Source organism: Serinus canaria, chromosome 1A, assembly GCF_022539315.1.
Source record: "Serinus canaria isolate serCan28SL12 chromosome 1A, serCan2020, whole genome shotgun sequence".
Lineage (NCBI taxonomy): Eukaryota > Metazoa > Chordata > Aves > Passeriformes > Fringillidae > Serinus > Serinus canaria.
The window spans coordinates 43,884,348-43,956,102 of NC_066314.1; the positions used below are offsets into that span (position 1 = coordinate 43,884,348).

At 46.5% G+C, this 71,755-nt stretch overlaps 1 protein-coding gene across 1 annotated transcript; it reads right to left on the minus strand.

Moving 5' to 3' along the window:
* Nucleotides 1–2,211: 2,211 nt before the first annotated feature.
* Nucleotides 2,212–49,986, minus strand: NTN4 (netrin 4). Its single transcript, XM_030238259.2, has 10 exons — nt 49,920–49,986; nt 45,867–46,396; nt 28,855–29,133; nt 19,263–19,389; nt 17,756–17,944; nt 11,420–11,636; nt 10,627–10,739; nt 9,383–9,451; nt 7,541–7,711; nt 2,212–3,916 (listed from the first exon to the last, which is right to left on the minus strand). The coding sequence occupies exons 1-10, from the start codon at nt 49,978–49,980 to the stop codon at nt 3,780–3,782; spliced, it is 1,893 nt and encodes a 630-aa protein (XP_030094119.1). The 5' UTR covers nt 49,981–49,986; the 3' UTR covers nt 2,212–3,779.
* Nucleotides 49,987–71,755: the final 21,769 nt, after the last annotated feature.

Sequence of the window (71,755 nt, forward strand, 5' to 3'; positions counted from 1 at the left end):
GAGTGCTGATGTCCACCAGAAAGAGTGAAAGAGGTGTCCTGTGAGTGCCTTGAAGGATTACAGGTTTGGGTCAGGTGTTGCTGTGCTGGAGGGGCTGTATTGTTGTGGACAGCCAGGCTCAGTGCTGTGGTGGCAGCTGGCTCTAACACACCTTACCTTGCCTTCCCTCCTCCAGCCAAGCCCAGGTAACCAACACCACTCCTGCAGTGCTGACAGACAACCAGGAGCACAGGGCTCTGGCAGGCAGCCCCAGCCCCTATCACTGATCCCTGGCCACTGTTTACATCTGGTCTCCAGCCTTGGAAAGAGGAAGACTCCACCATGCTTCCTTCAGCAGCAGAGAGGTCCTTGTTCTTTAGGGGCAGGTGAGGCATAAGGACACCATGAGAATGCTCTAGGGAGAACTGTGGCAATCCCCTTCTCTGGTTCCTGAAAATCCAGCACTCACCTCTAGACAGAAGCAGCACAATCCAGAAAGGGCAGCCTGGCCTCAGCTGCCAGCTTTGCCTGCATCAGTGAGGCAGTTCTGGAAAAAAAGACCCTTCTGTGGATGCTGTTGCCAACTTTGATTATGACTGGGTTGGTTTTCCTCCCACTGATTTTTGTCCCACAGAAGGACTGGTCAAGGCATTGCTACTTCTGGAATCATCAGGCAACACATCTACTCTTCAGGTGGGCAGAGACAGACATCCTCTTCTCATACACATGACAGAGGGCAGTAAATAGATAAACCAGGCAGGCTGCTTCCATTAACTCACTAAGCTGCAAAGACGTAGTGTCCAAAGAAGCTTTTCTTGCTAAGGAGAGTCTGGTTGGCCGTCTTGTGATCTCATATGAAAAGAGGGATAGAAAAGGTCTAGAGGCTAAGTCCTGTGAGGAGTGGCTGAGGGAGCTCGGATTGTTCAGCCTGGAGAGAAGGATGCTCAGGGGAGACCTTTTCTCTCTCTACAACCACCTGCTAGGAGACAAGACAAGAGGACACAGTCTCAAGGTGTGCCAGGGGAGGTTCAGGTTGGGCATGAGAAAGAATTCCTTCACAGGAAGGATGTTAAACACTGTAATGGGCGGCCCAGGGAGCTGGTGGAGTCCCCATCCCTGGAGGTATTCAAAAAACATCTGGACATGGCAATTAGTGCCATGTTCTAGCTGATCAGGTGGTGATTGGTCAAAGCTTGAATTCAATGACATCAGAGGTCTTTTCCAACCCAACTGATTTGTGTTTCTTTGATGTCCATCTCATCTGCTCCTCGTAATAGGACACTTCTTCCAGCCAAAATCCCCTGACAGAAATTTCTCAAGGGCAGATTTATCCCTCAGAAGTTCACCCCTTTCCTCCACAAAACCATCAGTGCCCAGCTCCAAGGTGAGGACAGGAGTCAGACAAGATGCTGTAAGCAGCACTGCCAATAAAACCATCCTGGTTTACTACAGTGCTTGAGCTGGCTGGGACAGTGGGATCACATCACACCCTCTGGCTTTCACAAGGTCACATGAATCAACTAGCCACTGCAAATGTATTTTTAGTAGCATTAAAGTAAAATGAAGTTAAAAATGTGTAAAGCAGGTAAAGTCACAGTTTTAAATCAAAACAGGGCTCTTGGAGGCTCTTGGTCTCTGAGTGCCTCCATAGGGGAGCCTGTCCCTGCACTCTCCTCCAGCAGGGAGATGGGTGCTGCTGCAGTTACTGATTAACCACCCACCTGGGGAGCTGCTGCCCACACTGCAGATTATGCCTTGACCCCCTGGCCACTAATTTCTGATGCTTGACTTCACTCTGCAGTGTTTTTGTAGACCTTTTGCCACAGCACTTGTTTCCCACAGCCTTTTGTTTCCCCTTAGTAGTTTCAAATGTAGGGAACAAACTTTATTTCTGCCATCCCCGACTTGCTTCTTATAAGTACTTGCTCTGCAGCTCAGCCTTCAAGACTGTGTGGAGGCAAGGATCTGGGCAGCTTTGAAAATATTTAGGTACAATTCCCCTTCTTATGAGAAGAGCTTATAAACCTCCCAAAAACAAGAGGTGAAATGAGATTTTTGTGAGCCATTCATGCTACTTTGCTTTCTACCATGGGTTGCATTTTACCCCCCAACCAGAGAGGAAAATATCCCCCATGGCAGCTTCCCCTCACCCAGTGCAGTCTTTGCTTGTGCTCTTTTGTGCAGGCATGAAGACCCTGCTGCCACTGGCATAAACAGTAACAGGAGAAGATGTTGAAATCATATTATATTTATTACATACATGAGATACAAAAACAAATTACCAAAATAGCATCTTTTTTTTTGTGAGTCCACAGGACCTTGAAAGAAAAATACATACGTAAAGTGGATTGGTAGACTAGTGACTTTTCTGGTGTTGTATATCTTCTTTCCCCTGACACTCATGAACAAAATACACTCTATGCAATGTGGTTTAAGGATGCTTTACAGAAAGGATATATTTTAGTGCTGAAAACTGCAGTAAACTGTGCTATATTTCATACTGGTGTTAATGAGGGAGTATAATGACTGTATATATTGCAAAAAATAACACAGAAGAAAACAAATACAATGTTCAGTTTTAAATACTAACATAAAAATAAAATAAACTCCAGGCCCACCATGAATCGCTGGGTTGTGATATGTGAATGTAAGTCCTGTTCTCTGCGTCCACTCCTTTTCCTGCAGTCAGAGTTTTTCTCCTCCTGCAATTGCATTTTTATATCAAAGTCTCTTCTCCCCACTCTGTTAGCAAAGTCTTACTGGAGTCCTGCCCACGGGGTCCAAGTGCTGGTCTGAAGCTGGGACTTCAGTGCAAATACTTTATCTTTCAGATTGCATCCTCAGATACTCTGAGTGGCCAGTGCCAGGCTGGCCATTCCCTTTATACTGTTAACGCTGTCCAACTGCGGCGGGTCCTCAGGAGTGCTTCTGTTTCAGGGAGTTTTTTTCATGTGCCACCTTCAAATTCTTCTTTCCCCAACACAATTAGACTTCCCGCACCGTGAAGTGGCAGGTAGTAAAGTGCTTTATACAATGAAATATTTACACTAGGGCTAGGTTCATTTTTTAACACTTCAAGGACAAAAGCTCAGAGACACTGCAGCTGGCTCTTCTCTGCAGCCGTGCAGCGGGTGGAGAGCTGGCCTCTGCCCTGCATCACGCCTGTGCCAAGGCAGAGGGATTCAATTCACCCAGCAGCTCTCTCCTCAGCAACATCAGCAGAGAATCTAGCCCTTGAAACCTTCAGCAGGGCAAACAGGTTAAAAGCAAGTGGCACCCAGTTCTCTTTGACAGGTGCCATGTCCTAACCTGTAAGGGGGTGTTTCTAAAGAGTGGTTCTCATTGCCACGCTGGTGGCAGCACCTACCCATTGCCTTCCCCACAGCATCCTCTGGGAGCCCCTGGAAGTCACTCAGGATGCACACTAGTGGCACTGGCAGTGTTTTGCTTCTCAGCAGTAGCTCTTCTAGGGTGGCAATTTAGTCTTGGGTGATCAGTGGCTTCATGCGAGTTGCTCCAACAGCGCACCGGAGCGAGACAAGCATCCACCACCCTTCCTTTTGTTTCCCTCAACATAACAATGAGCAGGGCTCAGGGTGAGGCCCTGACAAGGAAGCTATAGGCAAGTGAAAGAACATTGGCCAGAAAAGGTTAAATTAGACAGTGCCTACAACTCTGAATGCCTCACTACATGTTTTGGCACTATTTTCTTACATTCCAGTTTTCATGCTAGAGGTCTTCTCTTTGTGGAGGCTGTTGCATTTTGTGCATAAAGAGATGCCCTAGGCAGTTGCACACCTCTAGTTGCAGTCTCTTTTCAAAATCTCCAAGACCTTTCTTCCAAGAGCTGACTTCCACTGATGGACAAAACTTTTCATGTTGACAATGAGTCTGCCTGTTCGGACGTCCTCGTGTCCTGCCACAAGATACTCCAAGCCTGAAAACCAGCAGAGTGGTCAGGGACTGCACAGTACCATACTTAAGAGGCCTGTTGAGCTGCAAAGTCATCCTGGATATCTAGCCCCATGCAAAAAAACACTTACACAAAGAAATATTTATATATATTGGCTCTTATTTATATCTGTATTTCTATAGCTCTATCTGTATCTAAGGCAAAATGACTCCTGTGGCTCTCTGTCAGACAGAGAGATGTAGCACACAAAATGTGACTTTGTGAGTCTCTAAATATAAATGAAAGCTGAACTCTGGGGGTGGCACTGCAAGTTTTTACACCTCTTCTGAGAACTGCTATTACCTTCATTTGGCAGCCATCTGCCTCACTTCTCCCTCAATAAATCTGGGCCTGGAGATCAGTTCAGTGAATTCAAGGAATGGAACAGTGCAGGACAGTCCAGTGCTTGGTATCTTGTTCAGAGTGGCCAGTGGCCCCTTGGAGGCAGGCTCTCACCAGACCCCAGTGAGAGCCAACACTAAATGTGCAGGCAGCAGTACCCTAGAAGAGCCTGGAGGAGTGGCTGTCACACTGAAAAGAACTGCTAATTTCTGCCTCTGCCAGATGTTTTAGACATGACAGCAGGGTCTGTCAAAGCCTCAACTGGTTGTCCAGAAACAGATAGAAAGGGCTGGAGTGTGTCCCTGTTGTGCCCTGCTGCAGGCCTTTCCTCAGGCATCCATGTCTGTGCTTGGCTTTCAGGACATGACTCAAAGAGTGCTTGGAACCAGGTAACAACTGCTAAACAGGGGGATAGAGCAAAGCCTTTGGCTTGAATTAGCTAAAGAAACACTGCCACAGATCCAAACAGCCTAAATGGGCCACAAATGTGCCATAAGTGGGGATAATAAGGAGTATAATCCCTTTCATGGCAGGAGGAGCTCCCTGCCAGGGTCAGCATGCCACTGCAGCACATTTAGGGTACAGCCAGCATTAGACCCCTCCTGTACCCACTCCTTCTTGCACCAGTCTGGGGAGCACAATGCTCTGGTGCAAACCAGGCACAGGAGATGGGCCTTCCCCAGGTGCTCTCAGCCATCCCACTCCACTCTGGCTGCAGCTTGTGTTGTGTTGGGTTTCCATTTTGCAGTCCAGAATAAAAGGAGGGTGCCTCCCAAGTTAAAGGCCAAGCAATACAATTTGCTTTCTACTTTATCTGAGTTTTTGGGCATGCACATCCTCTCTTCTGCCAAGTAAACACAGGATAGGTGCGTGGCAGCACTGCCCTTCAAAAGACATTAATTTTGGCCAAGTCAATCCTGCTGTTAAAAATATAACTTTTCAAGGGTTCCTAGATTTATTTCCCTTGAGAGAGAAATGTGGAATGCACACTCAGAGAGCAAGCAAATATTGCTGTGGTTGCTGACTGTGTAGGGCTTTCCAGATTTTCAACCTGATGCTACAGAACTGTAAAATTAAAATGAGTCAAATGACTGAGATGCCACAAGCCAGGACTTGATGCTGTGCAGTTTTCCCTGGCAGGCTGCTCTCTGCCTCTCTGACTGTGCTTGGCAGAGCCATGGAAGGGATGGGCTCCTGTTGCCTTGCAAACAGGTGAGACCTTTAGATCTTTCAGCTCAGTGTCCCCCAGAAGCAGAATCTGCCTGTGTGTGTGTGTGCGTGAAGCAGAAGGTGTGCAAGGGTGGTGAAAGGGTTCCCCTTGTATGAACTTAAGCACATTTTTCATGTGAAAATAGCCCTCAGAGATCTGATAAATGTTTACAGGGTTTTTTGCCTTGTCAGAGCCTTTAAGAGCCCACTCTCCTTTTGGCATTCCTTTACTTCTGTAAAATGGTATAAAAACACATCTGTCTTACTTTTAAGTTTATCTTTGATCTCCTCTATGTTTTTGAAAAGGTGATTTCCATTATAGCTGTATGTCAGAAAATTGTTTTATGTCAGCTTGACTTTTCATCCAGCTGGTTTTGGTTTATTCACCTGTAGGCCATAAGCTTTTACTGTGATAGAGGGTTGAATCTGCTAATATTGTACTGCAAGCCACTCAGAAATGATTGTTGTAGCTAAAGAATCTAATGAATTAAAAAAAAAAATCAGGAATCTTTTTTTCCCCTCTTTGACATCATTGAATCTTAAAGATTCACTCAAAGGATGTTTTTCAAGTTTCCTATCAGCAACAAACTTCTTTTCAACATGAAGAGCTGAGACTAATTTATACTCATGGGACTAGCAGCTGCATTTCAAAACAATACCAAGCTTTGCAGTGTAAATCATGAGAGCTGGCAAGGAAGTAACAAGGGATTAACACCTGATGTGTCAGACACCTGGACTGTCACTAAAGACAGTTGCATCTCCCCCTTTCTGCTGTTTTCTAAGAGGCCTCCACTGATTCTGTGATTAATGCTGTCTTTTCATCTGTTTGGGAAAATCAGTGAAGCTCCTCTGAAGTTAGTTGAGTGGCAAAGCTGGGTGTCAGGTGTGGGGCTGCCCTGCAGGCTCAGTTTTGGACAGCTTCCATTGCATTCCTTCAGGTTCATATTAAGGCAGCTGCATCTGAGCTTTCTTGCTTGAGTTTTCATTGCATATGGAAAAATACACCAGCAATGGCTATTTCATTAGTGATTTATGGTGCTCCAGCAATATCCAAAGTCTTTCTGCACTTTAACAGCAGAGCCCTACCTAATGCTGCTGATTCATTTGACCTTTGCACCTGACAAGACTTCCTAGCTACAGCTGTGCTATCACAGCAGCTTGCCTTCAAAACCAGACAGTCACTCCTGAGAACATGAAAGAAGGCTGCAAACACCTCATCAGTGAATAACCTTTCTGCACAGCCCAGCCCCACAGACAGCCCTGTCCCCCCTAGTTCCTAGGGCTGCACATGAAAGGGATGTCTCAGCACCTACATCAATGCTTCCATTGCCAATTTCCCAGTGGTGTATACACCTTATGGAAAGAAAGTCCTTCATTTGAATTAGTTGGTAACTGCTCATTTATCTTGGAGTTGTAAAGAGAAGTGGGTCAGCTGGAGCTTAGTTTTGCTCTGTGGAAGAAATTCCTGAACCTGCATGTCCTTGTCCATACTGGAGGCTGCATGCACTGTTTAGCCACTGTTGCTTATACTCCAGTGAAAGAAGATGGGAAAAAACTGTGGAGCTCTCCCCTCACTTCGCATAAGAAAACTTCTTCCAAATCTTGTAGATCTAAATTTATGTTACTTTCAAAGAGAAATCTTCCCTTGGGTTTAGATTAAAACTTCGGTGCAGTATCCCAACTCAAATTAGATTTACATAAGTTTTTGTAGATTCAAATTAGCTTTAGCTTTGAAAGATGTGTCATGCTATTTATCGTGGCATGATGTGCACCTCCCTCCCTCTGGGAACAGAGACTGGTAAAACTGAAAGCCTGATACTATGCTATGTAAAGAGAACTGTGTGTTTCAAAGCCTATAGGATGAACCAAGTTTTTCTCTACGAAATTTCAATTTGATGGAGATTGCTGTTGGAATCCAAGTGATGTAACAGAAAATAATTTTTAATCAGCACTGGGCTCATACCAGCATACCAGCTCATTGGTATGAGGGGATAGAGGGGCTGCAATGAAATCTGTGTACATGTGGTGGGGATGTACTGTTCAGGGAGTCAAACTTACCAGGATTGAGGATGGGACAAGTGCAGCCTCTGTTAGTCCAGGATTCAGGGTAGAGTGTCCTCTTGCCCCGGAGGATCTTCAGCTTTGTAGATTTCAAGACTTTCTTGATCTTCACACTGACTTCTGCATGGGAGCCTTTGTCATGAGCTGACAAGATCTTTGTCTTGATCACTGGGAACACAGGAATTCAAAACCAGGAATACACAAACTATTTACAGGGCTCTTTTTCTTTTCTTGGTCTAGTGCTGGTGTCTGGGTGAAGCAGTGAGGACAAGTGCTTTGTTACAGTGGAGTTAGCCCAGTGCTCCTTGCTGGGGAGCCCAGGATCAGAGCAGCTGCTGGGAAGCAGGTACATCCCCACACCCTTGGGCAGAAATGCTGCCAGTTGCTTTGGCCATGGCCCCTGGAACTGCCATGAGAGTGTGAGGTCCCATTTTCCCCCAGAGGTCAGAAAACCCTTTGTGTTCCTTATCTCTTTTGGAAATCAATTGGATTTAGGGATGGACTTGGAGGCTTTGCTGGCCTCAGCCTCATCCCACTCTGGTGCCAGTCCTGCTGCTTTGCAGAGCTGCCAAATCCAAATTCAGAGGAGGAGAGCCAGACATTGTTGGGGACTGGGGCAAATGAGGGAGTGTTTTGAGCTCACTCATACCCACATTTCCACCACCTGGCACTCCATAGCTGAGCCCCTGTGTGGTGGAGGCTCTGGGCTCAGTTCCTCCACCCGACCTATACTGGTAGGTATCCCATATTGGGGGTGCTTTATTCAGCACTCACGTTGGGAAGCTCAGGGCAGCCTCTCACAGTGTGACCTCCTGGAGCTCCTGATGAGCCCCGTAATTCATCTGTCTCTCTAGTTCAGCTGACACCTTCACATGTTGACTGATGAAAGCGGGGGAAGCCTGAGTGCACTTTAGATAAGATTTATGAACTTGGAGGTTTTGTGGCTTTCTTTTTTTTTCAGTTTCTTATCTTTTGCAAGATTAAACACAGTTACTATCGTGGCTGGGAACCAAAACAAAACAGAATCAAATTTTTTCCTAGTATCACTAATCCAGGGCTACATTTCAACAACTGGCAACCCCTTGAACTCCACTTTGTGGGTTGCTCTGCAGCCTGCAGAGGTATGGGCTATCTCTCTGTGCATTTTCAACTTCAGTGTGAGATGAAACAGGTGCAAGAGACCCCTGCAAGAGATTCCTTGCGAAGGAAGGGAGTGCTGCGCAGAGCATTCCTTGCTCTGCCACAGTATGAAGGAGGCAGTTTGTTGGCACACACCGGGGAGGTCTTGGGAAACAAAGTGCCTCTTCTCATTCATTTAAATCCAAGAGACACATAGACAATATACATCATCCCCTTGCAACAGCTGAACTTTGTTGACAGTGGGAGTTCCCAGTAGCTACTGGAATTGTTTTATCCACTGAGTGGTGATCACAGTCCCTCCTGTGATACATTCAGTGTCACTCAGATACAGTAATTTCTAGACTCTGATTAGGGCACCTTGCCTACAGACAGCCTTTCAGTGACCCATTTTGAGTAACAGTGGTTTATAGTCTGTCTCGGACCTAGACAACCTCCCAGGGACTTTTCCAGCTCTTGGCCTCCCATGATTTTTGTACAAGGGTGTTTTGATAGCAAGAGAGATGGGTAACAGAACAAGATGCTTCACCCACCTTGGAAACAGGATCCCTGTACATTTTGGCTGAAGTTCTGCCTTTAGACTAAGTATCCCGTGGGTTTGCCTGGATGGAGCAGTGCACACAGAGAAACTCTCGTGCTTTATATACATTTTTGCACTGCCTTGTAGCACCTCCCTTTACAGCCCCCTCACCCACAACTCACCATAGGTGTATTTCATCCCGCAGAAGACCTTGGGATTCCCTAAAACTTGCTCTTTACATTCGCATTTACCTGGGGAAAAAGAAGGAAGCAAATGGCTGTGAATTGTGCTTAAAAGACAGGAGCATTTGCAGGCACAGGCCAAGAACTGCCAGAGGTTTTTCAAGCGGTCCACAAGCCCCATGAAAAAAAAAAAAAAAAGGAATTTGCAACTGTTTTCAGATTAAGAGTGAATACAGACTCTTAGTCCAAGGGCAATTACTCCTTGTTTACAGTTAGCAGAGAAGGAAAACAAAGACCTTATTATTTTGCCTTGGGATGCAAATAACATGCGTATCTTTCCCTGTGGTATTTTCCACACTGTAATGTACCAGACAAAATTTTAAAAGGAAATGTTGCAGAGGTTAAGGCAGATTAATGACTTCCGTGATCTTAGAACAAAGAATAACATGATATACTTATTTACGTTTAAAATGAAGTGGCCTAGACAAATGATGGAGCTTTCCCCTCAATTAACTCAATTATTGTATCTTCGAGATGTTATCAAGGCCCTCTCTGAAAACGGAGGAAATGACGCTTGCATGCGGCAGCTGCAAGGGAGGAGAGCTTGATGCTGCCCCACTGGGCCAGCCTGCCTTGCACCCACCTTCATGCAGAACCCACCTCCCCCAGGCTGGGAACACTGGAGGGAAATAACTTCTCCAGCTGCATGCTAGACCATCTCAAATCGCATCAGAAGCTGCAAGTGATGCCAAAATTATTGTGGGTATTGGGGAAATAAATTCTGAGTTAGAAATCCCCTGACTGCCTGCCAGTGAAGTGGCAAACCCCACCCTTTAAATAAAGTTGCTGGTTTGTCGAGTTTGAGGGAATAAAAGGATACATTTAAAACATGATGGTCAAGTAAAACATGAGGGCACTCAGCCTTGAAATTCAGAGCTGGGACTGCAAATTCTTGCCTTACAACAGCTAAATGCTGGGTACAAGCATTCAGCATGGAGCATCTGTCTAATGGGTTTGCACATCCTTGCATTGGTGGGATGAGCCACAAGGCTCCTCTGGCTCCCAGAGGGGAAGGAGGTGGCCACAAGAACATTCCTCCACGTGTTAGTGGGGGAATGTCCATTCCCCCCTGCAGCTGCCAGGGTGCTAAGTACAAGTCAGTGCAGAAGACTAGGTCTGCAGTGGCTGCTGGCAGGAGGGATTGGGCGGGTGGAACACGTGCAAAGCCGCAGTCCTAGTCCTACCAGAGTGCCGGAGTGCTGAGAATCCCTGCTCATCCTCCCAGCCCCAGGTGGGCTCGCTCTCGTTGAGCACTGCCTGGAAAGGAGGTGCTTCATTGTGCCAGGAAACATCTGAGCTGTTGAGAGGAAAGGGAGATGATCAACTTTCTTTTGGGAGCCAGTGGAAAGCAGGGCCACTACCAGCTCATCCTCCAGACACAATGTGACTCTGTGTCTTGATGGTAAATGCAAGAGGAAGTTTTGGAAGGTGAACAGGTTGAGTGTTGTCAGAGAGGATCATGGGTCCATTTTGGGGTTAAAATACATTATAGAGATTTATACACCACAAATATCTTCAGTCTGGTAAAGAAGGCAGCATGTCAGATTTGGAGAGCGGGGTATTATTAAAATGTGTTGTTTTCTAAAAGTCAGAGCTTGACTCCAAGCCACAGTCAACATAAACTGAGTTACAACAGCAAAACTAAGCCTTCAGTCTCCTCTCACTCAGATGTCCCTGAGGCCCACATTTTACTTGTGGAGAGGAAACAACCATGAAGGTTATGGAAAACACCCGGTACATTAACACTAGCACTGAGAGCAAAAATTCCAACATTGCTGGGGCCCTGCCATGGTGTGCCAGGCTCCCAAGGGAACCACAGCCTCAGCTCCCACTCTATCCCCACTTCTTGGCCATACCAAATCCATACCAAACCCCAAGTATTTGACATAATGGATACTTTTCAGCCTGCCTGCCGTGTGCAAATAGAGCCTTCCCTGGAGCCGAGATCACAGAGGTAGGGTGAGACCCCCAGCTCACCTGCTGCTGTGGCAGTCCCCGGTGTGGGGGTCGCAGCTGCGGGCGCAGTCGCAGGGGCGGCAGCCATAGGGCCCGAAGCCCCAGTAGCCGGGGAGGCAGTGGTCACAGCGGGGCCCTGCCACGCCGGGCTTGCAGGGACAGTCCCCGGTGCTGGGGTCACAGAAGGTGCCAGGACCCAGGGGCAGCACGGCCGATCCCACGGGGTGGCAGGAGCAAGCTGCAGGGGAGGGACACCGTGAGGGACAGAGCATCCGTGAGTGCACAACCTCTGCATCACAAAGGTGCAGGAGATGCCTGCAAAACCATCTCTGCCAAGGGAACCTCCGGGGCTTCTGGGCTTTTTTATCCCTCAGCCATACAAATCTGAGCAGAGTCTCCCTTTGGAATCTGTAGAATTTTAAGTTTTGTGAGCTAGTTTTTAATTAGTCAACCCACCCTGGTGTTGTGTTATGTTTTGCCAAACAGGCCTTTATTACTTTCCTTGCAGCATCTGGATTCTAATCCGGCCGAGTACCCAGGGATGTGCCTGCCTCACTGTGATGTTTGAGCAGCTGCGGGTGCTTCATTGCAAAAATGAATCAGAGCATAATTGCTTTTTAAAGTAATAACAACTGCCTTGCATCTAGGAGGTTAAAAAACCCCTCAGAACAGTCATTTTAATGAAAGTGAAGGTTGAGCAAAAAGTAGCCCTCTGTCTCTGTCTGATTTTTAAAATCTTCAATTGAAAACACGGGTTTGCAGAGTGCATATCAGAAATGCCAGCTGCTCTCTTTTCTCCCTCACAGCCCCTTGCATCAGAACAATGCACTAGAACTGTGCTGGGACATATTGGGTTCTCGGAAAAGATGCCCTAAAATAGGTGGTGTGAAGTTTTCCTTACCTATTCCTTAGGGTTTTTTAAATATAAACATAATTTATGTCTGTTACAAGGCTACTTCCCCCCCAGGACATTAGTGTTTTCAAAGAACAGAAATGCAGCTATTAAAAGCATGAGCCATCACCATGACCATGTGGCCAGGTCAGCAGGTGATGCTGTGGCCTGCAGGACCAGTAACTGGGTGACTTGTGCTCTTCTCACCTCAGGGTTTAGTTCTCTGACCAGGACATGATACAGTCAGCCTTACACTTTATGGCAAAAAATTCCCTGCTGAAAGGCCTTTATCCAAAGTGTCATTTACACAAAATTGAGTTTCCTGAGAAAATTATACCTGTAGGGAATAGTTTCACTAAATTCTAATACCAGTCTTTCTATTTTGCAACTCTGAAGGCAATAGAGCAGGAAGGCCATTACAAGCAACATATTTCTTTCTCTTAAAATACTTATTGCTGCACACATACATTTAATTTCGCTCTTACAACATTTTTGTGGTTTCAGGAATCTGACATACCTGGAGTTTAGTTTCAAAATATTAAAAGATAGATTAATATTGGCAGTTAACTTAGGGGCGACTATGATTCTAACATCTTTGCCAAAGTAATCCCCAAATTTCCCCCACCCTTTCCACTTGCAAACAAATATAATTATATAAAATTAAAAGATTAGAAAGGCTCTCCACAAACTGTGTAAGTAGCTGCAGGCAGTGAACTCTGGTACCTTTAATAGCATAGTTTTCAACAGCATGCACTGCGACTTGCATACCTTTCTCCTGAAGTCTGTGAAGTGTTTTACACCTGATACATACAGCCAAATGCTCTATTTTCCTACTAGATGAGGAGGGTATTTCTGGCATTCCTCAGGCCCTTCAGGGGAAATAACAGGCACTTAAGGCTCTTCTATTCTCCTCCAGTAAATGAGATAAACCCACCCCTCAGCCAGAGATTTGGTCCGGTTTTGGTCAGGTTTCAGCTGAATTTTACATACAACCCCATTGGGGTTGGAGCTTTTATGTTTTAGAAAATTATTTTACACACTTTTTTTTCCCTAATATAAAATTTAACATCAGTGGCAACACTACAGTGAAGCAAGAATATTAAATTTACAAAAGCTATTATGAAAAAGAGCAGCAAACTCATAGGTAATTAAAAAGACAACTAAAAATGAGAATGTAGTTGGCTACACTTTTTAATAAAAGCCACAAAGAGATGTGTTGTAAAGGCTGATAATTTCTAACAGGCCTGAATATCCACCTCCATGGATCCCATCCTTCCTGGCTGCTCCTCAATGAGCCACCAAGGTGTCAATCTGCTTTCCAGTGGTGGCTGGCAAATTGAAGGTTTTTGCTCTTGGATCGTGGGTGAAGGCCCAAGATGACACTGAAGGGCATTAATCTGAATGGTTTGGGTGGCAAATTTCCAACCCACTAAACATTTGTGATGGGCTGCAGTGGGAACTTGCTGAGCAATGCAGACATTAAGTGAAGGCCATTGCTATGCACCAAGCACAGAAACGAGGCTCTAGAGCTCAGATGAGAGTGAGTTATGCCAGATTTGATAGAAATGCATGGAAAAAGGATAGAGTGTTTCCATACTATGGCAAGGGCAGGAAGGAAAAGATTGCAGGGCTGATTATACAATGTTTGAAAGCTGGAGCTATTGGTCCCTCACAGGCAGCTGTGCTGTGGTGGTTTTGGATTCCATTTTCCTCTTTCCACACAATCTGCACCTCACTGTAGCACAGGTAGTAGGAGTACCCCATCCAGGAAGATGAGAGAAGCAGCAGAGCAGCAGAAAAAGCAGCCACAGACATTGTTGGATGGCATTTCATTGTGGATACACAGGTGCAGAGTGTAAGACTCTCAGTGTGAGGCTTCTGCACAGTGCCGGTCTCATGTGCTCTGGCCGCTTCACCAGAGAGGCTGGGAGTCTCCACAGCCAAGGGAGCTCCTGTGAGAGAAGGAATGGCTGGGCCCTAGCCTTGGATCAAGAGGAACCTTCCACAAGCTTGATCCTTTTACTTTCTTTTTGATTTGTAAGCAGCATTGCTAAAAATGCCAATTTACCAGCCAGTACTACATAGCAGTATTCTGCATGTGACTTCCATGCACAGATGAATTAACAGCTGCTTGTCCTGGCATTGCATGTGCTGACTGGGATGGAAAATCAGTGAGTGAGATGCCAGCAGAACTGGATTTCCCTGCCCTGGATTGGTGATACTGCTGTGGTTTCCTCAGCTACCAGCTAACCTTTGGAAATGACAAATATTTACCCTCAAAACCCTACAGTTGAAAAGCAAAATAAACTTGGAATTATAAAACTCGATTTTATTGCCTGCAATTGTAGCTGAGGCTTAAAAACTCATGAAGATGGAAAGAAAAGAACTCATAGGTATGACGGGGGAAAGAGTAATCAGATTGGTGTTTTAAACACCAGAATGTTTCATTTTATCAGGTACACTCCTACTCCTGAGCAAACATTATTTACACTCTTTGCCTACAAGAATCTTTAAAGTATCCTTAAAGATTATGGCTTAACAACTCCTTTATTTACTTAGACCTAGGTATTTTTAAATTTTCAGTGGTAGAACAATAATGGTGTCTTGAGCCAGAAACAAGCAGGCAGTGCCATGGCCTTCCCACGAAAGAATAATAGGGCTCCACTGATGTCCCTTGTTATTGCAGACCATGGCATGGTGCTTGGAAACGTTCCAGGCATAGGCTGTAATTGATCTTATATAATTCAATTTAACAGTCATTAGTCATTTTCTACAGCCCTGCAACTGCCATCTCCCCTGTGAGATGCTGAGTCCCTGGGTGCAGGGAGCATTCCTGGCAGCAGGAGACCAGAAGTGAAGAGGTGAAGGGGTCTTAGGGAGGAGTGCGTCTGTGAGGGTTTGAAAAGCCCAGAGAGAAATCATCTGGGAGTTTGTAGTAAGAGGGTCTCTGAAAATAAAGCAGTCAGATAATCCCTATATTTGTGAAATTCAGTTTGTGCTAGGAAAAGTTGTCTTCCTCAGGTACTTGAGGGAGTATCGTGCTTTGCAATTCATAAATGCAGAAAAAAAAAAAAGATTGATGAAGTAGATATACTTAATGCAGAAGGTAAATAAATGTAAACTTTTTCTCACTATACTCAAGAGTATCTTTCAGTTCTTGTTAAATATATGTTGTCTTTGGTTTTTAAATACCAGAGTTCATGAATATCTAGTGGTCCATAAAGCTGGATTGTTGCATTAAAGAGTAATGGAGGCACACTTTTTTTTTTAAATGTGGAAAGTGGAATGCCATGGGCCAGAGATTCAGAGATGAATGCAGAAAGCCAAGAGAATCAAGCACTGGCATATGTCAACAAAAATACCCATTAATCATCTAATATCCACAGCTTCCTCTGGCTCATAAAGGTGGGGGGAAACTTTTTAATCGAGAACCCTGGAATTTGGCTAACACATAGTTAATGACGTGATGTAGTGCCTGACTTCATGAACAATGGTCTAACTTGCACACAGGCACGTGCACAGGGTTGGCAGCCTTCCCTTTGAGCTGGGGCTGCTTTGCAGCAATATGTCCTGAGACCTCTTCTTTCCAACTGGCTTTGCAAGGAAGGAAAAGCCACTCAGTGCTGGCCAGCCCAGGAGGTGCCATTTGACTTCTTGGACCCTGCAAACAGCCAAAGGTTATGGGCTGGGCAGTCTGGCACAAGGACAAGCCTACAAGGAGTCCCTTGTGAAACTGCCCTCCCTCAATGGACTGAATGAGGTGGCAAAGGAGATGGAGCCACTTTTACTGCTTCCAAAGTAAAGGGTGGTGTCTTTAGGTGGCCAGAAAACCACTCTCAGCTCAGGGCCAAAGCTTCACTTGTCTTCAATGACCTCAGAAAAGTGCATAATCTTCCCTGATGGGAGCTGGCATGTAAAGAATATCAGGAATTACAACACTAGCAAAGGTACCAGAAGCACAGTACAATGATGTTTCAGAGCTTGAGGGTCCCACACAGCATTTATTTTAGTCTTCTGTCCTGCATTATCTACCAGCAGTCAATTAGTACTCTTTGTTCTTTTTTTAATCAGCAAGGATAAATCCGTGAGTTAGAAAAAAACATATAGCCATATAGCCTCTGCTCTGGGTGTAAATGCAAGACTTAAGCTTGGTTTTTTTTTCCTAATGAGACTCCAAAATAAAAGTGCATCGCCTAAGTTCTGGCTATAATTAAGGAGGGTAAGCATCTGATGTTACAGAGGAGACTTAGAACTTTGATGTATACAAGTAGGTAATGAAACTTTTTAAAGTAATTAAATTCACTGTTTAAAAAAAATCATTCTGTACATACTACAGCAGTGAAGTAATTATTTACACAAGCAATGAACTGTGGTCAATTCCATTTCCATAAAGAGAACTAGGGCTGTAAAACAGGCAGTTCAGCTGTTGCTGCCCCTCCTTGCAATGAGTGAAAGGTGGAGAGGAGGAGGACCTCTGCAACAGACTGCCAGGAATCTCATGAGGATTATATGCAGCAAGACAAAAGCAGCTGTTCCCCACCAGACCTCAATGAACAACTGAAACCGCACACATCCTCGCAGCCTGGGGTGCAGCTCCTCACTGCAGGAGGGTTCCCTCTTCCTTTACATGCAGGTACTTCTCCTTGAGAGGAGAGAGATGTGCTCAGCATCCCCTCAAAAGACACAGGCAGGGTGTCAGTTGGATTTCCTTCTGCCACTTGTGAAGGTCTCCCTCATAGTAAGTGAGTCAGCGAGGAGAAATGTGGTGAAGCTGGTGGGTGGCTGTAGGCTCAGAGAGGAGGGCATGCCTGCACCCTGGATTTAGCTGACCAGTTTAATGTTCTCAGCATAATTTGGGGATCTGGATTCGCCCATAGTGAGTCACCATCCTCACAGTGGTCCCTGAGGGAATGTGGTTTTTGGATTGCATCTTTGGTTGGGAAAGATTTAATTTCACATGTGCCTGAGTCATTGCTTTTAGTGTTGCCTCCTCAGTGTCCCACCTTCTGGAATAGCAGTTAACTTGTGTTCCTGTCTGTCCTTCCATACCCACCTGCTGCTGGGAACATGGACTGGTGGGCGATGCTATTTATTGGCTGCACCCCTGCTGGCTGAGGAACCCCATTCTGAGGTTGCAACAATTGCCAAACAAGGAGAACATGAAAACAAGATGCAGCTTTTCCTCTCCAAAAATAGCAATAGGAGAAAGTAAATTAATCATCTCTCTTCCCCTGCCCTCAGGCTACAGGGATCCTTGAGACAGATTTGTCAACAGCATCTGCAGACTTTCACCCTGCAAATATTACCACTGCTTTTTGCAAGCAGTATCACAAAGAGGATTCAAAGAGCTCCCCGTCCTTCACTGAAGCAAGAAGATTGTTCCAAGGAGGGGCAAGAAGCTCTCACCTTTCATTGGACACTATCCCCTTAAGAAGCCCTTCAGTAGTGCGTGGTTGCTGACTTACGTTTGCAGGCGTCTGGGGCAGAGAAGGGCTTCCTGAGGTCACGGTAGAAGCCCAGCTTGCAGCGCTGGCAGTGCTGCCCTTCCGTGTTGTGCTGGCAGTTGTCGCAGACGCCGCCACTGCGGTTGCCCGACGCCAGCCACGCAGCCATGTCAAAGTGACAAGTGTCGGCGTGCCCATTGCACTTGCATGCTGAGGTGAAGCCAAAGGGAACAGAAAGACTCATTAAGGCAGTGAAAGATACTGGTTTACAGAAAAGGGACACAAAAACTGAAACCACGTGTCGGAATGGGGACTTGGCCTATGAACCTGTAATTTATTCGAATGCATGAAGCACTACATTTTCATCTACACTTCCCAACCTCTGGAGATAACATTTAGGAAAAAGTATTTTCTTTAACTCTTTTATTTCCAATACAGGTTTTCCAGTACAAGGACAGCCACAGGTGGTCAGGCCAGAACAGAGAGACCCACATTCACTGGTCCTGCTGAGGAAGGGTCCTTCCCTCCCAGTTTGAGAAATCAGCACTGCCCTATACAACATCTGCCATGAGGGTGCTGTCAGGATGTTCCCTGCAGCTGATGGAGGAAAAAGGCAGGTGGAGGATAGGTGTGTGAGAGAGTACAAGCATCCTCCTTACCCTGTGCTGGCAGTGGAGGAAGTCTGCATGCCCACATGACTGAAGTCAAGGGTCAAGTGAGACCTATTCCAATGCCTGCTCATCAAATGCTGCTGGTGTAAGTAGGAATTCACTGTCATTCCCTCAGGAATCATCCATACTGCAGTGAGCTTGACCATAGCCCACACAGGCAGGCTGATGGTTCCTTATGTATGGATAGCATTGTAGCCAGGGCAGGATGGCACTCAGCAGGCCTGCAAGCCTTCCTGGGGTGGTGTGGGTAGTCCGTGGCACCCTTCTGGCTAGACTGCTGCTTTTACAGAAGCAGATGGCCTCTGCATGACCTCTGCATTCCCCTGCTTGCAGCACTCTCCCTAGGCATCCTCCCTGGCACTGCAGAACTGATCTTCAAATCTCCAGAGCCCATGGCTCCTCCCGCCCTCAATGCCCAGTGAGCAGAGCCCACATCCAGCAGCAGAAAGTCATACCTCCTGCAAAGGTGTTTGTCAGTGGTCCCCATGGAGAGGACAAATCTGGCCCCTTGTCGCCTCCAAGGTACCCTGGTGGGCTGCAGACTGCCCACAGCAGCAGACCTTTTTGCCCAGGAGATGCACTTGGGTCCCAGAGAAAGGCCAAACCGAGAGACATGGTGGTCTCGTGAGGATTGCCAAGTGCGGGGCTGTGCAAACAGGCTGTCCTGGCCACACAAATGGGGTGGGTGCTGGGCAGGGGTGTGGCAGTGCCTCCTCACTCACTGGGGTGCTTGGAAAGCACCTCCCCACCACCTCAGGATGTGCTGCCTCTCGGACGCATGGGAGAAAGGCACGCATGGAGGAAGCATTTCACTCTGGCAGAGGATCTGGAGACGCCATTCCTGACTGGCTACTTACACTGACACTCCCTGGGGGCTCCGGTCTTGCCATCGGCAGCCTGCCAAGGCTGGTCGTTGTAGAGCGGGGCGCAGTGCTGGCAGTGGGACCCTGCAGTGTTGTGCTTGCACATGCATTTCCCATGGACCTAGTAGGGGAAAGAGAGCAAGGATCACCCACAGCAAAGGCCAGAGTCTCTGGGGCTCAAGCAATGCCCACACACAGGAAATAGCATGTTAGCTACATGCTGTTGCATTGGCTAGAAGGAGGGATTATAGTGTGGTGTCCAGTTCAGCCAGGGGCAAATATTCTCTAGTTACACTTTCAGTTAGGTTAGTACATGTAGATCTGAATGTCATGGTATTGTATAATTGTACCTCTTTTTTTTTTTGAGATCTAAAAGGGTCTTTAGCCATTTCCAGATACAGCATGAATTTCCAGGAGAGATTAAAAAAAATGCCGGGATTCAAAGCACCCTTGGAAAACACTTGAAAACCTTTGTCTTTTTCTCGCTCATCAACACGAATACACCTTTGCTGTACTGCAGGAATAGCACCTACAATCTCATCATCCAGCTCTGTGTGCCCAGCCATCTCCAGCACAAATAAGTATGAGAAAAAAGAGAATCAACCCCCTGAAACATAAATATCTACCCATCCTAGGCAGAATTTTTGCCCCACAAATGAAGAATCAAAGATAGCACAGGCCCATGACTGACTGTACATGGACATGTTCATGACAGATAATTTAACAGCTAGACAGCCCAGTGTAAGGGGGTAATTAGAGATGAAAAGCCAGCACAGCACACTTGGTGCCAGCTGCCCTGTCAGTCACTGGCATTACTCACCCTGTTGGCAAATGCAAAGAAAACAGGATGTGGCCAGAGGGCACGAGCAGCCGGCAGTGCCTGGACGCAACAAGATCAAGCTCTGCAGCAGCATGGCTCTGCTGGCAAGAATGAAGGCCCTGCCTTTTCCCATGGAGCATGGCAGGTAGCTACCTACTGTAGCTATTTTGATATGTGCCTGTGTTTGCAGCTTTACTCTGCTCCACATTTTGCTTTTAAGTGCAGGGTTTGGCTTCTCCTGCTGCTCGTGATCGAGCCAGGGGCCTCAGTCTGCGCTGCCAGCGTGGCCCGGTGCTCATGCCACAGGCTGGCCATAAAACCAACGTAACTGCACCAGCTGCCGCTGCTTTTGGCATCGAGGGGAGCACAGGGTGGCTGGGGCACCTGGTGATCCAGCCTGGAGCTGGGCATGGCTTTAACTGCTGCTGGAAAATGCTGCCTTCCACAGAGTTTAACTTGTGGTTTTACAAGCGTGCTGTTCCTAACTGCATCGCTTGCTGTCGAGACTGCCACACAAAAAGGTTCCTGTGAAGAGCCTGAACAGCAAACAAAACAGGAGAGGACCTTGAACATGTTGTAAACAGCTCCTGTTTATTACATAGGTGCACACACACACCACACACACTCCTGGCTTATGGTGACTTTCTGATTTATTCATTTGTAATGAATAGATTTCAGCTGCTCTCTCACTTGACTCAAATGTAACCAGCACAGATAAAATTTCAAAACTGACCTGGAAAGTCCTTCCAAGAGTTTTAAGCAGAAATGAAAATAGCAAGATCTTTCAAAAACTTCTTGAATTCATTCCTGTCCTACTAAAATGTCAGATCATCAAAAAATACAGAACAGCAGCTGGGCTTTGTACGCAATGGATAGGTACAGATGGAGTCAGAATGCACAAGCATCTAAGCTAAAGTGAAAATACTAGGCTAACATTGTTTTCTGTGCTGTCTGGCCTCATCACAGGTATTAGTTGGTCTCACTGCAGATACCAGGTCTGCCTGGTTTACTGTATTGATATAAGCTTAAATGTGTGCTAATGTCTGAAAAGAATGAGAGGTAAACATAGAAAAGAAACAACAAATTTGTGGAGGGTATATTTAGTTCTCAAAGTGTATCTTGTGTTTTCATAATTTCATTTTTGCTGCCACCAACAAAATGTTCTTCATGGTCTCAGATACCTCCCTTTCCTAAATTACCACTCGTCGATAAATTTCTGCCTCTCATATATTTTAGGCAAGGTGCACACACAAACCAATGTTACAGAATCTCTTCACACATTTAAAAACATACACATCTGCATGGAAACAGAAGATGACTAAACTTATACTGGTCGTCTTCTGGTGGTTTTGATGATGTCCTAACTCTTTGATGCCACTTTTGGTAGGAGTTTCTTGCAAGCCCTTTGGCCATTGAGTGGTTAGGGCTAGACATGTTGTACTGGCCTGAACCACGTCTGTGGCCAGAGACATCCTCCAGAAACCCTTCCTCATAGGACTGTCCTAGCTGTAAGGGTAGAGGGACCCACCAGACACAGGACATACATGATCAAGAAGGGAAGGTGACCATAAGGAGTCAGAGGGTGCCATGGTCATAAACAGCGGTTCCTTTGGTGCTTTTGCAATCATGATGCCAAAGTGAGAAGGACATGGGAGAAGAATTGCAACCAGACATTTTCTCAGACATGGGAACACTTGGGATTACGGTGGGGATGTGTGCTCTCCCTTTCTGTACCCACAGCCTGCAGTCTCACCCTCCAAATTCAGTTTGCTCCTTGCCAAAGCGACACAAAGAATCAGTGGGGACCCAATCAATCATCCAGAGGATGCTCAGCACTAATAATCCAAAACTCATTCTGAAACTCAGCAGCACCTCAGAAACACTCAAAGAATTAAGCATCCCAAGACACCAGCAGAGAGAAGGCAAAATGCCCCACCAAGGAGCACTCATGGTTCTAAAGAGCAAGAGTTTGGATTTTCTAAAAGCCTAAGCACTGTATAATGGAACATTGCTGCATTGCTGGAATAAAGGAAGGTGAGTGAAAATAAAACAGAATAGGATGGGTATACCAAGAATTTGCTGTCCCACCATTAATTTGGCATGCAGAGCTAATAAGTAAACCACTGAATATCTGTGCACCAACATATTAATATTAATCTGTAAGTGAACTCTAAGGAAAGAGGTTGTATGTTATTTAAAAACTGCTGCAGCAACAGAAGGCTTGTGGTCTTTTGTGCTGTGGCAGGGACAGCTGCAAAAGAGCCAAGTTGAAGATGATGCAAATCAAGCAGCTGGTGTTTATCTAGATAGACTCAGACGCAGAGCATGGCATGACACTCCTGGTATCGATGGCTTGTAAAGGTGCCATGCACCTGGGCAAAAGGAAACAAATGGTCTGGCTGAAAAGCTTAAAGAATAACAGAGTAGCACAGTTCTGCAGTCTGTGCGAAGGCAAGTGCAAGACCAGCACAGAGGCCCGTGGGCTTAGGCTCCTGCCTGACTCAGTGGGTGCTGTCCAGCTGGGCCAGAGGGAACACCTTCCCCTTTCTTATCCTAAAGGTGCTGCCTTGCAGTTTCCTTTCCTCAGGGTTTATCACAACCTGCCTCCATCAGCTGCTCCCTCCCAAGCGCAGATTCCCCTGTAGATCCCACATGCCCTCTGCTCACCCGGGCAGGGCCCGGCATGGCTGCTCAGCAGCCCAGCCTGCAAGGCACACTCTGCAAACCTGTGTGCCCCTGCTTGCTGCAGGGCTGGGCACTTGTAATCTCAGTGGGATTCATGTTTGGGTGAACACCTGCAGAGGCCTGGGATACAATGGCCTGGCTGACCCCGCTTCTGTACCAGAAGCAGCTACCCAGACCCCAGTCTTTGGAGCAAGCTTTGGAAAAGGCAGCAGGTTTCCCAATTCCGACACTGCCATGCCTTTACAGCACTGCTGCTTAAGTGGGCTGAGAAAACTTTGCCTCTCCAAGGTCCCCTCAGGTTTCATGGTGGCCCCAACCCCTCTCAGCCAGGTAGAGTGTGGGGTGCAGACCCACTAAGGAAGAAGCTAAAGAGCTAAAGGGGCAGTCAAACCGAGGGAGCAGAGGGAAACAATCCTTAATAGCTTGCTTCTCAGTGCAACCATTTAGTTAGTACCTTCTTTTCCATATTCCTTTTTCACAGAAGTTTAATGAAAAGTCAGACCTAAGTGATTCAAAAACCTTGCCTCAGGCTGATGTATTTGTTCTCTTAAAATAGCATTACAATTACTACCACCCAAAACAGGTCTGCATAGAAATGTCTCTCCAACCTAGCTTTATCCCACTGAAGAAAGTATCTTCTTTCTTTTACATAATTCCAGCACCACAGCAAACATTTTTATGCATTGGAAACAACAAAAAAGGTGGATACTAGCAAGCCCTTTCTTGCAGCCCATAGGTAGACACATATTTTTTTTAAGTAATAAAGAAATACTATGAGAGCTAGAAATATAAGAAAGGTCAAGAAGGGGTAATACAAGAAGTGGCAGCAGGTGAAAAACAGCCAACAGACTGTCTGCATTGGACAAAATTAATGTCTGTAAGAGCTGTAGGAGGGCCACTTGCGAGACTGGTCTGCCATGCAAATACCCTGTCATGCCACAGAGCAGCTGGGAGACGGGGCTGAGAAACCAGCCCAGCAGCTCTGCTGGGACACAAGGTAGACTGGGAAAATGACATACCCGGCCTTCAGTGTTTCTCCAGCATCTCAGCACCTTTCTGAAGGCAGAATCTGATCCCTGTGCATTGACAGGGGGGAAAAGCACATATTTTCTTCCCTATTCATTCACCTCAACTTATAGCTAGCTGTAAGGCATACCCACTAGGGTCATTGTGGAGCATCACTAAGTACACAAACACAATTGCCAGTAAGTCTCACTCCTTTAAGCATTCACACGGCTCCTGACTCATTTAAGCAGCAAGGCCTTCCTATAACATTTTTCATTTTGTCATGGGGTCTTTATATCCCAGTTCACTTTCACACTGCTCCCCCTTCTTAGCTTGACAGCCCCATCACAATGTCAGTCATTAGAGGGCACAATGCAAACAGTGTTACAAAAGTTGCCTTCTGTAAGATAAACGAGCCACTGATTTCTCTATACAAAGGCAGTTGCTAGGGCATGCTTCCTTCCAGAGCCTTTTGTTGCCAAATTATAACCTTCCAGCGCTTCCTTTCACATTGCAAATACATAAGGCTTTTTCTTTCGTTGAATCCTATAAAATCCTTTTCCCCATATTTATCATGTTCCAAAATGTTAGGCAGTGACAAAGACTGCTGCACTGAGGGAAAAATGCTTTCAGTCACCTGTTATAAATTGATTTATATTGTAAGAATTCACCCACTATATGGAGTCCAACACAAATGCTCACTAAAGAAAATCAATGTCCCAAAGACCTGATAGCGTAAACAGTCTAAATAGCTGGGAGGGGCAACTGCTTTTAATAGAATTTCCTTTTTGGAACTGCGAAAACTGTATTTTTTTTCCTCTCTCTCTCTTTTTTTTTAGCTTCCATGGAAAATAGGCATGGTTCTAGCCTAAGCGAAAATGGCAGCATTCACGCTGAGTCTCCAACCATAGCTTTTAAACTGCGTTGTGCTTCAACTGCTGTGCCAGTTTTAGAACCAATGCCTACTGGTGCCTGTCAGCACATGGAGAGGTATTCTTTTCCCAAAGCACCAGACAACCAAATTTATGCATGAGAAAATTCTCATATCCTATCTTGTTCTTGTGAAAGAATACAAAGCTTGTTGTCCAGGGTGTGGGGGCTGTGCAGTAGGGTTTTTTTAATTCCTTGTACAATAGGCTTCTGTCAGCATTGCTCTGGAAGACCTTGAACATCTTTTGATGTCAGTAGCATGATAACAATTTATAACAGCCCTTGGGTTGGCCACATGGGAAGGGTGGGGGGGATATTCACCCTGCCTAACTACACAGAAGTGCTTTAGCAGAGTATCTTAGTCCACCCAGGATCCTGACCTTCATAACTATGGAAGAAGCTTGGAAAGATCAGCTGGCTAAGCTGCAGGAATCCACATTCAGGGAGGGCCAAGGAGTCTGAGATGGATGAACTCCAGCTCTCACCTTGAGACAGAACAGCAGAATCCAGGTGAGGTATCTCTGGGTTTGCTTTCCCCACTTTGCAGTCCTAATTTGCAAGATCCTACTTGTCTCCAGGCCTACACAACACTTGCCTCTCCTCTTGCATGCCACTTGCCATAGCTTCAAGCAGGCCATGGGGATGCTTTAGCTGGTAAGAGGCGGGCAGTGCAGAGGTACTGGCAAAGGGTGAGAAGCTCCTGTGCCACAGATCAGAGGAAAAAACAGTTTTCTTGTGACCACTGAAGATCAGGAGGGATCTCCTATATATGTGAATTAATTTGTTTGCCCATATTTGTGGTTTGCCATGTAATGCAGCTCAAGAAGTGATCAGCTGCTTAGCATGGTATGGTAGGAGGTCTGCCTGTATATGCATATCTTTTCCTGGGTATGCATTGGGCTTTTGCTGATGAGATTTGAGTAGTGACCTTTTGAATAAATTTGGGAGAAGTAGGAAAGAGAGAAAGTGTATCTGTATCAAGGTGACAACTATCTGTTGCACACAAGTGTCCAACAAGGAATAGACAGGATCATACTACCCATGAAGAGCAGTTCTTGCCATCCCAGGCAGCCAGGTCTTCTCTGGGGAGCTCATGGAAATATACCTTCTGCTAGAGCAGAAGTTCCACCTGTATATTCAGAATTCACCTAAAGGCTGACATGGCATTTCTGACACTCGAACAAAAACAGAGTTTTCCTACACAAATTCCATTCTCTTTGAGGAGAAAGGGTAGGTAGGGGAATTGCCAGGAGGAGAGAAGCATCATGGAGAGTTTTGCAGCTAGATGGTGATGAGGGCAGAGAAAAAAAATCAGATTCTGTGAAGTTGAACTTTGCTTTGACTTGACTCAGACAGATTTCAGACAGAAAATGAAGCTAGAGCTGCTTCTGCCAGGGCAGAAGGAGCCCCACTTTGTTCATGAAGCCACCCTGTTTGCATCCCAAGCCCACACCCTGAGGGTGTCCCGGGTAAGTACTATCTCATGGCCAGGTGGACTTGTAGTCTCACTTCAGCCGCTCACATTATTTACCTTCAAAACCGCCACTTTCTCAACAAAATTGCCAAGACCTCAAGAAAAAAATACATCCAATGGGAGGAATCCTGTGCCAGCAAGCTGGGCTCATGTCCTAAGCTGACCATCCTGGCTCCTTGGGTCAGGATCCTGTATCAAACCTGCCAGAGCAGCAGCCCCCAGCATTCTCACATACCCACGCTCTTTTGTCAGATCGTCTCTGGGTGAGGTGGCTGAAATGCTTCTGGTTACTCTGTGAGATCTGACTGAGACCTGGCAGCTGTGCCCAGTGCTGCTGGGGCTGCTGGGATTCCCCAGCTTACTGCCCAGAGCAGCCCAAGAGAAAGATAAATATATCACATCTGTGTCTTCTGCTGGCCAAGCAGGGACTGAAACTAAGGCTGCAGTTAGGATTTTACCTGTAGGCTGAGAACAAGTGGGGGGTTAAGAAAACCTGCACACAGATTTTTTGGAAAAGTTGTTTGGTTATTTATTAAACGATCTTAAACATGCTTAAATTTTGATGTTAACTCTCTAACTTAGAGCATATTCTTCAGGAGTGCTCTTGTCTAAACAAGCATAAAAACAGAGCCAGGTTTTATAACCGGATTGTGAAATGATACTGTGCTTCCCTGCTTTTGTTATCCTCAGTTTTACACTGATGGTTCTGATAAAACCCTTGGTAGGCAGAGGTTCATAAAGACTGCACTGAAATCTCCATCTACCTCTTGGATGACTGGTCATAATTCTTCAGATTTATGTTTTCTGTGAGTTTTAGCTGAAATGTATAAATATGTTCTCTCTCTGAAATCCTACTCTCTTTTCAGAAATTTTTTGACTTCTACCACCTAAACAGCCATGGACATCTCAATCTTTTGTCCCTTTTCTGTTCATTCGCATGTGTGATGAATTCTTCCTATCACCTTGGAAATAATTCTCTCTTCCAATCTTGCAATGCTCTGGCAAACCCCAGGCTGGGTTGCCCAAGGTGAGTGCCACTGCAGCCTCTTGCCACAGGAGCCGAGCACGGACTAGGCTCAGCCAAAACTGCCCCAGCTCTGTGATGGAAAAGGTGGTATGGGGAGAGGAAAGCTCTTACCATGCCTTGACCCTCCCTGCAAACCATGGGGCTATGTCACCCCTGCACTGGCACACCCCTCACGGGACATGCAGGATGAGGGGTAAGTAAAGCACATTATGACACAGCAAAATGAGTCAGCCTCGCTGCAGAAACGTCACCTTTGGGACTCCTGCCACATAAACATTTATAACCAGAGTTGAATTTCTCCTCGGGGCCAGCACAAGGGTTTGTTGCTATTTCTTGCTCTGTTTTCAGTGTGATTTTGGCACTTGCTTCCTTCCCCCAGTCCTGCCTGTTACCTGCACCTATGGTTGCCATAGCCTGTAGCTGTACTGGAGCCCTATTTGGCTGCAGGCTCTCTTACAACTCTCAGTGGTGCTCCAGGGCACGCTCCCATGCAATTGTATCCCACCAAAATAATTCTGAGCAAACAGCACCTTTCAAAGACTTTCCCTCAGAGGACATCTGCAGAAAGCAGAACAGTGCTTCTTGAAACAGTCTTCTCAATCACAGTGCTGCATGCTTTCAAACTGGTATATTTTCAAGATGTTGCAAGACTGGCTCTAGTAGAAGGGAAACATCCTGTCTGCTTCATGCCTGAGACTGTAATTTAAGTGAAATGAGAGCTCCCCAAAGAGCTGGACTCCTTACCTCCTTAATTTTTTTTTTTTTAATTATCTTTCTCTGTCTAATGTTATTCAGCACTGTTATTCAGGTATGTTTGGCTATTCTGTCTTTCTCTACTGCTCCTCCTCCAGTAAAGCCAGAGCTTTCAGAGCCAGCCTGGATGAGCAGAAAGGATAAGATGTGCTGGTGGCTGCAAGTGTCCCTGGACTGGCTAGGTACATTCATGCCATGCCACAGGCATCCAATGTGTTGGCCACTGCTGTGCCTGTCATCACCTGCCCTATGGGTTAGTGGCTCTTGCTTCCCTGGAGTCTAGGTCTTGGTGGGCCCTTAGGAATTTGAGCTCAGAGCTCTTGTGACAGGAATCCTTGAAACCAGAACACAGAGTTTTCATCCAGAGAAAAGTATTGCAAAGTGCAATAGAAAGCCTGTGAGAGTCAAAACCCATCTCTATCCCCTTGGTTCAAGATCCAACACAATATCCTTGGATATTGTGATATTGGATATCCTCCAGAAGCAATAGTAGTTACATGATGCCTCGTATCTTCAGAGAAGCTCTTCTCCTTTGTTACCAAAATGCCCTGCATTTTTTATCCTTTCGATATTGTGTTATTGCAAGTCAGCATTTGGGGAAAGATGGGTGTCAGCAATTTAATTATTTTAAAAGATTTACCTGAAATAAATAAATTCCTGTGGAGCACTTTTGAAGGATGAGAGTTCCACACCAAGACACAAAGGAAGTTCAGCACTTCGGCCCCACATGGAGATCACCCCCTTTGCAAAGACCATTTCTGCTCACTGTGCTTGGAGTCCAGGGCATCAAATATCAAATATTGCATACTTGGACCATACTCTATACTGTCCCTTACTATGTTTAAAATTCTGCTTTCCTGCAGTGCAGACACTGTTGGGTGCATGTACGTACCACATGGAAAACCCCAGCCGCCCTGGTGGGCCTGAATCCAGCGACAGGGACGCAGTGGTCAGCGTGGCCATTGCAGAAGCAGCTGCCCTTGACGATGAAGTCGTAGATGGCGTAGTGCAGGGCTGGCGGGGGCTGCGGGGCCGGGCTGGCCGGCAGGCAGGGACAGCCCTGCCGCTGCAGCAGCCGCACCCGCAGGTTGGTGATCTTCAGCTGCGCCTGGGCCTCCGCGCTGTACGGATCCTCCGCGGCATAGGGCGGCGACAGGGCTCGGAAGATCACCTGGGCAGAGAAACACAGCGGTGACAGGGCTTGGAACATCACCTGGGCAGAGAAACACAGCGGGTGAAGCAGAAAGGAGGATGTCAGCCAGCCCCAGGATGGGCCATGGGGTGAAATGGCAATGACGGCATTCTCTGGGAGCATGCACCAGGCTCTCATGATGCTCTTCCTCCTCTGCAAGGGGTGGGAGCAGCAAATCCACCTCCAAATCAGTGAGCACAGGGTGACCCCCCCCCATGATCCCTTGCATTCCTCTCCACAAGAAGTAAGGACTTTATGGGTGTCAAGTGACATTTTGCCATTAACTCAAATCAGATGTGGGTGCCCTTGCTATGTGCCATGGCCCAGCACAGGGACCAGCACCTTGCTGGGTGATGTGCATGTGGGGGACTCTTCATTAACATTCCCTCTCCCAAAATGGGTGTATTTTTTCACAAATATAGCTCATATTTCCAAATATTTGGTTCCTATCAGTCCCAGGCTTCTTCCTAGTGGAAAAGTGATTAAGTGTGGCAATTAGTGACAGCAAGCTGATAATCAAGAAAACCAAGATAAGAAAGAAAGGAAATAGCGGGGCTTCCAAAGTTTAAACAAATACTTATCATTCATTCTTTAACTTCATTCTGATTGAATAGGTAAATATTGGCTCAAGCTGAATATTGAGAGCACTAGATAAAAATAACCAATTTCCTTGAAAAGGCTTATTTTAAAGTTTTGCCTACAATGAGGAATCAGAAATAGCATATACTTTACATGACTACCACTGACATTAAACAACATATCTATGACATATATTAGCTATTGGTACATTCAACTTACAGTGACACTTTCTGAATAGCTAAGTAGTTTTTCACTGAACAGTCACTGACAGCTTGATGAACCACGATAATTATAAACAACATTTGATCAAATCACTTGAGTGCTTGAAGGTGTGATGCAGCTAATGGCTCCATGCACTACTCCCAGCAATGAGTTAAAACCTCCTCAAACTACAGTGCTGCCCCACTGAAACCATCCATGCCACCCAAAATGCTGGCTAGCCTCTTGCAGGAGGCAAGGAGGTGACCATTGTTTCCTGCCCAGTGAGAGGCAAGGCACCAACTTGCTGCTGTTGCTATCAGGGATCACACAGCCTCCTGCCCCTAAATCCACTCCTTCCATAGAAAGCGGCTGATACGCTTTAGCTGCTGAAGGCTTCCCTTTTATTTGACCAGGATCCACAGATCCTGGAAATAATGAGCTCAGTGCTGCCAGCTGGCCTGCCTACAGGCTTTGCCTACCAGCTGCTGCCTCCATCAGCCTCACCACTGCTGGCACTGCTCCTGGCTGGGACTTGGCTTTTCTCCAGGGCTGCCCGAATCCAGCCAGAGGAAGAGGAAGCTTTGTGTCAGCCTGGAAGGAGATTTAGCCTTGTTTTGGAGCTGGATGGCAGCAGCACCCTATTGTGTGCTCTGCCAGCCTGCCAAGCACAGTTGCCACCAGCATGCTGGTGACAGTGGGGCTGGGCCATGCTGGAGCTGGGCCTTGCATGCTGGCAAACACATCGTGGCTACAGTTCTGCACTGCCCTCCTGCAAACACTCCCTTCCAAAGGTGTCTGAGCACCTTCTGCCAGAAAGACACAGGTAAGGGAGAAGGTTAACTGGGAGAGGCGGTCAGAGGACAAGGCTGGGGAGCATGCTCCTTGTGCAGAAGTGTTGAGCTCGATGAGAGGTATTAATAAACAGTAACACACTTCAAAGAAGACCTTTCCCCCCTCTCTTTCAGAGATATACAGAGTTTTTTCTTCTTTCCTAAAATAAAAACATAAACCAGATATCAGTAGGAACCCAAGTGAACCCCAACTACAACAAGTCTTGCACCTCAACAGAAGGCTTGTTATTTACCCAAATTTAGATCAATGCCATTCTGATCACATTTACTTGCTAGTGGTTTTGTGAACACAAGATGCTTTCAGATATGGAAAGAAAATTCCTTGGGAAAAATCCAAACTGAAGACTTTGATTTCCTTTTAGTGGACATGACAGAAAATGCTGGGTCAAGAACTTTCAGTAAAAACTAGCATTTTGAATTTCTTGATATTACATAAATTGCATCTCAGAGAATTCTTTGTTTGTCCTAATTCAGATGAGAGCAGGGGAGAAACTATATAAACAGGAACAATTTATGCTAGATGGAGCTGCAGACTTTCCTCTCACGTTTTCAGTTTTCCTTGTTTATCTATCCTTGTTTAATGCATGTGACTGATGTTTGTGGTTCTAGTAAAGACAATCATAGCAAGGAAATCAATAACCCTGAGAGCTTCTGTACTGACAGAGTTAAATCTTGTCTGTGTGGAATTCAGGGGGAGTTGTGCTGCTGATTTCAATGGAGCCAGTATTCCTGCTCAGACCCTAAAATGCCACAAACATTTCTTTTTATGGCTACATGAAAACTGTGATGCTAAACATGAACTCGATCTGTAATTCCCAGGGGCTGCGGGCTCTCAGCTGCTCCCCCCTGGCTGTCCTGTGCTGCTCTGGCTGTGCCCAGCAGCCTTGGCCTGGGGAGCTACACTGTGTCCTGCAGCCCTGTAACAGAGTGAGCCTGGTCTCAGTGCTGCCAGGACAGTAAACATCCCCATGCCTCCATCCCAGACCCCGGCAGCCCTCCTGTAATGAAATACTAACTGGTCATTATAATATGTAGGGCATCATACTGATAGCAATTTTCTGCTCTGACACAGCAGATTCAGCTGGGATTCTGCAAGCCCTCAGACACTGCATAATAAGAATAAGGATGTGTTTCCCAGCAAGATTTTCCTGTTCAGTCATTAACATCACTAATTTATCCCAGCTGGTCTCAGGAGTCTGCACATCACTGGGGCCACAGTGCTCTTACACAGCTATCATGGGTTTGCACCCCAGTGCTTTCCAGCAGCCCAGCCACACATACACTCATGGGCAGTGCCAGATTTCCTGCTTTTCCCTCTTCTTGGGCTTTTCCATGCAATTGCCTCACCAACAGGATGGGAACAGGGTTTCAGCATCCTCTCTACTAATGAACCATGGTTTGCACAGCAGACCTGACCAGGTTTTCACACCTCTGGTTCTTCTGGCATCTCCCAGCTACAGCAATCAGAGGTCTCCTCAACCAAAATATTGCTCAATTTTAGCAGTGTAGAGGAAGGGTGTAGGAAAAATGGAAAAGAAGACTTTGTCAATATGTGTGTGTATCTGATGATGTGGTTTTACAAGCCCGTTGTCTCCCTGGTGCCAGTGTCCAGCCAGGACTCTGTTGGGTAGTGGTCCACAGACACTGCAAGCAGCAAGCCTCAACAGTAAGCACCCCAGGGTGACCAAGCTTCTGTCTTTCCCACTCAAGTCTCCATCTCTGTGTACAAGGCCTTCTAACAAAACATGAAAACCTGGCATCACAACTTTAGGCAGACAATATGACTTATATGCAGTATGATAGCCCCATGTATGATAGCAAAGTGAGGGAGGCCCTGATCTTTACATCAGCAGCTCTGAAATATATGCACTAATTAAAATATTATATCTTGTAAAATAAGTCAGAAGTAATACAATGAAGCATCCCAGCATTTCTGTGCTTTACATCCATATTATATCCTATCAGAAAGATGTTTTCATTCCCAGTATTGCTAGCTCACAAAAAAATCTTATGACACTTGGGATTCTTCTTAAATACAGTCCCAGAAACTGAATCTTTATCTCAGCTTCCACTTAAGTATCTGGCAATAACTCGTGTCACAAACCAGGAGGCAAATAGAACTGCTAAGAAACAAAATATCTAGTCCTTGGGGTAATGTTCCTTCTGTGAGATGTGGAATAATGCTGTTGGATTCAATGTGGTATAAAAGCAACCTTTGTGTGAAGCAACATCAATTGAGGAGTGATTTAAAAGATGCACAGAGATATTTTTGGTATGGTGGTGGTCTCTCTACACAGCCAAATAGGAGCTGAAGTCTGTAGTCTCTGAGTGAGGAATGTCACTGCTGTGCCTCAAGTGGGTTGGGTTCACCTGACCCTCTTGGTGCAATGCATGTTGGTGGCAGGACGAAGCCCACTCCACTCCCAAGGGAAGCCCACTCCACTCCCAGAGAAAGCCCATTCCACTCCCAAGGGAAGCTCACTCCACTCCCAAGGGAAGCCCACTTCACTCCCAAGGGAGCAGGAGTGAATAAGCTGTCCCACAGTAAGGTACTGCACATGCCATGGAGTAAAAATACTCTGCTCTTCAGCCAGACCACTGCAGCTGTCTGCAGTTTGGTCACATCATTACACAGACAGCCTCTAATAAATTTCCACAGGGTTTTGATTTCCTTATGGGCTGTCACAAGCAACTCTCGCTCTGTTGATTATTTCACAAGTTCTAGCGGCAGAAGAAGCCTGAGCTCCTCACCCTTCTGCAGATGCAGTAATGTAGCCCTGTATATAAATAAAGCAGCAGCCATGGATGTGGTGCACTCAAGTAACCACTTGCACCACAATGACCTTATATATAAATACATAAAGTCCCTTTGCAAGAAGTACCCTAGTATGTTTATGTGTGAGAGGCAATAAAAGGACATCTTTATATATATCTCCACAGTGGGAAGGAAAATGCTAATGAATGATTCTGACAGCAACAAAACAGACTGTGAAGTCAAAGTTGCCTGAGGAAGTCAATGAAACCAATGAAAGACTGGCCAGGACCAAAGGTTTCTCAATGAGTCACGGGCTCTCCACTGAATGCAGCTGCAAGGGCCTGGACTTTTGTCAAGATGCAAGTGTCCAGAGCAATGGAATGGGACCCTGTGGGATACAAAAGCCTGTGACATTGAAGAGACATGGGTAATCCACAAAAGTTTCTTCCTCACAGACCTTCAGAAACAGGCACAGTTACAGAGGCTTGCACAGTCTTGCAGCTGCTGTGCACGTGCCCATTCCCTGTGTCCCTGCACCTGGCCAGAGGTGCCATGCTCCAGCCTCCAACTGAGAGCCTGGCCTCAGCCAGGAATGGACAAAGAATGGATAGAAGACAAATGGATAGAAGACTTAAGAAGCATATACACATAAGAACAAGCCAGCAAACAGGAATACAGCAGAAATAAAAGCAATAAACAAATATTAAAAACATAACCACATTTTTACTTTGTTGTAAGTGAAAACTAGGGTGGTAACATTGCATGAAGTGATGTATGGCTTCTTTCCAAAAGAGACTGATGAACTCTACCCTGTATTGTCTGACCTGGATGCATGAAAATATATCTATAATTACAACAATGACACATCCATATTAGTGATTCATGTAATTAGCTCAGGGGCATTAGATAAATTCAGTACTGGTTTATTTGATTTTTGCGGGTAGATTTATCCCTTTCAACACATTTTACAGGAACAATTGAAAAAATAGGATGAATAAAAAGAATGCAAAGTTTGTTGTCTTATCCAGATAGAAAGCAAAAGCAATGAGGGATGTGTGCCACTTTACAAAAGGGCATATGATGTCCAAGTAAGTGTTTAACAGAAAAGCTAAGGTGTGCATTAGGAGTCTGCAGTGACTCTTGGTATGTAGGCTCTAAATAAATGTGCTTAATTGGCTCGTATTCTGGGGCCCTGTGGAATCTCTACGTCACTGGAAGTGATCTGATTTATTTAGTGCCTGGACAAGGCTCTGAAAATGTAGGTAGTAAATGCAGTGGTGGAGCTCTGCCAGCACATCCAGGACCACAGCCTTTGCCTCCTGAAAAATTTCCCTCGAGCACAACAAGCAGCTGAGGTTAGGCACTACTTGCCTGGTGCTGGGGCTGAGGTGAAAGCAAGCCCTTATCTCTGACATCCTGGCCCTGGGATTCCCAGCTGTGTGCCCAGCATTGCCTCACATCTGCTTGTGCTCACAGGCCTTGGCTTTCACTTCACACGATGACACAAGCTGAGATAGTCCATGCTCTATCCACTGCAGGGTACACCTCTGCCATCCCCCAGCCACTGCCTGCCTGCACCCCAGCCTCCTGCACCTCTCTCCAGCCAGCCCAGCCATTCAACAGCCAAGGAACTCTCCTGAGGGCAGTACCCAAAGGTGGCAACTGCTTTCAGCCTTGGCTGCTCTTGTTCAGAGAAGCTTAGTAGGGGAATTTTATTGTGGCACTTTCCTGTTCACTAGAATTAAAAGTTACAGGCAGCCAATTCTCTTGGTAAACATTATGGAAAGATCCCAGGGAGCAATTTATTTTGTAGAAATGTGTAACTAAAAATATTAATAGTGATGCAATATGTGTGCCAACGGTCAACCTACCACAGAGCCTGCTTTCAACTTCCACCCAAGAAATGTACTAGAAGCAATAAGCTCATCATAACTACAAAAGCTGACTGATGGGGCTGGATGTAAATTTAGCTGCAGAAATGCAATGCCAGTGAGGTGCTCCCCCTTCAAAAAGCGTTCTCACACCTCTTTCCCACACCCCTGTTTAGTCACCTTCAGTGCTGCAGAGGAACCTTGGAGCTAAGAGTGTTCTGTGTTTGTCCCCCTGTGCTTTCCCAGGAAAGAGAAATTAAACTTCTCATACCACAACACGTGCAGGGAAGACTGATGTGAGACTGTCTTACTGCTCATATGAGGATGGCTTGACTTTCAAGGCTTGCTGTGCCATGCAGCAAGACTCAAGCTGCAGCAATGAATCTAATTTGGTACCTTTGGGGAACATGAACGGTCCTACTTGCCCTGACACCCTGACACCTTTGGAGATCTTTATTTTCCTTTTTACAGTGGGAAGCCTCAGACACGGGAGCTGCCTGGTTTAACAGGGCTCCCTCAGCAGGAGCAGCTCAGGCACACCTGCTGTCAGATGCACAGTTTAAACACCAGACCTACTGCAGGCAACAGCCAGCAGATTCTCTGCCCTCTTACATCTTCTGAGAGAGGCACATACTCTGCAGTCAGCTTCTTTTGTCTCCCACTTTCAGTACTGAGGGTGCAACTCTATGCTAGCACTTACCCTGCTGGTCAGTATTTTAGTTTCTGGGATTTTCTGCATCAGTGTGGTCAAAGTCTGCCAGGCTCTCCTTGGCTCTTCCTGGTGGGCACAGCTGTGTCTACAGAGGAATATTTTGCTACAGAAATGGGCCCTGTGCCATAGCACTGCATGTATATCCATGTCCCTGCCCATCAGTCCACTCTAAAAACCTCTGAAACCACTGTCTAACTTCAACCACCTTTTGGAGATACACCTTAAATGTTAAGCTCCTGAACGTTTTAAGAAAACAATCTCATGGCTTCACAAATTTAAGCCTGTTGGACTAGTACCCCTGTGAAGAAGGCTGAAAGGGCCACAATGCTGGTAACTCCTACTGACAAAACAGACATTTAATATATTACCACACTGAGCAACAAGATTTTAGGAGAGAAACCAATGTGCATCTATGTGCTATGTTCATTGCATTGACTCTAGGATAAACAAAGACAGATTTGCTTTTGGCAGACGCTGCAAATAAATTACATGGTGTGGAAAGTTCATCAGCCTAAGCTGGGCAGGTATTACCCACCCGCTCCTCTAAAGTACTTTGTTTTTCTGCCTGTCAGACCAAGTGGACTTCAGGGAAGAAGAGCCTCTTTTGCTTGTGGTGAGGTCAGACCACCCCCATGATGTGCACTTCAGCATCACCTGGATGAGGTGAAACAGCAACAGAAATTGGAAAACCTGCCTTGCCACTGCAGAGAGGAGACCATCGAAGACACTAAGATCACAGTGAGCATTGGAATCTTGCAGACCACAGTGTTTGGCACTTGATCAACATCCCCAGGCAACCATGACCACTGTGTAGCACCACCAGCAGTCCATGAGTTCCTTGAGATGCTGGAGAAATGGCAGCAGCCTTAACAAGGCTCTTTCATATAATTTGACATAAGACAGCATTTGGCCCATGCCTCCAGTCCTTCTGCAGTCTTTTATAGCACATAAATCAAGGCAAATAATCCCTTGCCTTACAATCCAAAATTTATGCAGTCTTACAAAGATTTCAGGACAAAAATCCAACTATTTCAACTGATCATCCCTCCCAAATTAATTTATACCAAGGTAACTTTTTCTTTTGGGAATCCCAAAGCATTCTTCTGCCATTCTCAAAAGCTAGAAGCTGACCAGGAAGAGTTCCAGCTCACATGCAGCAGTTGACCAGTGAGGGGCTGGAAAAGGCACAAGGAGAGCTAGGGAAGACCCTTGGGATTTCTCCAGGATCCTTGAAATCTCTGGCAATAATCAGCCAGATGAGAGACATCTTCTCAGCTGTTCTTCAACATTCAACTACACCATTTCATTAGAGGAAAATGAAACACTGCTAGGTCATTCCTGTCTTCATGCAGTCAATGATCACAAAAGTAATGTTCTTATCAGGAAAATCTCACTACAGCTCAAACCTCTTGGATTTCTTCATCTCCGGTTAATAGTGCTTCTCCAATAATTCATAATTTATTCCACAATGGCTCCATTTTGCTTAACCACTACTTTTGCTCATCAAACAGATAGAAACACTCAGTTTCTTGGCTCACAAAACCCTCCAGATGCATGATATCATTGACTATGGACCATCAAGGAAAACAATTATTGCCTTTTTCTCATCTTTAGAATCACCGTTTCCAAGGCTGTGCTAGCCCAGTCAGGAAAATGAACTAGCACATCCCAGCTGATGATATGAAGTCCTTTGACCCATCAGCAAGAAAGATGGCATTTAAATACTCATCCCTCCAGCAATTCCCCTCCTTTCCCCATCCCCATAAAAGATTTATGTTCAGCCTTGGCCAGCTGGTGGTACCTGTTGTGCACATGGAGGACCAAAAAAACCTGGAGGTACCTCCAAAGAGCCAGACAAAGCACTGGACTTGCTTCTTCATTGACAGGGCTGTAAGAAAAGCTGGCTCACTCCCCAGAGCTGCAGAGTAACCTCTTTAACAGCTTCTGAGCACAACATACCACTGCAAAAGCCTGAAAGCCAGCAGGTCAGTGTGTCAGTAACTGCAAGGGTACCAAGGACCAAGGGGATTTTCTTTCAGCCCAAGAGTAACACAATTCCATGAATATTTTTCAACTGCTCTTGTTTATAATGAAAAGGCTTTGTGTCTATAGGACTGTCTGCTTGAACTACCGTGAGATACACTTAATTCTAGGAAAAAGAACACTTGTTGGAATTATATGTAACTGCACATTGTCAAAAAGGTCACAAGAAGCAGCACCCCTTTTCAATCCATAGCTATAGATTCTGATTACTGGAATGAGGGATGCTGGAGAGAGACTAGTGGTAAAAGACTCATAGCATATGCATCAAGTAAACTGGGTTCTGGACATTAACTTCTTTTCTTCCTGTAAAATGTTACCCATGGAGAATTTGAGAACTTCACCATTTGTGTAGGATTTTGAATGTTGTTAGAGTGGATATCTCACACTGACACCCACTGTTGCATGGCAATTAATCTCAAATGAGCTTTTGATCCAAAACGTCTGAGACATGTCAATACATTGCTTTAGGTTACACGCTTCCCATGTAGCCAGCTGTATCCAGGAATCCCAATGAGAAACATGGCAGTCCTACTTTCTAGCCAGAGAACTGGGAGCTGAATAAGTGAGCCAGCCTTCTCTTCATGCCAAAAATGAGCTGTGAAATGAAGCAGTGGGGTGCAGTGCCTGAAGAGAGGCTCCGGAGGCACCGTTAAAATCCCATGGCACTTTTCTCAAGGGAAGCAATAGTCCCGCTAACAAGGCCAGATGCCAGTTTAGAGAATTAAATTCTGCCTACCCAAACTCCTCTTGTTTCATGTGGGTACAGTGCTCTTCACGTCCTACATAAGAAGTTTGGAAAGGGTCTCCTGGAGCCCAGGGATCCATTCCCTCTTGGTGTTGGCAGCCTACAATATCCCCCCTTTCACAGACTGGTCAAACTCCCTCCAAAGAATAATTTGTTTTAGCCATAATTGGAGGTCGATCCAGAAGCAGTTGTTAGAAACTTGCTGTTCCAAAGGGGAGACTGCTTATATGCACTGTTAAACACTGGCTATGCTCCATGCCAGAGGTGGCTGCATTTCAAGAGCTGGCCAAGCAGAGGGCCAACCCCCAAGTGCCAAAGCACTGGGAAATCCAGGAAGAAAAGGAGACGATCCTATGGGCTACTTGTAATGGGAGAAATCATGCAGAGGATCATGGGGCAGGTTGGAGAAGCATCTTGCTCTTCACATGCCCTTGTCTTTCAGAGATGCTGAGCATCCAGGAGGCCTCATAAGGGGACATGTCACTCCTCTAGTATGGCCTGTGGGAGAGGGGTAGGGATTTGTCACAGCCAGGTGAAAACTGAGCTAAAGTTTTTCCTTTTCCCTGATTTGCTTTTTGCCGCCCCCATTATTTAAAAGGAAAATCTCCCTTCCTCCACTGTTGGAAACTTGCACCAGTTAGGAAATCCCCACAGTGCTTGGGAAGATGGGCTTCCCTGCAGGAAGGAAAGCTTGAGGACCAAACCAAGGGATGCACTTCACCACAGCCAACAGCAAGGTGGCTGGTGTGAGATGGTGTCCTGCCAGTGTGCTGCTACTGCCAGCTGCCACAGCCTGAGATTTCTGGGCTCCTATATAATTGTATTGACTCCAGCCTAGCCTTATTTACTTCATCTCATTAACTATGCCCCTATGAATCATTATTCTTGTGCTTACAAAACAATGGTCCCCATGTCTTGCTAGATTTAGTGATATGATGCGAAGAGCTGGAGAGGATTTGGCCATCCCCCCAACCAACCTAGCTGTACAGACTCTCCTTTGCACACAGCATTTCTGAACACAGCCAAACAATTTGTGTTTTTCCAAAGACAGGATGATCAGGAAGGTGCTCTTAAAGAGGTCTTTTTCCAACAAAGTGCGCTTCTACAAAATGTAGAGATGGGATTTGAAAACATGCTTCCCTAGCTATGTCCTCACACGTCCTGAGCATTGCTGAACACCTGCCAGGATTCCTCTTTCCTTCTCATCAGTTTGTTTTCTCTCTGTGCAGATGTCAGTGGCACAGGACAATTAAAAAAGATGTTTGCAGCCCTCTAATGGGTTGACATCCCAGGCTGTTTTGAGGTTATTCTTGCATATTTACCCTGGTCCTTTGTGGAGTCCTGCAAGGGACTGAACTCAAATCTCCTGCTACCCACAAGATCCTTGAAGGACCTCAGCACAATGTAAAATGTAGCTTTAGTTAAGGACAACAATGATAAGCTTGAAAACCAAGCTTATTTGGGCCTAAAAGGAAAAAAAAGCCCAACCAAGCTGAAGTTTCTACACCCTAAAATGAGGACTCAAATATAAAAGTTACTGACCATCTTTAACTCCTATTTGTTTCAGCAGTGAGTGTTACAACCACTCACTGTCACGGTCAGACTTCTGAGTAGAAACACACAATTTACTTCTGCTCCACGCAGCTAATTTCAGGTCAAACCAGTAGGACTGGTCTCCAAATCCTCCAGGAAGAGGGGCAGGCTGCATGCAGTAACAGAGAAAGGCAAAACATATGAAGGATTTTCCGCTATGGAAGGCACGAGAACAATAAAATGCTCGGTACGACACACATCCCACAGCAAAACAGTGGTAATGTGATGTTTCAAAAGTTAAAAGCATGCTAGAATTTGTTGCTGGAATATAGTCAACTGCAAATATGCCTCTTCTGTAAATAGCAAACAGCAACAATAGCTGAGGTCTCAAATTGGTTTATTAGCAGTATTCTGAATAGATGAACACTAAAATAAGATACTAATTTACTAAAATCTTGTCAAGGAGACTCTGCTTCAGTAAGCCCTTTTATCCTGGAGCTTGTCTAAATGGGGACACTCAGGCGAGCTAATCTGAATTGACCACAGATGGGAATGTAAAGTGAATGAGATAATTGCATTGCAGAGTGGACAGTCACTCTCACTCACAGTTAAAGAATCAACATCTGCTAAGGGCCCCTTGAGCCCTCAACAGTGATCCCTAGCCAAGGATAATTTTAAGATTAGTGTGTTGAAAAGGAAATATTAATATAATCTGAACTATGGGAGGGAAGATAGCCTTTTATGCATACTAGTAAAATTAGTATTCCTGTCTAAGCATGAAGCTGAAAGAGTTTATTTCTGCATCTTGTTTACTTAGATCAGATTATGTTTGGCTGGTGGATCCAGTTGTGATTTCCTTTGCAATTATGTGGCTGAAGGGTTACACCCTGAAAAACAGTGAGAATACTCAGCATTTGTAGCATTTTTGTATGATTCAGGCTAAAACTTGGCCATAGCATTTCTCTTAAAACACTGGTGATACAAGGCTAACATTTAGAGGTTTCTGCCTATGCTTAACAAACTGCTGTTGTGAAACAATTAATTCACTGTATTAAGCATAGGGGATGTCTATAATGACCTCTCTGCATGCAGCTAATCCGATATTATTCCCTGACGTGGGAATGTGTCCCCTTCACAATGTTGCAAATCCAACTCTTCAAATAGGCAGATGCTTGAAGCTTCCTGGAAACCCAGGTTGGCTGTATCCAGATTGGATGCCAGGGCAGGAGGTGGGCACCCACCATCTGCCTCCTTTCCTGCTCCCTTCTGAGGAGAGGCTCAGTTGGTTTGTTTGGCTTCTGTATACCTGCAGAGAAATCACTGACTGCTTTGCTGGTTGTTGAAACAGAGGTTCTTTCTTGCATGAGGTCAGACTGCAGCCAGGCTGCCCTGGCATGGGGCTCAGCTCAGCAGAGCCCCTGAGGTCTCTGGGCACATGCTGACCTGTGAACTCAGGCTTACTTCCACCAAGAAAACTATTTAGACCAAACCCAGGGCATTTTAGTGCAGTGTTCCTGACATCAGTACAGCCTTCAACCTCTTTGCTTGGCAGTTCTGCCCAGATTTGTCCTTTCCTTCCTAATCCCACCCCTGGGCTGTTGATCCTCCATCTCTTGCCTGCCTCAGGCTGGAGCCACATCCACATCAGAGATAACCAAGTCTGGTGGACTTGCAGCATTAGGGACAGGTAGCAAAGAAGAGCAGGGACCTACCAAGCTCCTGACGAGGTGATTCTACCCATCAAAAGACCATCCAAGTGCCACACATGTTGTGTGACACAATTACCTTGTCTGGTTCCCACTGTTGAGGTGGCACCCAGCTGAGGTGACTGCAGCTTTCCAAAAGTACTGTTCACACAGAGCTCTCTAGCACCGCAGTCCCACCACGGCGTAGGCAAGCCCAGAGTCACACTGCTACAGGAGGATGAAAGGCATCTCCCAGAGCCATTTCAGCATTTCTGAGGGCTGGTCTTTGAAATGAACCCAGAGACTTGGCAGCTTGTTTTCTACACAGTCATAAATCTCCTCAAGATCAACATCATGGCAAATTCTGATGAGGGAGGATTTTTGTCATAAGAGTTGAAGTAAGCATCTCAGGAATGACTCATGATGATGAGGGCAGAATGCAAAAAGTCTGATCATTCTTTTTAATAAAAAGTGAAGCAGATCCACCTTTGACCCAAATTAAGATGGGTGATATTGAAAAAGGCCCTAAGCCCCTGAGTACGGTGGGGTTCTGCACACTGCTGCCCTGAATTGGGGCTTGCAGGTACTGTAGCAGTGAGCAGAAATGCAGGTGGATCAGCACTGCCTGTTCTTTACAGAGGGTAAAGCCAGAAACCACCAGCCCAACAAGCTGTTGTCTCTGTGCCAAACACCAGTGATATTTGGGGTGAGTCACCACCACCTGAGGCCTCACCTGAGACAAACTGCTCATCCAAGGGGACAGCAGTCAGTGCATTGCCAGCGCCATGCAGCGACCCCAGCATCCTGCAACATCCTGCAAGCCCTTAACACTGTGGACAGCAATGCAAATGTGGAATTGAAATGTCTGAAGTGTGAGAAAGCAGCACACAGACAGTGTGACACATGGTTTGGATCACGGGTTACAGTTGTTACATCCCAGTAAAAAAAAAAAAAATCTAAAAAGAAAGCCAGTGGCCCTCACAGAATTTGTAGCTGTGCTTTAAAGATGAGTAATACCCTTCAGAGTAATGAGTAATACCCTTCAGACATGGACAGTTTGGATGACTGCATATTTGAAACCACTGTTTTGAGTGAAATTACTGTTTCCATATGTCTGAAATTAGGTGCTACCAAAGTGGGAGTAAAGCACAACATAACTCCAAACAGAACACAAAATTCTGATGTTTCTTTAGGTCAGATACATGTTGCTATTGGCAGCTACTAGTAATTGCTGGAATGCAGCACGCTGTAATAAATTAAATGTGATATTTGCTAAGCATGCAGGCTTGCCATCTGGAGAGCTGCTGCTATTACTTTGCAGGTAAAAAGTGGTGTTTAAGTGCAGGAAACTGAAGTGTACCACGTGAGCAAAATCTTCTAAGCTCCAGCCCCTTGGATGCAGTATTTGTTTAAAACTTGGAACAATTAAATGCTCTTGACTTTTGTAGCTTCTTTGCAATAACACAGACTAAAGCTATGCCAAAAGAAGAGGTCCCACAGGAGCAAGCTCAGTTCATAGCCTCTCTTTGCAGCATGCTACTGCATATGCATCAAACAGCACCAAGTCACTTTTCTTCTTCAGGCAGGCATTGGTTTCTACAGGCAAGACCTTGATTCTACTGTTCCCAGATTGCACCAGCCCAGAGAGGAGCTAGCCTGAGGTCAGGATTTGTACAGGTTCTCCCCTGGCAGAGCTCCCATCCTGTGAGCAGGGACAGCACTATCCTGCTGTGCAGTGACCACAATAAAAACTGCACCAGGATGCTAGCAAGAGGGGACCCAGTACCAGTGAGGCAAAGCAAATACTGCCTTGTAAGGTGCCCTGGGCTTCTCATCCCTGAGTTAAAATCCCTGGAAAGCTAAAAAAGGAGCATGCAAATCATATACACAAGAGAAGTCCCACTGGCTGGCCTGAGTGGATTTCTCCATGCCCTCCATCACAGGCTGGCATAACTTCATGATTCAGGTGGGACACAGAGGCTGGCAGAAGTACTGAGGGCCTGAGAAATTCCCAGTGGTGTACATACATCCTTCCTTTTGTAGATCTTTCTTTGTAGTTAGCCCTGACTCAGAACCACAGAATTATATGGCTGGCAAAAAACCTTCAAAGATAATTGAGTCCAACACCCCTGCCACGGGTAAGGACATATTTCAGTAGATCAGGTTGCTCAAAGCCCCATCCAACCTGGCCTTGAACACTTCCAGGGATGAGCCATTCACAGCTTCTCTGAGCAACCTGTCATGAGTGCCTCATGACTCTTATAATTAAAAAATGTCTTATGTACAATCTAAATCAATTTCAGTGTAAAACTGTTGCCCCTTGTCTGTCAGAAAAGGACATGCTGAAAAGTCTTTTTCCACCTTTCTCGAAAGCCCCTTTATGTATTGCACTCTGAAAGGAAGTTTAGGCAGCTTTTTGGGGACACAAGCAAAGGGTGGCAAGAAAAGAAAGGCAGCACTTTTTCTCACCATTTGATTTAAAATGTAAAGGAATAGTCACCCTGGATCTGTCTGACAGGTCTGGAGATCCTTGTTTCTCAGCTGATGAGGGCATGGAATAGCTTCTCCCAGAACAAGACATTGGCTGCCTCCTGGGACACAGCTAACAGATGCACTTTAGTGAAATAACAGCTCCCAGAGAGTGCAGAGAGTGGCTTCCTAGCTAGAGCACAGCTAGAGGTGACCACAAGTGATTGCAAAGGGGTCTGAACACATGATTTTCCTCAACATGAATGCTGGTCTCCAAGGATCAGGCTTTCACCTTAAAACCAGTTCTCAGCAGGAACTGCAATGATATAAGTGATCTCCTGATTCACCAGCCAGATTTTATCCTTTCTCTGTGTTAGGCCAGAGAGAAATCGTAAATTTGATTAGGCTTTCAGGCAAGTTCATTAAATTAGGCCACTAGAGGGAGCAGAGTCCAGAGCTGGTGACCGGGGATGCGTCCCCACCAGTGGGGGAACACAGGAGGGCGATCCCATGGCCGCGGCTCCCAGGGGAAGCTCCCCAGCCCAGGGGGACGGAATTGCACATTGCTAAGAGTATTATTGGTAGCGCCTCCAAATGCATCACTCGTTATCTGCTGTTTCTGATATTGAAAATCGTCCGACTTTCCTGTATATTTTTCTTCTTAGCAAATATGATGTTTTTCTTCCCTTTTTCCAAGTTCTTTTCACATAAGTATGCACAGGAAAAAAGGCAAGGTTTAAGTTTTAAAATTACCTGGCTAACCTGGTTTATGGGAACCATACTTAGGTGTGAGGTGTGTGGCTACTTCTACGGGTTACGTGCCTGCTTCTCAGTGAAAGCAGTCACTATTAAAAGTCAATCTGGTGATTATTCATTTTAACATAGCTGCATTTTGGTCAGACTGATTTGCGCCACCTTAAAAAACCACACGACTGCAAGATCTGGAGAAAGCTGTCCAGAGTGACATTCCCGTTGGCATTCCTGAGGAATCAGCAGCACGTGCATAGGTTGCAGTTGTGTAGCGGGGTTCACCAGGTAAGAGGAAAGAAATTTTTTTTTAAAAGAGGGACTGTGAACGCAGCAAAGCAAGAGGCAGGGTGGTGCCTAAGTCACCTAGGAATGAATTACGTTAATTCACCTTGTGAAACACGTGCGGTGACAAGAGATGCCGGTGCAGTGAAATTTGAAGCGTAAACGCGGGTGCAGAGATTGCAGGGAGAAAGGGGGCTGGAGCAGGGGCTCTCTCGTCCCAGCCCAAGCAGACTTACCTCTCCTCCAGTGCAGGGGAAGGGGCTCGAATATCTGGAAGTGCAAATGGCTCCTCTCTGCCTCACGTCATCCTCCAACCCGAATGTGGCCGAACAGTTAGCAGCAAAGTATTTGTAAGGCTTCCACGTCTCGCCGAAGTCCTGGGAGCGCTCCAGCACCATGGCAGCCGGCCTGGGCGACTTGAAGACCATAATCAAGTGAGTGAAGTAGAAGGCGGCTTCCAGGTCCAGGCGGATGCTCTCGCGGGAGGCATCCTGGGCCGCCTGCCACCAGGTGCGGGGCAGGCGGAACGGGGAGTCGGCCATGGCGGCGGGCGGGTGCGCCAGCCCGGCGTGGGCCCCGCTGCAGCGGCCGCACGAGGGGCGCCGGCAGCGCCGCTCCGCGTCCTCGCTGTAGCTGCAGAAGGGCTCGGCGGCGCGGCGGCCGCAGGACGTCTGGGTGCGCAGCGCCCGCCCGTGCGCCAGGTTGCCCATCCGAGGGTTGCAGGCCTTCTCGCAGGGACTGCTGGCTGCCGCCACGCCGCCCAAACCTGCAGAGGGGCAGAGAGCGGGGGCTGGAGGCGGCTCCCGGGCTGGAATCGCCTCACCCCGTCGGAGCGGACACGTCTCGCGGCAGGCGGGATGCTGCCCCCGCAGAAAGCGACACCGTGTGCCCCTTGGAACCCACCGAGCCCCGGAGGGACTGTGGGACAGTGTGGCACTGCTGCTCAGTTCTCCCCTCTGTGGAGCTCAGTGCGTCTGTAAAAGCAAAAAAAGCCACCCCAAAACCTTTCAGGGTGTCCCTGCACTTGGGAAGATGCCTGCCTATCAAGAGATGCAGAGCAGGCAGCAGACAGGGCGAGAGATGAGTACGAGAGATGAGTACGCCCTACCCTCCCGCCCCCGGGCATCAGAGCAGGGCTGAGGCTTCAGGGCCGGGCCACCCATGCCCCGAGGCCTGCAAAGGGATCCAGGTGGCCCTGGGGAAGTGGAGAAAAGCAGAAGAAAGGCAAGCTGCCGCCAAGGCAGCATGCTGCCACGAGGCCAGGAGACTGCTATGGGGGATAGCACTGCTGCAACGCAGCCCACTGTGCAGCACATCAGGTGTCGGGAGTGTGAGAGCCCGCAGGAATGTCACCTGCCAGGAAGGACCTCAAGTCTTCATCCCCTTTCCCACCACTCCATCCCTATCCCAAATTTTCCCACAATCAGAAACTGCTGCTGACACCACTGTTTAATTGTAGCGTGGCTTAAATTTGGAAAGGCTGTTGCTGGTGAGTGTAAATGGAAGGAAAAAAATAGTTTTGGTTGAAATTATGCTGGCAAGCTGCTGCACAGCTGAGGCTCTGTGGTTTTTGTTCAAGCTTCTCTGGAAGTCCTCTCAAGTTTAAAATCCGCAGTTATAGAGTCAAAGAAAAATAAAATCCCCATGGGCTTTACTGTGAAACCATGTAACTCTCACATGTAATCAATGGAACTCTTAGTGCAGCAATGCTTGACTAGGGCTCTCCAACTTTTTATTGATAAATTTCAGAGTAGGTCAAAGCAGTATCTGGGGAATTGTTTAATATAAAAAAATCTCTGTTGACTTGGATATGTGGAAGTCAAAGCATCTGAGGTGCATATTGTCTTCTTTATCACCAGGCCGGTCATACACAGTCAGCTTTGTGCACTAATTAATGTCTTCTCCTTGGCATTTTTGTTATGTCTGAAGGTCATTTCAGTTTAGCATCCAATAAATCCTTTATCTTGGGCTTATTCAGCTTTTGCCTACAGTGTCATAGTTGCAATTAAGCTACGTTATGCACCAGCAGTGCTAAGCCTTCCAAGCCTGACAGCATCCCCCACTTCTCAAGAAGCACCCTGGATAAAACCATTTTTACCACAAAAGTTCTATACAGGTTTTCTATAGCATTTTCTCAGAACAGCCGTGCAGCACTGCTTGCTACACTCCCAGTACAAGGCGCTTCTGAATCCAGTCTCTGGATTTCACTGGGTGAGCAGTCTTGGGAAAGTTATAGTGAATAAAAAATGCTCAGTCAAGTTAGCTTCCTACAATGTGCTGGCAAAGCTGTGTTGGAGATGACCTATTGTAACTGTGCAGAATATGTTTGCTCCAGAAAAATAAACAAATAGAACTGTAAGGTCAATGTAATATCACCTACAACTCCCAAACATCCTTTTCAAAGCTTTGTATAAACATTAACTAACCTACGTAACTCTCCTGAGGGGTAGGTAAGTTAAGTGCTATTATCATATTATCAGTTAGGCCAGCCAGTAGTTGGCCTAATTTATGTCTTTGGCTGCTTTCCTGGATTCTTTGGCTTACGTGTAACACAGTGCAGTTGGCCGCTACACAAATAGATGAACATTTACTGCGGTTCCCTCAGTTGTGGGATTGCAAAGCAGATTTGGGAAGTGGTAGGAAGAGCACGGCTCAGTCATCCCCATCAAACAAGTTGAGATTACTGTTTGTGTTCATCAGGTCCTTTTGGTTTTTGCACACCAGACTGCTGCCTCTAGGAATGCAGTGGAGGAGGACCTGGTCAATGGGAGGGAGGTTTCCCTGTGACTGCAGTTGGTGGTAGGGCTGTCATAGATGGCCCCAGGGCAGGGACAAGGCTCTGCCTGAGCCCAGCTGGGAGGGGTTGGCTACAAAATCCCATGTCAGATGCCGGGAGCTGAGAGTATTTGCTCGCTCCAAGCTCGGGGTGTGCTCCAGCCCTGGTCATGCAGGGTCACTGACTGCAGTTGTCTTCGGGCCAGGCATTGAGGGTCCCTTCCTCAGCCGGGATCAGATCTGGGGCAAGGGACCTTGGCTTCAGCAGGGTTTGAGAAATGCTGCTGTCACACAGACAGACATGGGTCCCAGGGGCAGAAAGGAGAGAGAGGAAACCCCCTTTGAAAGGGTGTTTGTTTTCACTTGAATTGGAAAAGAGTTGCATGACCAATGCAGAGCACTTCGTGTTATGAAAAGTGACAGCTTTCTAGTGTAACACTGGCTGCCACAGGAATTCAGTAAAAGGACAAACTCAGAGCATACAGATTTCTATGCTGGCAGTCACAAGTTCACAACTGGTCTGCCACAGCACTGGAAAAGGTGCTTTTCCCTATTGTATTTAATGCATCTGCCGACTCAATCTTCCCATTCTATCTACTGTACATGCCACCGGACTGGGATCTTCAGTAATGAGTAAGAGCATGCAGCAAGTACCATGACTCACCTGGGAAAACATCCATGGAAAATCATATGCTTCCTGCTTAAGCATTTTAGCAACACATGCCTTGTGATGTTTCATTTATATCTTGTGCCTGATTAAATGTTTGTTTCCCATCAGAGTTTTTTCCTTCTTTTTAAAAAAGAAATTTGGCACTCGGTTTGCACCCGGCCGAGGAAGCGTTACGCAAACTGTTTACGCCCGAGTGTGTCTGCTGCGGGACCCCGCTGCGGGCAGCTCTGAGCACGAAGTGTTTACCCTGCGGGAAGGGGCTTTGGAAACCCTGCCCGCCCTCCTCCGCACCCCGACGACGCGGGGCACCGCCGCCCAAAGCGCCCGCGGAGCCCGCAGCGCCCCGCCGCTGCCACCCGCAGCGCTCCGCGGCATTCCCCGAAGCCCCCGCCCGAGCCCACCCGGCCTCGCCGGCCCGCCGGAGGCTCGGCGGGCAGGGGCGGCCCCGCGCAGCACAGCGCGGTGCGGCCGGACCCCTCTTTGTCTGCGGCGCGGGGCGCGGGGGGGACGCGCATCCCGGCCCCCGCCTTTCCACACCCATCCGCGCACGCCGCGCACCGACCCGAACCCCATGTGCGGGCACACGCGCACCCGGCCTGCGCGCACACCTATGCGTACGTTGACGCGAACGCGCGTGGGTGCGGACACGTGCGGACAGACACCGACGCGTGTGTGCACAGTGCGCGCAAGCCCGTGCGGTTCCCCGTGCGTGCGCACGCCCGCGTACTCCGCGGGCGCGGACACTCCAGCACACGCGCGTACCCGCACACGCACACGCGGCGCGCATCTACCTCGCACGCCCGCGGAGGACCGAGAACGCCGAGCGCGGCCGGTCACGACCCACCTGCAGCGGCGGCGGCGGCGCCCAGCAGCAGCAGCAGCGCCAGCCGCATCCCGCGCCCCATGGCCGAGCGCCCCGTGGCCGCCCGCCCTGCGCGCCCCGCCGCCCCGCGGCGCGACCGGCCCCGCGCGGCATCAGCGCCCCGCGCGGCACCGCCGCCCGCCGCGCACCGCGCCGCCCCGCGCCGCCCGCCGCCCGCCGCGCAGCGCCCGCGCACCGCCCCGCGCCCCGCCCCGCCCGCCGCCGCCCTGCCCTCCCGCCCGCCCGCCGCGGCCGCCGCGCCGCAGGGGGCTGTTGCCGGTGCGCGGCCAGGGGCGGTACTGCAGCGGAGGGCGCCCGTCCGCACGCACATCCACACACCCCCGCCCCGTGCCCGCAGCTCCAGCCGCTCCGCCGCGGCAGCCCAGGGCGGACGGGCTGGTGCCCGGAGGCAGAGAGAGAGATCCGCGGTCCCCCGGGACAGGCGGCTATCCCTCGCCAGTGCCCGGAGGCTTCGGCTTCCGAGCCCCGGCGCTCTTTCTTGGCACAGAGGGTGGAAGTGAAGCTGCAAAGGGCAGCCTTCCTCCGGCCCTGCTCGGTTTCTAACGAGGGACTTATTTACTACAAGTAACCCCGGGTCGCTCATCTTTGAAGACGTAATTTGTTTTATCGGCTTTTCTGGTAGCTGAGCAATGGAACCACGTAAACGTGAGAGGTTTTCCCTTCTTTGCTGGGAATTAGCAATCCACGGTTTAGCTCCCATATGGTCTGATGGGTTTGATAGTACCGGTCACCATACTGCAACAACAGTTTTGGGCTCGGAAACTAGGAAAAGGCACAGTGGGCGCCCTGCTCGCCACCAGACCATTACCTTTTTAGGTCTCAGCGAAGGACCATTAAGAGAGTAAGGGTGGAGCACTTCTGAGCTCTCTTTTTATTTTTTACTTACCTGATCTAATCGGGGAGGCGAGCATGTTGCAAGAGCTACAAAATGCTACAATATGTCACTCTCTGCACTTTGAACTTGGACAATTTAAGAGCAATTCTCTTTTAAAAATCAGCATAACAGTGTTTTAAGACTACCGCACTGCCTCCTGTAATGCATTTCAAGTGCACATTTGGAGCTGCTAGGATTATATCATCACGAAAATGCTCACTGAAAAGTATTTAGTGCACAATCATCTGACCGGACAGTGTTATCTCTATGTCTTTACCTTAAAAGGTAGAGGAAGGTTGATCTTTGCTACCCTTCTAATTTTTCAGTGCTGAGTTACATGCCACAGGGAAGCATTTTGCTCACCTTGCCACTGTCATTTTCTCTACCCTCCAGGTGAGAGCATCTAGACAGAGTCCCCATGATGGCTACTTGTGAGCTACTCAGGGGCTTTCCCTGCAGCCTGACTGTCACGGTGTGGGATGCTCCCACATACCTGAGCCTCCTTATGGCGGTGACCACGGAAGTAAAGGATGTACCAGGGGCTTTCTGCCTTGCATCTTTCAAAACAGTGATGGACTGCCAAGGAGTCACACAGGGGTTTGTGTTGTTACAGACAGGTTGCAGCAGTCACATTCTGCAGGGCTGGGAACCGAAAAGTGCAAGCCACAGCTGGGGAATTTATCTCCATTGCTACTCATAACTCATAGCTCCTTCTATGTCAACAGTGCCAGGTGATAAGTCTGCTGTAGGGTGATAAGCCTGGGTACACCTAAACAAGAGCTCACACTGCTGTGTCAACCCATTTGGCATCAGGAGCAGAGAGCAGGTTGAGGTCCATAAGCAGCAGGAGTAGTTTTCTTGATAGGGCAGGAGAGAAGACCTGACAGGAGCAGAGGATGGCTCTGGAGAAATCCCTGAAGCAGGAAGGAGGGAGATGATCTGGACTGAAAAACTGCAGAACAAAAATTTTGAAGGAGGTGAATGGTGCTATCACTAGCTGGAGGGTGCAAACAGGTTCAGGCTTAAATTGAAAGAGGGAAGAGCAGTGTCCAGTGAATGGACATGAGGAGAGAGGTTGCACAGTGGGTGTGTAATTGTGGGGATAGGAGAGGGAGAGAGTGTGTGCTTAGAAGAAACTCACATAGTTGTCAGAGGCAGGAAGTCAGATATTGTTGAAACAGAGTAATGGAATAGAAAACTGGAGAGAATAAAGGACAATTTCCAGATAACCTCAGAGATGACATCCCAAAGTCATCTTAGGTATCCATACATGTGAGAGCTTGATAGCACGATCCCACTCCTCTGAGGCGCTGCCTGGCTCATGTGCCTCAGCCCTCTTAAGCCAAATAGCTCAGCTGCACTTTCTAGCCTATCAGCTCTGTTCTTCCTAGAGGAATTTGTTTTACTTGTTGGAGGCCTCACAGTCTGAAGCTTGGGCCATGGGGAACTCATATCTTCCTGCAGCCCTTTCCTGGCTCCTGGAGACTCCGTGGGACCTGCAGCCATGAGTGCACACAAGCCAGTAGCTCCGTGAATGCATCTTGGGGAGCTGTGCATCGCCACAAACTGTGGGCATCTTCCCAGGACAGGGGCTGCTGTCTGCTGCTTCACAGGGCTGCTGGGAGTTCACCAGTAGGTTAGAAGGGCACAGAAGTGTTTCAGCACAGCTTTATTTCCTTTGTTGGTCAGTGTTGCCTCTTGAGTTGCCAGAGGAAGAAAAATCACATATTTGTGAGGAAGTGAATGTACACCTCTCACCAAATTTCTTCAGGATCATAAGCTTTGGAGTTCATACTGTACTACTAGTTCAAGAAGAGCAAGAGTTGTTTGCAGCTGTCATTTGATAGTTCATCATCACCTTTCACTGTGAGGGTGGTGAGGCACTGGAACAGAATGGCTCAGAGAAGTTGTGGATGCCCCATCACTGGAAGTGTCAAGGGCAGGATAGCTTTGAACAGCCTGGGCTTGTGGGACGTGTCCCTCCCCATGGTAGAGGGTAGATGCTAGATGATATTTGGCCCCTTCCAACCCAAACCATTCTGTGATTCCATGATTCCTGCAGTGTGGCTGTAGGTAGACAGGTAGATGGAAAGGCTCAGAATGTGAAGATCATCTGTCTGGTGTATGCATTTCTCAATTATACATAAGAAGGCTTTAAAGAGTAATGATGTTCCCTCAACAGACATGTCACAGTAAACGTGAAGGAAATAATCAGGGATGACAGGCCTGGGAGCATGGCCTCTGCCTTCTCAGAGATGCTGAGGAGGTAACCTGAAGGAAGGAGCCTGCTGCTTGGCAGAGGTCCCCAAAGGCATGATGCTATCCCTGGGGAGTGGAAGCAAAAGTATTTTCCTTTTATCTGTCAGTGTGACATCCCAGCCCCTGAATTGTGTGAGGAGAGATGATCTTCAGTGAATCTCCTCCCCAAGCACCCTGCCAAGGGTAAGGATGAGCTGGGAGCAACACTTTCAAGTCACTGTATGAAGCTAAATTTAGAAGCAGACCATGGTGGGGAGGGGAGAGAGAAATACCTCACCCAGTTAGAGCCACCTGGTTTAGACTTTTGTAATTTAAAAAATCTCAAAAATTCAAAAGATCAAACTTATTTTTAACTAGAGGCTTGTTCAAAGATCAGCATTTTGTCTGTTGGCATCTGTGTAAGTATGCAGAATTCCTGTTACAGTTTAACTGGAGGCCCTTGGGGTCGATGCAGTCCTTCAGACATGCCTGACTATTTTGAGTGGTGTGACGTGTGCTGTTTGAGCCTGCTGGTTCATTCACTGCTCCTCCACCAGCTGGGCATGGCCTGCTCAGCGCTGTGCATGGAGTGCACAGTGCTACCCAGAGCATCACAGTTTGGTGGGAAGAGGAGAGGCTGGATCAGAGCAGTCTCTGCCAAGCAGTCTAACTGCAGGGCAGCAATCCCAGCTGAAAAATTACCTGTGTGTTTTAGCTGCAGACATGCTTATTTTTGTTAATTAGTTTTCATCAAGGGACCCTTTCAGTGTCCTCTGGGCAGGACTGGATGTATCTCACTCTTCTCAGTAGAACTTGTCCTTTACTTTGTCAGATTTGGTGATGTTATTATTTATATGAAGGACCTACTGGATTAGCAGTCCTACTGATTTCAGAGAAAATTTGGCTGATCCAGATCTTGTAGCTATTGTCATTTTCAGGAGATGATCCACTCCTCTAGCCATGAATGGAGGTTGATGTGCCATGCACACATTTAAACATGTTAGAAGAACTTTGTAGAAAGGAATAGAAATTTGTTTCAATAAAAAATGGGTTTTGATTCAAAGGCCACGGAAGTCAATGGAAGTTGGCAGCTGGATTTTGGATGGGGTCTGAAGTCATCTCCCTCCTCTCTATTGTGGTACTACATCTTTAATCCTTCCTATTAAAACACCTTGTTAACTCTTGTACTTCTCCATTTTTTTTTCAAATCACAGAAAATCTTCCAGCCATCATCCAATGAGCAACAAAAACCTTTCACTGACTCATGAGAATTTGAAACAACTTGGTTCCCAAGTTTTCTGTTTGAAAATAAACCAAAGGAAAACCCAGAGCAAACTACTGATTAAAGCTCCATGTTCACAATGTCACAGAATCACAGACTGGGTAAGACTGGAAGGGACCACAGTGGGTCTTATGGTCCACCCTCCCTCAGGCAGGGTCATTCTAGAGCAGATTGCACAGGATAGAGTCCAGACAGCTCTTGAATGTCTCCAATGAGGGCAACTCCAAAGCCTCTCTGGGCAATCTGTTCACGTGCTCTGTGGTATGCAAATTCCTGTTAAAGCTGAATACAAGACAACACCCTACAAACAACTGGAGAAAATGAGGGAGTCAAAACCCCCTTACCTTGCCCTTTACCCAGCGACTGACTTAACTTTTTGCAGCCAAGTATTTTGCATGCTTGACCAGTGTGCATATAAGAATAGGAGCACTTTTGTGGGATTTATGGAATTCAATGTAATTGGAAGTCAAGTCACAGAAGGATTATACAGTGATAGTGCTAATTTTGAGATGGAAGATGTAATGTGGATGGAAAACACCCTATTTCCGCCCACCACAAGGAAAAAATGCAAAGGGTCAGTCAGGAACCTGAAAAAGAGAGGAAGAAGAAATCCTGGAGTTACTCACTGCACTTCACATTTTATGTGAGGGCAAAACTGAGGCCATGACAGTCTCTTGGGTAGTCTTCTGCACCTGGCACATAATGCTAAACCCCTTCATTAATCACAGAAGAACCTGTTTACTATCTAGTCTGGTAAAGGTTTGAATCCTTGCCACTCTGTGTATAGCACTGGTCCTTTCAGTGTGGGAATGGATCTCCCCACACTAATGCTCCAGTAAGCGTTCCTCACCTGGTCATGAAAGCAGGAATTGCTTCTACTCACAGTCCTCTTGTGGGATTCATGGGAGGGACGAGAGGGTTAAGGCTGTTTCAGGTGTCCAGGAGGTCCAATAACTGCTACACTTCTCTGACTAGCAGCCCCAAAATGTCTTCTGACAGGGATTTGTTTTAGGAAGAAAGGTCAGTCCCAAGTCCACTGCTGCAGGGGATTGCCTGGCAGTGCACAAAGCTGGATCCAAGTGCATTAAATTCTCTACATTCACTGCTATAAAAACCCAACCTCAGTCCCTATTTTCAATAACACTTTTTAAAGGTTTTGCCATCTTTCTGGAAGGGTGAGTTGGTGTTTCATTCTCCCAGCCATAATAGCTCAAACCCCACATCAATTGTATTTCATGGGCAGCTGTTTTTTATCTACAAGCCATGGCTCCAGGCATTTTGAGTTTGGGTTTTTTTTTCCCCTTTCTCTCTCCTTCTCTTTTTACTGTCCATTTAGAACTACCAGGAATGAAGGGGAACCAGCTATTCTGCCCATGCTCCATTTACAAGGGATTCAGGAGGAAAAAAAGCAAAGTAAAAGACAGAAAGAGATGGGCAGGACTTGCTAAAGAAAGAAAAGTGTTGGTAGGCAGTCAGCAAAATTTTTTGCAGTAAGACCTGTGCTTGCTGGACTATTGCTCTCAGTGTTTTCTTAGCTCCCACATAACCTCTGCCCTTCCTCTTCCCCTTCTTTCCTGGGTAATTGATATGCAAATATCAAGATCAGGATAAAATTTAAATGCCATAGAAACCCACCGCATCAACTCTTTCTATGTCAGTTCTCTGTCTCCTCTAGGCTACAAATTATTAGGAGGATTAACCTGCTGGCTGCTTCCTGAATGCCACCTCTGCCAACTTCAGCATCTAGTCAGCAGAAACCCTGCTGGCAGCTGGGAGAGCGGCGAGAGTGGGCTGCGATGGTGAGACAGAGGCCACGGCCAGCAGGGATGGGGCTGGCGGTGGGACAGACTGCCACAGCCCTCCCAGGCCCTCACCCTGGCTTCCTTTCAGCCCTGGCACTCAGTCCCAGAGCTAGGAGCAGAGTGCCAGAGGAAAGCCCAGCAGCCAGCAGTAGCCACAGCAGTGGGATGTGGGGCTGGAAGAGTGGGCTGGGGATACAGAGGGAAAAGGATTAGCTGAGGAAATCTGCTGTCACCTCTCCACTACCCTCCAAGCCACAACTTGGTCTGGACCATTGCCTTGTGCTGGAAAACCATCAAGGCTAAGAGTTGGCATCTTTCACCTCCAGGAAACACCTGGCTGGCCATGCAATACCACTGCCTGTTCCTCAACTCCTGATGTGGGAAAGACCCTTGGCATTTCTCTACCTCACCATTGGTGTAAGGTGAGCCAGCCCCTTAAGCTGGGGTTCAGGGTGACTGAGGGAGGGGTCCTGTGCCAGCAGGTGTTATTATGTGTGTGGACACAGAACCCATCATGCTGTGCTTCCCTCTGTGCCTTTTTCAGTGGGAAAGGAGGGCAACACAGCTGTGTTTGCTCCCACCTCTCCACCAGGATGTCTGTCAGGGGCACCCCTGGATGTGTGGGATGTAGATGTTGGTGAGGCCATGCCACCCTCTTTGGCATCTGCTCTTTAATTTTTGCTTCAAACTATGGACATGATCCTTCTGTGATCCTTCTCAGCTCTATGGTGCTGAGCAGTCCAGGTGTCCTGGGGACTCTCAAAGCATCCAGCTCTTCCCTGGTGGCCTGATCAATGGGAATCTGCTATGGAAGGGCAGGAACAAGCCTATTGCACTGCACCTTACAGAAAGGTAATTTAGCAGAGACAGCTGCAGGGACTTCCAGTTGCAAACACAGAATGAATTTAGAAAACCAGCTTAAAATCTAACTAAGCAAGCCAGGAGTAGGCACAGGAGGATCAAGGTTTCCTCCAGGACAGTGACTTGTGGCTGAACCTGCTTCCTCAGTGGGACCGTTTAAGAACTGCACCACATTTGAATTAAATGAGGTTTAATAGCCTTCAGTTACAATCACTACTCATGCGGAGGAAAGATGGTATTAGTAGAAAGCAAGATAGGAAAAACATGCCTCTGTCTGCCTGATCAACAGGATGAGCAATGAAAATCTGACAAACTCAGTTTAGAAATGCTCAAACAAGCATTTGGCAGTGGTTTCATGGCAAGCATAGGGAGGGTATGGTGGTTTTAAATCACCCCCTGCAGGCATTCCAGACCAATTTAAATAATGACCATTTATCAAACCTAGCAATAAAGGCAGCATTTAGAGAAAGCACATTACTGTTTCATGATCCCATTGGACTCCATTGAAAAGGAAACAGAAATGACTGTCAGACAAGATGTGAAAAAACATTGGTTAAATGATTTCACTGGATTGAATGAGCTGTTGGAATAGAAAGTTCCTCTCGAGGTCTAAGAGGTACTGTGAGCACTGGTCCCCTCTTGAGCCTGAGTCCCTCTGGGCAGCAGTGCAAGGGCTCCCACCCTGCTTGCTGCAGGACATGCAGTGCAGCCTCCAAAGGCAGGCAGAGCCCCGTGCAGAAGTGATGGGGAGTTTGAGCCAGCAGCAAAGATGGAAGAAGCCACAGTCCCAGATTGTGACAACATAGCTGGGGAGGGCAGGGACATGACTGGCTGTCCTCCTCCTTCCCCTCTGTGTAGCAGAGACTCCACAAAACCATGACAGAAATGATGCTTGTCCTGTGCTGATGGCAAAGGTCTCTTGACAAAGAGGTGTGTTGCAGAAGGTCTGTTTTCCCTCCTCTCTTTGGAAAACAAAGTATCTGCATTGAGGACATCAGGAATAACCCAAGGGAGCCACAGGCCTGGTCAGAGGAAAACAGTGGCCATGCACCACGGGGTGCAGGGGAAAAATCTAATGCTAGAAAGAGCTCGTGCTAGTTGAGATACTTTCATTGCAGTCAGACTTCATGATGCAGGTTACTGGGTGTGAGCATCACTGAGGGCTGGCTGGTGGAAAATCCACCTTCAAAAGAGAATTCTGTATGACCAACATGCATCCAGCAGATTATCTGGAGTATATTATGTAGTCAAATGAATTAGCTTCAGTGGAAGTGGAAATGGAAGAGCACTTCTCTTTTTAAACAGAAAGGGCTCCATAAATGTGGAATGTGCATAATGTAGCAGAGCTATGGATTCATCTAACTTGTGCATTTACTCTAGTCACCCTTTGGCTGCTTTCAAGCTTGGATGACTAGGGAACTTTTAAACATCATTTTTTATGGGTAGTTACATACAACAGCCCTGGTTGTTCAGTGTGTCTGGACGTGGATCACGTACAGAGGGGGAAGATGGCCAGGGAACCAGCCTAAGTAACACTACTCCCAGCTGCCTTACTCCTGCATGTGTTAGAGGTGCCAGGGGCCTCATGACTTTTGCTCTGGTTGAAAATAGAGCAATTAAGCTAAATTAGCCTGTATTAAGCTCTTGCTTACAGCCAGCTTTGGTACCTCTAAGCCACGCTGCAGGCAGCAGTGAAGACATGAAATATCAGCATGGCCAGAACAAAGCCTGATCATCTCAGAGAGAGTCCTCTGGGGATTCTCCATCCTCCTCAAAGCAGCTCAGATTTCCAGGCCCTGGTGTGTATGCCTCTGATCCCACAGCATGCAGCAGGAACCTGGGGATCTGGAGACATTTTGCAGTTGTAAAGTGACAGATTGTTACCCCAGGACATGCTAGCTGTGTACCCTGTACCCAAGAGGTTTGGGAGGAGCTCTCAGAGCAGAAAAAGAAGTTGAGGCAGCTTTGGTCTGCACAGCCCCTTCTCACTGGCTGATCTGGTAAATTCACAGGAAGAGCAGAAAATACAGCTTCTATAGAGCTGTGAGGTCTTAAATGCCCAAAGCACTCCTGCAAGTGGGCTTTGGGCACTGGGAACTATGGGGGAGTGGAAGGGGCTGCTGTTCCTACATGCAGCCAGATGCATTAGTTCATTAGCAAAGGCCTGTGGACTCCTATGAAAACATTTCAGCAGGCAAGACTTCTTCAGGTGATTGCTTTAAACTCCTGAAGGGTAACTTTGATGTATGGTGGCTTAAAATCACTTTTGCTGGGCAACAGGGAACTCCTTCAAGTGCCATGAGTCAGTGTTGTGGCTGTGCTTGGAAAGAAAAGAAAAAGCTCACAAACAGGGACAGATACCAGCCAGATGCTTAGTTTGGATGAATAAGACCATTCTATCAACAGCCCTGACCATCTTGCTCATCAGATGAGTATGCCAATTCAGTGGGGAATTGCAGCTCTTTTACAGTATTTTTGGAGGAGTTTGCATGCTTACACTAGGATGTGCAAAGAATGAGGGGATTTGCTCTCTTTTTGCTGTTGCTCTTGACCTGGTTCCCTGCCCAGGTTTGCTGTTCAGCCTTAGATGGGATCTCTGCTTGGGGTCAGCTGGCACAGCTGCTCCCTAAGGTTTGTTTCTTTCTGATGCTTACATTGGGAAGATTCAGCTTGCTCACTGGAGACTGAGACTGCTGAAGTTCCCTGGCACACATTAGATGTCAATCCTCCTGGATTTCCAAGCTGTCTCAGCGGTGCACCCCTGAAACCACTGAGAGCTTGGGTGCTTCTGCAGCACTTCTAGGCCATGGAAGACCTTTTGTTTTAAAGAAAAACAAAACCATTACTGAGGGCTGAATTCATGTATATTTTTTTACTTCATCATCTGATCAGAAATGTGATTGCTCTCTTTTTGGGTGACCTCTCAGTAAACCAACACTAATCATACCATTCTTATCCCTGAAATGAAACTCTGAACATCACTGATTTTTTGAGCAACTTTTCTTAGAGGTTGTTTCACAGGCTGCTGCTGCACAGAGATTGTGCAAGAGAGGGTGGCTTTATCCCCTGCTGCTTTGGGCACCCCTTAGGAGGAATGGCCCACCTTTACAGTGATGCATATCCAAGTGCCAAGGGAATTGCATGCAAAGAGGTACAGTGTCAGCAGAAGCCATGAAAAGCAGCACATCCCAAAACATCCACCACAACCCAAAGCAGTGTGTCAGGAGACAGGGATCTAAATGTCTGCATGTAGTGAAAAGGCTTGAACTGATGCATCCTGGATGTGCTGGTATTTCAACTGGGATGACACCGGCAGCAGTCAGTGTTGATACCATTGCTGCTTGAATTTAAACTTTTGATGCTAACACAAATGAGTCCTAAAAATTGCTGTGAACATTATGAAAAGGTTTATCCTAGCATTTCCAGATCATCATTTCTTGTTACAGATAAACCTATGTTATTAACCCAAAAATATTTTCTGCTACTCCAAACTGCACCTCTCAGTCAGTGAAAACTTTGATAGGGATGTTTTTTCTTCCTTATCATGAACTTATCAGCTGAAACACATACTGTATACTTTAAGGAGAAAAAATGGTCTATTTGTGCTGGAAAATAAAATTAAATGAGATTTCATTTCTATTGTTTCTTTCTTGATTTTCTTGTTTTCTTCCTTACTTTAAGTTCTTGAGTCTCAAGCTTGCTCTGCTTTTCCATGTTGCAGCCTAGATCCACCCTTTATTTCCTGCCATCATGACCTTTAATTCCCTCCTGTTAAAAAAACTAATCCTACCTTTGCAGCCTACACCTGATATCTGTCTTCCCTTCCCTGATCTGTCATTCACACCCACCCACTTCTCTCATTCCCCTTCTGCTGCTATCTTTTTTTTTTTTTACAAAATTAGTATAAGATTGTGTGTAAGAAATGATCTCTAAAGAATACTAGACAAAAAAGGAAATGCTTAAGCATGACAGACTCCACTCTTCCTGGTCATTATAGTACCCTTTTGTGCTATAAAGCAGGAGTCCAAAAAGCCAAGTCATCTGCAGAATGAAAAAATATGAGACAATCACTCTTTGTGTTTCCTGTCTTTATAAAATAAGTCTAGACTTCTTAGAGTGTCCATTGAGAGCCTTCAAACCCCTCCTTCCCAGGGCAAGCCCAGTGGCTGCAGTGACAAAGTGACTATTGTGTTAGCATCTGAAAACAACGAAGCCCAGCAGTGCAGCAGCATGTTTCCACTGTCATGGCCATAAAATCTCTGACAGACAAACATGGGAGAAGTCTTGGCTTTGTAGGAATAGCAGTGCAGTTTGTAAACCAATTCCCTGATCATCTCCACTTATCTCCAATCTTGCTTACTGGTTGGATTTGCAGACTGGTTCTGGCACATGAGAATGAGGTTTCCTTCAATGATCACTAAACAGGAGCTCTGCTCCAGGTGAGCATCAGCAGCACTCCAGCACCCAGGGGCAGGTACAGGATCACATGAGTGACCTCTCCTTCAGGTCAGGCCATTAGGGTCCTGTAAGCCATATGCATCATTTGGACATTACAGTGCAAAGAAAACCCCTTGGACAGATATGGTAGATGCTGATTTGACATAGAGATCCATCCAGCATGATGAATTACCTACTCATGTCCTGGATCTCCAATGGCCTGACCTCTGTAGTCCCATTGCTGGGCACCCAGATTTCTCCATCTCCTCCCGGTGTGCACAGACAGCTCACTCAGGAAAATATCAACAAGAAGGTGGCAGGATGCCTAAAAGGAAGATGACAGGATACTTTGATCTGCAGAGCTTCTGCCTGCTTGTGGCCCCAGTCCCAGTGGAAATTGCATTCCTTCTTATTTAGGCACTGCTAAACCATGCTCAACCCAAGTCCTTTAGCTTGAGTTTTATGATGCAAGGGGGATTAGGCTGACTGCCTTCCAATAAACCAGGCAATGAATTAATGTTCCTTTTGCCCTATGACCTCTTCTGTAACAGAAAACTCCTTAGAAAGGGCCTAGAGGTCTGTTCACCAACTTGGGAACCCCACTGTTGGAAAAATGCTGATGTGCAGATGGGATCCATACAGGAGCAGGAGGAAACAGAGAGGGAGGATAGACCTCAGCTAGAATCACAGACAATGAAGCCTGATCTGGCTGAACAAGGACTGGAGAGAAATACTGATAGTAAATGAGTCATGGTGTGGTCGTTCAAGGCAGTATAGTGTGCAGCTGTGAACAGAAAAGAAAATCATAACTGAATGCCAGGGAAAATTAAACGAAATACAGCATGAAAGAACAAATTAGAGAAGTTTAGGGGATTTCCAACTCCATTAAAAACATAGTAATGGTTAATACAAGGATATCACAGCACTGAAAGAGTGAGACATGTGAGAGATTTCTTTTCCCATGTCCTTTATATCTTTACAGACCATAAAACAGAATGTGCTGCCCTGCAGAGCTAAGATTTTTAAGAGAAGCAAATAAACACGTACATAGCTGCATATGAATGAAGACTCTGTAGCAATAGACAGGACCAAAAATATTTTTAAGAAACATAGTAGACACTAAGCTCTGGGGAATATCGCTAATTATGGTCAAATAATTTAATTTCATAGTTTCCCATTCTGAGCTTACTTGGCTCTTCACCAGATCTTGGCCATTCTCAGAGATGGGACATTGAATGACTGAATTATGACTGAGATAATGTTCTCCTGGGTTTGAAAGAAGAAATCACTGGAAAAGGATGAAGAGAGATAAGCAATGCTTAAGAGAAAATTTCAGAAAGATTCAGGAGTTATTATGGGTGGAAATATTTTTATAGCTTTGTGATTTTGGCATTGGACAAAATTTTAAATACATTCCTGACAGATGAGATCCTGAAACATCTGGAGAGATATGGGCTGATACAAAGCCACTTAGTCACATTTCATACAGGATAAATTTAGACATTTCTAACAGCTGGAGTGACTGTGAGACTTGGGCAGGGCATGGATGTAAGCTCCCAGAAGTCCAGCAAGGAAACAGACTGACAGCCAGGCTGAAGATCAGGGCTTCATCATTGGCATGGGGAGGATTTTCCAAGTGCAAGGGCATTAGAGGAGGTAACAAAATTTTCCTTATGTCCTGAAGAGACCACTGCAGATCTGGTTGGCGGGAATGAACTTCTGCTGCTTGTGTAGGCCAATGACATCCTAATCCTCCCTACAGATCCCTGGCTCCGAAATGTCTGCAGGAGGTTACAGGCTGAAATCTGAAATCTGCGGTCTGAATCCCATCCACCACAATGCACAACAGAAAAATGCTGCTTTAGGGAGAGGGTTCCCAACAACACTGGCAGGGACATGGGGTGCCCCCAGGTGCCTTTTGCATGCCATGGTCAAGCCATGGGCTGTAGCAGCCTTGGGTAACCAGAGCACTGCAGCACTGTGCCCTGCAACAGAGGGGACAGCCAGGACAAAGCTCAGACCACAAACTGGGAGGTATTTTGGCACCTTACTGCCCTTGCCTAAATAAGACATCTGAGCTTCTGGAGGCCAGGCAGGAGTGGGAACACACCAGGACAAACGGCTGAGATTGTTAATGGGTTTAAAATTGTTTGAAATCAAAGAAGATGAGATCCATTGATCCAATGTCGACGGATGCTCTTGAGAGGCAGCCACGAAAAACAAGCTGCCATTCAGAAAGTCACAGAAGAACAAAGGACAGAAGTAGGAGATGAAAGGGGGAATGGAAAAAAGCATGAAGCCACCAGCTCAGTACATGTATCTAGGAGAGGTCTGCCATGTAAGCACAAGTGTCTAGTGAGGTCAGCTAAAAAGGGATATTTTGTTTCATAAAAACCTGTTGCTGTGTTTGAAATGGCTCTTACTTAACTAAGAAAATAATTTCTGATTTCTAAGCACATTTCAAGACATGAATTCTCTTTCCTGGACAGATACAAAACAAGTTCAGGGATTTGATATGGTTTAAAATTAACTACAGGGGTAATTTTTCTTTCTCTACCCATCCTCCAATGTATAAAGCAATATTGCATTCATGTTTGCTGATCTAAACTGAAGTTTATCCCTTATCCTGTGGTCTTTATTTCTCTTTTCTAGTGTAGAAAGGCCAGAGGAAAAAAAAAAGCAAAAATGTAAGTGGTTTGGGTTTTTTCTATCAGGGCTTAAATAAAAGAATTTTTATACTATGATGAAACCACTTTTTAAAAGTAATTTCATTAAAAATTCTGTTCTAAAATATTCCACAGAAAGTAATACTCATTTTGATCTCTCATTTTGATCTCGCTTTATTTAACATACAGTATGTTCCTCATTGCTGCAGCAACACATCACTAAATCTGAGCAATCTTCACTATTCCTTGAAAGGCAAGCAGAAGTGGAACACATTTTTTTATAAACCTATTGAACAGGAATAGAGACATAATGAAAGTAATCAATCTATCCCAGCCTGCCAAGGAAGACAGAGACCGACCCAAAAGCACAGGTTCAAAACAGAACTTGGAGAAAAGCCAGCAGTGACTCAGATCACAGTTGCAAAGGGTCAGTGGTCTTTATTTTCTATCTTGGGACAATGCTTTTTTTTGGTGAGTAATTGTGTGGGTTTGTTTGTGGCCTCCTACATACAGAAACTCTGTATTTTGAGAAAAGCAATGTCCAGTGGGATTGACACTGAACTGTCTGACAGCAGATTTTAGTGCTCAGTGAGCAGCCACAATTGCTTATATTTTTTGCAAGCAAGAATGCATACGAATTTTGGGTTTCTTTCCCTCAGTTAATTTTCAAGATTATTCTGAAACTATAGACTAAAGGACAATCTCCCAAACCCAGCAACTGTTTTGTGTATGTCCACATAACAACCATAACTTTCATGGTGTTGCTGGGACACGTGCTGTTTTCATGGGCTCTTTGTGTAAGAATTTTAATTTATCCAAAGTTGAAAGTTTAAAGCTTGTGCTGGCTTGTTCCAAAGACCTTTTGTAATATTAACTGAATTATGTCAAGTATTTTCTGTCAGCTATAAGATTTGTCATAAATCACAAAAAATCTTGTAATAATGTAGGTCTGAGCATTATGTCTCCAAAAAGCCCCTTTCATAATGGGAAATACTGTCTTATGCTTTTTAATGTCTTTTTTTCCTCCCTTCCCTTGGGCTGTGCTTTTTTCTTTCTTTTGTCCTTTCTAGGGAAATTAGAGCTTTCCTTTGGACTAACTGGAGAAAATCAACCATTTAGTTAAATTCTGTGTTTGTACCTTCTTTATCTCCCTGTAATAGAGGCAATTTCCTTTCATCTGCACAAATATTTGGTATGCTGGACTCCACATTCACCATTTAGTTTCTCCTCAGTAATTTTCCACTTGAGATGTTTTAGCAAAGATGGACATAAGTGAGCTTATGAGAAAGACTTCTACATATTGGGAACATTTGGTTCAGAGCCAAACCCATCTCTTGTAAATGAGCAACACCTCCAATCATCCAGCCCCAAATACCATAGCTGGGTAATGCTGCCTGTTGGAGCAGATACTCCTAACATAAAGAGATTTCCTGGATGTCATTCTCCTTGCATATCCCTAGGAGGCCCAGGGCAGAAGATGCTCTTCCATTGGCACCAGGGTGTCCAGAGCAAAGGCAGGGAGGCTGAGTTGGGCCACATGCTCATTTTCAAAGGTTTATTCCCTTGGGCAGTGCTCATTGGCAAGCCATGCTGTGCACTTTCATCCTGAGGGAGCAAACAGCTGAAAGAAGATGCTGGCACTGAACAAAGCCAGCAAAGGGCTGTCTTTGATGGGGGAGCCCGTCTAGGACCTTTAGGAGAGTCTGTGTCCCTGGGAGCTGACATTTCCACCCTTCAGTCACCCAAGACAGGCAGCAGCTTTGGCTAAGCTGCACAGAGTCACTGAGAGATTGCCATTCACTTGTTTCAGACCAAATCATGAAAGGAGCAGCTGCTTCAACCTCTTCAGTTCCAAAAGAAGCCTTGCAGGAGCGTGCAAGTCTTTGAGAAATATGTCTGTGCAAAGCTTGCACGTTGAGTCCCAGACTGGGGACTCTAGATGTATTTCTGTGGTGAACTGAGGACCCCACTTTGATCATGTGGCTTCACCCCTTCTCCCTTCTCCTTTCAAAGGCCCCCTCTCTGGGTGGTGGTAAGCTTTGAGGCTGCTCTCATACAACGGGAGCCACAGAATCACAGAATATGCCCAGCTGGAAGGGACCCACGAGGACCACCTACTCCAACCTCTGAGCAGTACCATCCCCAAGAGCCACACCACGTGCCTGAGAGCTTCCAAAAGATTCTTGAACTCTGCCAGACTTGTGCTGTGACCACTTCCATGGGGAGCCTGCCCTCACGGAGAAGCAGCTGGATCCTGCTCAGAGCCACCTCAGTGTAGGAGCTTCCCTTTCAGGAGGGACAAGTGAACCTGATCTAGGCTGTCAGGTCACCTCATGAGACAGGGCTGGATGCAGCAGTGCAATGAGGCAGGAGGTGATTCTGGGCTCTGCTCCAGGGCCTTGTGCAATGTGGACTTTAGGCCTGAAGTACCCCTGAAATGACAAGCAGACACTCAAAAAGGCTTTGAGCAGCAATTAAGTGACAGGCAGAAGCCCAGCACCAGCCCCCTGTAGATCCCTGGTCAGAGCCACTCAGGGCAGTCACGCAGCAGGGAGTATGAAGTTTTGGGAAATGAGTCTGAAGCATTTGGGGTATTTCTTTTAAACATTAGCTGGCTGTCTGGGCAAATAATTTTCCGCCCATGGGTGTCCTACAAAAAATTGACTAACATGCTACACTAATGAAGCTTTGTGAGCAGGGTGCCTTGTGGATGAGCCAGTATGGTTTCTAATTCTCTAAGCAAACACCGACATTCCCTAGCATGAGTAAGTTGAGTGGTTAGCAGTGACTAATGAACAGCTGGTATGAATTCCTGACACTCCTGGAATCCAGAAATATGTTGATGAATTCTGGCAGAAGCCCAAATATTTGCAAAGTAATGACTAAGGTGGTAATGAACTACAGCTGACTGGCTCATTCATGTTCAGAGGCTCAGGGATTTATTCCAGTGCACATCCAGCATCTCTGACCCAGTTCTGGGTCACCTTTTCCTGTGTGGAAGGTGGTGCATGCCTAGGGATGCTGCAGGCACTGCAGTGGAATGGGGACCCACTGGAGTGGGTTTGCTCATTTGCGTTGCACACATGCTCCATCTCAAAGCAACCAGGACTTCTGGCTTGTGCGAGGGCTCCAAGCCCCTTCCTATCTGCAAGGCAAGGTGCACAAGCAGCTCTACAAATCCTGGCCCAAGCAGAGTAGCTACCTCTGGGAAGAAGGGGAATGAGCATTAAATTAGGAAACGTTTCATCTTGTACAAGAAGCAGAGCAGTGAAGACTGAAGCGGATGAAATGACTGCCTGGCCAGCAAGGAAAGAACGATCTAGGATTAGATAATTTCAAACTGGAAAGAAGATTATTCTCTGGAAATACAACCCACAGGTGATCAATAGAGAAGGATTGGAAAAACCTATGCTGAAGAGCAGGGATTCTGTGCCACAAACAAATGTATTTACAGACGCTGACAAGCACCAGTAAACCGGTGTCTTCTACTGGGTCACCTTTTAATGCTACATTTATGCCAAAGCCCTGCACTGATTTCAAAGGGTTCCTTTTGACACGCACAGAGACAAATACGACCAAACCATACCTTAGACAATGTTCCTGAGACAGCTGGGTATGCATCTGGCTTGTCTTCCAGCCCTTCCTTGCAGGCGGACACGTTCAGTATACGTGAAGACAGGCATATTTCCCAGCATGGACTAGGAATGTTACTCACAAATTTCCTTTGGTATATTCGAGCAGACATCTCAAATTAAACTAAACTCAACCCAACACATGGCCTCACTTTTCCTTTCCCTTTTTTTGAAAGGGATTTATTCTAATGATAAATTAATTTAACTGTCAGGCAAAACCACAGATGGGTGAACATGACAGATTGATGTAGGCAGATGGAATAATGTTTGTTTTTATCCACAATCAGTGGGCACAGCAGTGACAGCCTTTTAATGCTGCTTTACAGGAATCAAGCGCTCTGAAACTTGACTGGAATTATGTCATGAGAAATAAATAGCCCAGCTGGAGCCAGAGATAACAGAGAGTGTAAGGCAATGGTGGTGCAAAATTGCTTAAGGGGAAAAATACATCCAGAAATTGTTGAATGTAACAAACCCAAGGACTGAGAGGAATCAGCTGACCTGAGGGAATGTTTCAGCTGTCACTTACTCCTCATAGGCCAGCAATGAGGTCTCTCATTATTCAGGAGCAGTGAAAAACACAGCAAAAGTGTTTTCTTTGCAAGTGCCACCTTTCTGCTGCTACCTCCACTGGTCTACTCTTCCTCCTCCTGCCTCACCATCAGCTCCAGATGCAGACCCCACTGATACCACAGGGATATGAAACCCACCATCCACGGGCTGCCTCCACTGCATGCCCCCACTTGCTGGGGGCTTTCTACTGACACACAGGGGCTTTGCATTGGAGCAGGATTTTGTATCAGGGCAGAGCTTTAATCGTGTGACCTCCGTTTTATGGTTTGCTCACTGCCAGATTTGAAAAGGGGGATCTGGAGCACTGATGAAGTTCTCCCCTCTCTCCCCACTGGAGCCCCTGACTCTGTCACAAAAAGCTGTTAGTGCTTTCCAAGAAAAGCAGCAGTGTTGTGCTAAATGTTCCGACTGGCAGCAGGTTGGCATTGGGTTTCTTTGTTAAAAGATAACAGAGCTTACGTTTTCCGGGAGAAAGAAAAGTCCTATTGATATAATAATATCATGCCAGGCAGACAGCCCTGCCTGTGTAATCCACTTTGAGCACAATGCCCTGTTGTGGCTCCAGCATTGTTTCCAGCTGAAAAGTGGCTGTGATTTGCCTGGTCAAGGACGTTATCCTGACTGACGGCTCTACAAAAGGAGACAGCATGTGTGGCTGCTCGAGAGGCCAGGGGAGCCCACCTGAGGGTGAGGGGATTGGGCAAGGACTGGGGTGCAGGGACCTTTCCCTGTGTGCCCCTCCCGTGGGTCAAAAGGGTGCCAGGGGCATTCCATGGAGCTGGGGGAATCCCACGGTGCTGGTGGCATCCCACAGAGATGGGCTGCAAGGGAAGCAGTGATATTTCTAAACCTGACAGCACTGTAGAAACAGTGCAAAAACCCTGGATTTTCACTTTGTTATTTTTGCTGTTTACTGGCTATTGAAAGGCCAAGCTGGTTTACACTTTCAAAATGCATGATGAATGTGAGGATGTTTCTAAACAAAGAGGTAAAAGATCGTACCAGGTTGTAGGCAGGAATCTGCCTTAGGTTTAAATCTGTAAATTGCCCGTTTACCTTCTATCTGTTATTGACAATTCATGTGAAATCAGAAAGGCACCATCACTTCAAAGTATTGATCCCAGCTTGCTTTGGATCACACACGAGTTTTGTGGCAAATATGATGAACCTTGTGGGCGCTTCTGTCACCTTCTAGGCTCAGCTTTGTTTTTGCAATATAGCCATGGAGTGAAAGAGTTTGCAGCAGAAAGTCTGCTGTGAAGCTTTGCATGTATATGTAGTAACTCTCAAGTTGTAGAGCATTTGCCACTGGCAAAATTGTGTCTTCTCTGTAAAGTGGTTTATTACTACCACTTGTGTCACAATGACCATTCCTAGGCTTTTGCAAAGCCTTCTTTAGGACTGAACCCAGCTCTCAGGTATATAATGATAAATCTGGTTGATACTTAAGTCTTTCAAGGGTCATTTGGGAATCCCATGCTAGACATTTAAACTGAGGGTGAGTTTCACTTATATCTGAAAAGTGTGTAACAGCAGCATGGCCAGATGAGTGTGGTAATCAGATGGATAAGCAGGATAAAGAATGCAGGAAAGAAGAGATTTGTTCTTCTCTTTGGAGCTTGATACTCAATCAATGTCCTATCTCCATCAAAAAAAAAAAATAAAATCAGTATTTTACTGATGATAAATGAGCACCTGGAGGACTCCAGACCAAATCACCCTCATTTTCATTACACATACTCAGGGGATGGCACTAGGAGATAGCACCAAGCTAATGGCCAGCACATGTGTTCTGTAGCATCAAAGTGCTTCTCTGTTCTCTGAATAGGAATTTCAGGATTTAAATGCCAAGTAGTTCTGTGCTGGTCTTCAAAATCAGGCTGGTTTTCTCTCTCCTCATGGAAAAACAGGTGTGAAGTGCTATGCCTGTAATGAAATCAAACTTTGCTCCGGATGTTCCGGACTGCCAAGCTAAGTGTGGCTGCGACAGAAGCTGAGTGCTGAGAGAAGTGCATCATCTGCAGCCTCTGACACCCCTCCTAGACAAGGCATATAATTTTTTGACAACTTTCCATCTGGTACTGACCAGGCCTGAACATGCTTAATTAGTGAGATCTGATGAGTGCTAAGCCTGAGGTTGTATTAGTCTTGCTTCTAAATTTGGACACATGCTTTGAACTAGTAATACAGGAGTTAAAAGCATCATGTAAACAGGATTAGACTTGGCTCCCAAAACCTTGCCTTCTTCCTCGTTTGAGGGAATAAGAGACAGCAGGAAAGCACGCAGTCGAGCAGATGCTTCAGACAAAAATGGCTAGCAACTCTAAAAACACACCTTTCAACATCTGCCTCTGAGCATGCAAGAACTTGGTGTGCCTGGGGTCCTGCGATGGGCGTCAGCACTCGCAGGTGGGACGATGTGCCTGGAGAGTGGGGGCACTCAGCAGCAGCAGGAGGGGAGCCTGCCTGCAGCCCCTAGGAGCACAGGCCGGGCTGTGCCGCCAGGAGACACATCCCGTGGGATGGCACCGCACATCTGCACTGACTGCACATCTGCACATCTGCGCTGACCGCACATCTGCACTGACTGCGCTGACTGCACATCTGCACTGACTGCACATCTGCACATCTGCGCTGACTGCACATCTGCACTGACTGCGCTGCAGCAGGCAGTGCTACGGAGCAGCCTGTGAAGGCACACCATGATCCAGCCTCCCTGCTGCAAGGGACATGGGGGCACCCATGGCCCTTATGGGGAGCTGGCAAAAGCCACCCGAGCAAAACTTCCAGGTGGAAAACAAAAAAACTGTCCCGGGTAAGAACCTTGTAAGGTTCACCCTATGGCTGCAACACAGCACTTAGGTTGTTCCCTGGATCCAGATCTTCTATTGCTGAACTGCAGAGATCACAGACCAGGCAAGCACCACCTCCAACCAGGGTACAGTGCTGACACAGTGAGCACTGAAGGAAATAAAATATGAAAGCCTTCTCCCCAGTGTTGTGGTGCAGGCATTTATCTGGGGATTTGCAGTCTCAGCAGGAGTGCATAAAGAATACATGGAGCTTGATATGTTTGAAAATATGTCAGATGGCGCTGAAACCCATGCACTGATGGATGTATGGAACTCAGCATGTTTCATATATCTGAAATGCAGCTCCATGAGGGGAATTCAAGCTCTAGGCAGCATGGTTTTTTTCAGACAAATGTCTTCATGTGTGTAAATTCAGTCTAGACCACTGAAATGCAGATTCTGGTCTGATCTCTCAACATTTCCCAATGTAAATATTAAACAATAATTTATTGTATCTTGTGAATATGGCCATAGATGAACCCCAGTTTTGGAGCTCTGTGTAACATGAATGCTCTGAGAAATGTATGTTCATATTGTTCCCACCCAATATCCAGCATCCCTGAGCAGGGATCTCCCAGGC

Bases quoted from the DNA above. Each gene is read 5' to 3' on its own strand.
- NTN4 (XM_030238259.2), bottom strand. From the start codon at position 49,980: ATGGGGCGCGGGATGCGGCTGGCGCTGCTGCTGCTGCTGGGCGCCGCC. The intron at 46,397-49,919 runs GTGGGTCGTGAC...GCCCCTCTGCAG, and splicing joins CGCCGCCGCCGCCGCTGCAG to GTTTGGGCGGCGTGGCGGCA. The intron at 11,637-17,755 runs GTAAGTCAGCAA...CCTCCCCTGCAG, and splicing joins TGCCCCAGACGCCTGCAAAC to CTTGCTCCTGCCACCCCGTG.